At 45.4% G+C, this 72,089-nt stretch overlaps 1 protein-coding gene across 1 annotated transcript; it reads right to left on the bottom strand.

Moving 5' to 3' along the window:
- Positions 1-14,463: 14,463 nt before the first annotated feature.
- LOC140479522 (immunoglobulin kappa light chain-like) lies at positions 14,464-33,772 on the bottom strand. Its single transcript, XM_072573339.1, has 4 exons — positions 33,704-33,772; positions 33,245-33,517; positions 26,460-26,734; positions 14,464-14,805 (listed from the first exon to the last, which is right to left on the bottom strand). Exons 1-4 carry the CDS (start codon positions 33,750-33,752, stop codon positions 14,464-14,466), a joined length of 939 nt encoding a protein of 312 aa, XP_072429440.1. The 5' UTR covers positions 33,753-33,772.
- Between the last annotated feature and the right edge of the window lie 38,317 nt (positions 33,773-72,089).

Here is a 72,089-nt window from a genome sequence, read left to right as displayed (position 1 = left end):
GTTTGTTCCTCGACATCCTTCCCACGAGTCGGTGACCGACAGACTGCACTGAAAAAACTGATTGCACCTTTTTGTTCCTTATCCTGAACCAAATCGATTCTGTCCTTGACACCTTTGAGATACCTTCTTTCTCCAGCTCTGTACCGATCTCCTTAATCAATCCACACCTCTCACCCTTTCCCCCCTTTCCTATCTTTTCTGAACACCTTGTATCCAGGAATATTTAACAAACAGTCCTGTCCTCATTTGAACCTCATCTGTTAAAGCAACAACATCAGATTTCCACTTGGTAATCTGCGTCTGTAACTCCCCAATCTTATTCCCACACTCCGTGCAGTCCCATACATGCACAGTCAGCCAGATTTAGAATTTATTGCTGGCTCTCTCTCACTCTGACCCTGCCTAAGAAGTTCCTATTCCTTATTCTGATGCTAACAATTTTTTCCAGGATTCTGTGATCCTTGATGTTCCTCCCTGATATTACTTCCTCGTTCCCACGGCCCTTCAATACTAATTTAAACCCTCTCCAACGGCACCAGCAAATCACCCCACGAGGAGCTCAATTCCTGCTCTATTCAGGAGCAACCCATCCAGTCGACAGAGGTCGCATCTCCCACCAAGTCATTCTGAGAGACCCAAGAATCTAAAGCCCTCCCTCCTGGACCACCTTTCCAGCCCCACATACACCTGCCTTATCCTCCTGTTCCTATCCTCACTTGCATTGGTCAATGGAGTAATCCAAATATTCCTATTATTGAGTTCCTGTTGCGAATTGCCTCCCAAGCTCCTTAAAGTCTGACTGCAGGAGCACATCCCTTTTCTTCCTCTGTCACCGGGACCAATGTGGACCATGACTGCTGCCTATTCCCCCTCTCCCCTCAGGATGCTCTGCAGCCAGTCAGAGACATTCTTGACCCTGGTACCAGGGAGACAACACACCATTCTGGATTCCCATTTGCAGCTGCAGAAACACCTATCGATTGCCCTCACTCTCGAATCTCCTCTCATTTCCACTCTTCCAGTCTTCCTTGCGCCCTCCTGTACAGCTGCCCCCCACCCGTGGTGCCAAGGACCTGGCTCTGGCTGCATTCCCCAGATGAACCATCATTCTCATCAGGATTCCAAACTGAATTTTTGTTGGAGAGCGGGATTCACACAGGGTATTCCTGTACTTGCTGCCTGGTCTTTTTGGACTATCTGCTGCTCCCCCATTCCCTCTGGCCCTGCATACTCTGAAGCTGCAGAGTGACCTCATCAAGAAACGTGCTCTCCACGGAACTCTCAGCCTCACGGACTCTCCGCACTGACACCAGCTGCTGCTCAAGCTCCGAATCCCGGGCTCCAACTGCTGTCACTGACCACGCTTCCTGTACTTCATGGTATTCCAGGAGCTAGGAAGCATTCTGAAGTTCCCACAAGGAACAGGATGCACACTCTCTCCACTTCGCAAAGTTCTGATGAAAAACAGCTCCAGCAGGGCTCACAATCCACACCTTTCAGTGTTCTGGGGTTTGGCAGTGTCTCTTCAAAAGACATCAGAATTAGGCCATTCGCCCCATCCAGTCTGCTTTGTTGTATGGTCATGTGTTTCTCAAGACCATTCTCCTGCCTTCTTCCCATTATGTTTGATGACCTTCCCAATCAGGAATCTATCAATTTCTGTCCTAAATACACTCAATGACTTCACCTCCACAGCAATGAGTTCCACAGATTAACCACGCTCTGGCAGAAGAAATTCCTCCTCATCTCAGTCCTAATGAGTTATCCGTTAACTCTGTGGCTGTGCCCATTGGTCCGAGTATCTCTGACGAGTGGAACCATCTTCTCCATGTCCACTCTATCCAGGCGTCTCAGTGTTCTGTAAGTGTCAATGTGATCCTCTCATGTCCTTCTGAACTCCATCAAGTACACATCCAGATATCTCAACCGCTCCTCATCAGACCAGGCTGTCACTCCCAAGGTCATTCTTATAAACTTCCTCTGGATCTCCCCCAATGCATCCCTCCTTAGATACAGGTCCCAAAACTGTTCAAAATGTTCCAAATGCAGTCTGACTTGAGTCTCATACAGCCTCAGCAGGACATGCCTGCTCTTATTTTCTAACTCAGTTGAAATGAATGCTAACATAGCATTTATCTTCCTAACTGCCAACTGAACATACATGCTAACTTTAAGAGAAACCTGAAAGAGGACTCCTAAGCCACTTTGTGTTTCAGAATTCCAAATTTCCCCGTTTAGAAAACAGTTTGAGCCTCTATTCTTCCAACCAAGGTGCATAACCTCACACATTCCCATATTGTATTTCATCTGCCACTCCTTTGCCCACTCCCTGAGCCTTTCCAAGTCCTTCTGCAGCCTCCCTTCTTCCTCAACTCTCCCTGTCCCTCCCCTCATCTTTGTGTCATCAGCAAATTTAGGGACAATGCCCTCAGTTCCTTTTCCCAGATCGTTAATATATAATTAATTGTTACATGAATAGCTGTGGTCCCAACACAGCCCCCTGCTGAACTGCACAACAAACCAGCTGCCAGGCTGCAAAAGATCCATTTATTCCCACTCACTATCCACGTCAGTACCGGGTCCCAAACCCCATGGGCTTTTATGTTATTTAGCAGCCTCCTGTGTGGCAACCTGTCAAAGGCCTTCTGGAAATCCAAATAGATCTTGTCCATTGCCTCTCCTTTGTCTAACTTGCTCATTAACTCCTCTTATTACTTAGAATTCCAGCTTCTCCCTCTCAAACTGCAGGGTTAATTCTATCATATTGTGGTCACTGCCCCCTCAGGGTTCACTTACCTTCAGCTCCCCAATCAGAGCTGCCTCATTACACATTAACAAATCCAGAATTACCTGTTTCCGAGTAGCTCTCCGACAAGCTGCTCCAAAAAGGCCTCTTGCAGACATTCCATGAATTCCTTTCCTTGAGATCCATTCCCAACCTGATTTTCACAGTCCACCTGCATATTGCAGTCCACATGATTATTGTAATAATCCCTTTCTTACATGCTTTTTCTATCTCCTGATTTATTTTCTGACCCACATCCTGACTCCTGCGAGGAGGCTGGTACATAACTCCCATCAGGGTGTTTGTTCCTTTGTGGTTTCGTAAGTTGACTCCCACAGACTCTATGCATTCCCACTCGATATTTCTTCTTGCTATCGATGTAATTTCAATTCTTCCTGACAGGGTAAACCGTCTCCTCCCATGCCCCACCCTCACACCCCTCACACATCTACCTATCATTAGAAACATAGAAACATAGAAAATAGCTGCAGGAACAGGGTATTCAGCCCTTTGAGCCTGCACCACCGTTCAATATGATCATGGCTGATTATGTAATCTCAGTTTCCCATTCCCACTCTCCCCCTATTCCCATAAATCCCTTCATCCTCAAGGGCCACGTCCCTCTTGATATATGTCTAACAAACTGGCCCCACCAGCTTTCTGTGGAAGAGAATTCCACAGTTTCACAACATCTGAGTAACTTCACCGTTAATCATAGACAGTGACCCCTGGTTCTGGACTTTCCTAATGTTGGTAACATTCTTCCAGCATCAACCCTGTCAAATCCCATTAGGATCTAATATGTTTCTGTGAGATTACCCTCATTCTTCTAAATCCCAGTGAGTACAAGCACATTTGATCCAGTCTTTCCTCATTTGTCCGTCCTGCCCTCCATTGAATCAGTCTGGTGAACCTTCGCTGGGCTCCCTCAATAGCAAAAATGTCCTTCCTCAGACTCGGAGACCAAAACTGCACACAATACTCAAGGTGAGGCCTCACCAAGGCCCTGTTTAATTCTGCAAGACCTCCTTACTCCAACACACAAATCCTCTCACTGTGAAGGCCATCATGCCATTAGATTTCCTCACTGCCTGCTGCACCTGTATGCACCCTTTCAATGACACCCAGCTCTCAGTGCACCTCACCTTTTCCTAAACTTGCACCATTTATTCATAATCTGTTTACCACCAAAGTGGATCATCCCACATTTATCCACAATATGTTGCACTTGCCAAGTATATGTCCACTCAGTCAGCCTGTCCAAGTCACCCTGCAGCCTCTTAGCATCCTCCTCACAACATACATTGTCACCCAGCTTCATGTCATCTACAAATTTCTAGGGATTGCATTCAATTCCTTTGTCGATATCATTTATGTATATTGTGAACAGCTGGGGTCCCAGCACTGATCCCTGCGGTCACCCACTCATCACTGCCTGCCACTCTGAGAAGGACCCATTTATTCCAACTCTCTGCTTTTTATCTGGCAATGAGTTCTCTCTCCATTTCAATACATTATCTCCAATACCATGAGGTTTAATGTAACTCACTAATCTCTTGTATGGGACCTTGTCAAAAGCCTTTTTAAAGTTCAGACACACAACATCCACTGAATTCTGAGGGAGGGTCACACAATCCGAAACGCTAACGTTGATTGCTCTCCACAGATACTGCAAGACCGGCTGAACTTTTTCATCAATTTTTGTTTTTGATATCCACTAATTTAGCCTTGTCCACTCTCAACTGATCACATCCTCAAAACCTTCCAGAAGATGTATCAGGTTTGATTTCCCTTTAGTAAATCCATGCTGACTTGGACCAATCCTGTCACTGCTTTCCAAATGCTCGGTTATTGTATCTTTAATAACTGGCTCCAGCATTTTCCTCATGTATAATTCCTCATTTTCACTCTCCCTCCTTTTATTAAAAGTGGGGTCATATTGTATACTGTCCAATCCAATGGAACTCTGTCAGAGTCGACAGAATGCAGAAAATGATCACCAATGTGTCCACTATTTTGAAACCCACTTTCTTCAGGACTCTGAGTTGCAGAGCATCAGGCCCTGGGGACAGATTAAGTTTTGATAGCATCAGCTTCTCCAAGAACATTTCCTGACTAACAAGGATTACCTTCAGTTCCTCCTTCACACTTGACCCTCTATCCCCTTGTATTTCCTTTCAATTGGATGTGCATCCCTGGATATTTAGTTCCCGGCCCTGATCCCCTTGCAGCCATGTCCATGCACTACAGGCTCATTTCCCTTGTTTCATATACTCGATGCATCGAAGTACAACCCCCTCAGTCATGAATTGACTGTCTCCTTCTCACAGTTATCTCCGTTAGAATTCATAGAAACCCGACAGTGTGGAAGCAGGCTATTCAGCCCAGACTGTCCGTCCAAAACGTATCACACCCATCCTACAATTCCCATGGATAATCTTCCTAACCTATACTTCTTTGTGACAATGGGAGGAAACCCAAGTGGACACGGGGAGAATGTGTAAATCCCACACAGACAGTCAGTTGGAATTGAGTCTGTGTGTCCGGAGCTGTGAGACAGCAGTGCTAACCACTGATCCACCATTCCACCCTGCGAGGCATCAAGTTCACTTCCTGATCCTTACCATACTCTCTATCCAATTACTTGGTCTGGATGATTTAATAAAATGTCCTGAGCCCCTACCTTCTTTAATTAGTTTAAATTCCTCGGAAGCTTCATTGACCTTGGTTTGTGTGGTACCACTTTGCCAACATTATTTCGAATCGGTCATGCATTAAGAGACAAAGCCTTTACGTTTGGTCAGTAATTGAGCTTCCCTGCACTTTTAGGTTTCCTCAGTACAATATGACATTCGTAATATTCTGTCCTTTCATTTTATTTCCTGGTAACAATCAATCCCATCACTACCCAGGAATCCTCCCTTCTCCTTTAACTTTCATTGTCTCATTTTCCATCCAACTGTTCCAGTTCCTTTCTCTTTGAATCGTATTCAGGCTGATATTTTTCCCTGAACAAATATTTCTCAAAATGTTCATTCGCTCATTGTTACTTGCTGTGTACCATTTGGCTTGCACATTTCCTTCATTACAACAGGGACCACATTTCAAACAGGTCCCACACTGTCTGCAAATGTCTTTGGGACAGTATGAATCCTTCTATTCTTTGGATGAACTGGGAGTCTTTCAGATGTGAAAGATGCCGTTCCAATATTGCACAGTTCTCCTCCTGAACTACAGTTACTGCTTTGTCCCTCTCTTTTGTGAAAACAGACCGGAAGTTTTCATGAGGAACCATTGCTCCATCTCCCACCACCGCACAGAAGTTCCCATCCTGCTCTCGAACGGCCCTCATACATTCCTTATTTCTCTTGCTCTTTTTGTGACAATAAAACATCACTGGGATTTTCCGGACTTCATTTGGACACATTTCATCCTGTCAGCTCTTTGCTTTCCTCAGGTCCTGGTAAATTTCACCACTGCATTTTGTCTTTCAGCCCACTTTTACCCAATCCCTGCCCAGTTTAGTAAAATGGTTTGTTCCCAAATGAAAACTTTTACACTTGTTCCGTGGTTCTCCATTTCCATCCCTTCTCTCAATCTCACTGAGTTCTGATCACTGTCACTCAAATGCTCCCCCATTGTTAGCCCTTCCAGCTGCTCACATCCATTCCATAAATGAAGGTCCAAAACTGTCCCTTCTCTTTCACCATCACCTTCTCAGGGGCAATTGGGGATGGGCAATAAATGCTCACCCTGCCAGTGACACTCACATCCCAAGAAGCAATTTTAAAAGTCCCTGTCCTTTTATGGAGTTTGTTAGGTATTGGCTGAAAATTTTCAAATGGATTGTTTTGCCAGTGAATGTTCAGAGTTGAAATCCCTTTGAATGGCAGGGATTAAAATGGTTTCTCTTGTCTTTCAGGCCGTGAAAACTCTCAGCCCAAGCTGACCCTGCTGCCCCCCTCCCCGGAGCAGGTCAATGCCAAGGGCACTGCCACCCTGGTGTGCCTTGCCAATCACTTCTATCCCGATGAGCTGGAGGTGCAATGGGAGAAGGACGGTGTAGTCATTTCGGACGGGTTTCAGACCAGCAACTACCTGCGAGCTTCGGACAGCACCTACAGTGTCAGCTGCCTGCTGACCCTCTCTGGGTCTGACTGGGAGTCCAACGCTCGCTTCTCCTGTGCCCTCACCCACGTGACTCTCCCCTCTCCCCTCAGCAAGAGCATCAGGAGATCAGAATGTGTGTAGAGTGTGTGAGACAATCCACAGAGGAGACACAACTTTAAATAGAACAGGGCTGAGCTGGCAAGACAAAGGTCATTGTCAGCATTGAATTTCAACTCTCTTCCTGCTTGGGATTGGATCAGAGACACGTCTGAGGTTCAAGGGTTAAGGCAGGTCATTTGGATCATCAAAAACAAGCTTTACTCTGTATCAAACCCCATGCTAACCCTATTCTAGGAGTGTTCGATTGAACAGTAAAGACTCGTGATGCCAAGTAAAACCTCTCGAAGATGTTGAAGACTGTCAGCTGTACAAAACAATGTGAACCTCAGAAGTCTCTGGTTCAGTAAACCAGATTTTCTTCCTGCTCAGCCTTCAGTTCCAATTTAAGGTTCTGTCACTGTTTAAAGGGACAGGATTCTTATGTCATTGAGAAAATCTCCACAAGTGTTTTCCTCAAGATCCATTGTGGCTGTGAATTTGTGCCGCTTCCTCTGTCTTGGCTGTTAATTGTAGTCTGTTTTCTGTTAATGTCAGTCTGGAAAAGGGAATAAACATGAAGAAGATTCAGCCTCAGTCTCATGTGTGCTTTGGGAATGGCGAGAGTTGAAACCTCAGGAAAAGGTGTGTGAAGTGTTAACCTCCACCTTCAAGGTCTGGAACGAGAGGGGGGAATCGAGGGGGTAATGAGGTCCCTGGAGCAGGAGGGCAATTCTACAACTGTGTCCAGAAGGGGTACTTTCAGAAGGAATGCAGGGCCACAAGGAATTCTTTGCCAATAAATGGAGAAAAGAAGGAAGGCAGGAAAGGACACTGGGGGACACAATAATCTGATGGAAATTCCCTCACCCATCCCTTAGGCACAGCAAGATCCCAATCCAAGAAATTCAACTCAACTGTTTGTGAGCCAGTGCCATTGGGAACCCTCTATTTACGAATATGACCAGCAGGCTCTTGTTACTCAGAATAACAATTCTACAGGGTTTGAGAAATAAATATTCTATAAATTAGTCCTGGTTTTTCTTTCCTCTTCAAATGGGACAGAATTTTCCCGTGTGTCCATAGGGTCAGATTGAGAATGTTCAGTCCGGGGGCATCTGGGAGTCACGGCTGGGGACGACCATCAAAGATAAACCTTCTGCTGTCATATTCTGTATCCCCTGGGCCATCTCAATGAGGATCATCCAGGGCTCAGGGTGGATTCTAGAGCAGTTCATTGTCCTGACTGTTGTGCTCCTCAGTCCACATGTGGCTCCAGCAATCTCAGTCCATGGCTCTAGTATCAGTGGGAACCATGGGGTTGAAATCTTATCCAAACAGACCCTCACACAGCGGGGAGGCTGCTGGTGGCTCAGAAACCCCTAGGCTTCAGTACCAGAATCCATCGTGGCGCTTTCATTCAAACACAGGATTAGCACACTGACACCGCATTCAGAGGACAATCCTGAGATGGGAAAAGTTTGGTTCTTGATTTCAATGTGAGGAAATAGGGGCTTGGTGTGTAATGTCCAGTCTGAAACTGGTACTTTATAATGAAGAATAAAAACTGTTGTTAGAATAAAGTCAGGTGTTGATGGGAGTGATGAATATCTCTGTGATCTGTCTCCAGAATCCACAGATGGTACACATCCTTCTGTCAGACCCTGAAGGCTGAAATCAGCTCCTCGACATCCTAAATTTCTCTATCTTTCCCAGAAAAGGTGACGTCTTCTCTGCCTCTCTGGGACATGACATTTTAAAAAGGGCTGTGGGAAGGCAACAGTTGACTCTCAATGACAAAGCCAATGGATGGGTGTGGAGCTGGCACTGTGAAATGTTAGGGCACAGAGGATGACACCAGAAGCAATGCAATGTTGTTGCTCTCTCCTTTGCAATTACTAAACTGGTAATAATTACTTTTTGCTCACAATTTGCCCCCTTGTATTCGATCCACGTGCCGTTCAAACAGATTACAGATTACAGATTACATTACAGTGTGGAAACAGGCCCTTCGGCCCAACAAGTCCACACCGACCCGCCGAAGCGCAACCCACCCATACCCCTACATTTACCCCTTACCTAACACTACGGCCAATTTAGCATGGCCAATTCACCTGACCTGCACCTCTTTGGACTGTGGGAGGAAACCGGAGCACCCGGAGGAAACCCACGCAGACACGGGGAGAACGTGCAAACTCCACACAGTCAGTCGCCTGAGGCGGGAATTGAACCCGGGTCTCTGGCGCTGTGAGGCAGCAGAGCGAACCAATCATTGCATTGAAATGATTCAGGGTAAATATATCTGCAGTGAATGTATAAAACTACAGAAACTCCCATTCAGGGAGTTTGGAATGAAGCGGAATTGAAAAAGCAGTGATATATCAGGCAGTGCCGGAGATACCTGGAGACTTAGTTCCAGAAGGAAATTATAGGCCTCAGGACTGCACAGTTCAATTCCACATGTACTAAGGGGCAGGAGGGTATGACCCGTGAGGGAGGCAGATAGGGAGTTGGAGAATACTGTGGGTCAGGAAAACCCCTCACTCTTCTAAACTCCAGTGAGAACAAGGCCAGCCTTTCCAATCCTTCCTCATCACACAGCCCCCTCATTCCAGCGATCAATTGGGTAAAACTCCTCTGAAACACCTCCAATGCATTTATATTCTTCCTTCAATAAGGAGACCAAAACTACGCACATTATTTGAGATGTGGTCACACCAATGTCCAGGAATAACTGAAACATCACAGTCTCACTTTCTGGTCCAATATGACACCTACTCTTACTTTTACCAGCCTTTTTACTGTCCATCTTTAATTGTCCTGGACAAGATGGTGCTGTAGGTAGACCCAAAATGTCCTTACGAAGGGAATTCCAGAATTCTGACCCCGTGATGATATTTCCAAGTCAAACTGGTGAATAACCTAGAGAGAACTTGCTGGGGTGATGTACCCATTGTATCTGCTGCCCTTATCCATCTTGATTCAAGTAATCATGGGTTTAGAAGCCGTTGTCTCAGGACTTTTGATGAATTTATTGCAGTGCATCTTGTAACTAGTACACACAGATGTTACTGAGTGTTGACGTGGAGGGAATGGATGTGTGTGGAAGTGGTGCCAATCAAACGGGCTAAAATTTGATAAACAAAATAATATAAAACAACGTAAAATGGAATAAAATAAAATGCTGCTGCTTTTTTGATAAAACATCACTGAACCCCAAAAAGTTAATCCTCCTCTTCCCACAGAGGCTGCCCCTGTTCCCTTTCTCCAGCATCGCACTTCTATTTGAGATTTGCAGGATTTTGTTTCTGTATCTGTTTTAATGCCATTGGTTACAGGAGAAGTATTGGTCAGAACACTGGCGGGCATTTTGTCTGAGATGATCGGAAAGCCCTTACATTCACATTGTTCTGAGAGGGCAGTGGTTTAACCAATCAACCAGCAGATGGCATCTTTGCCTTTGCCAGCCAAGGATAGTGCTCCAGTCTCTGGAGTGGGGCTTAAAACCTGCAGGTTCAGGTGACGGCGTTACCACTGAGGCTGTCTCTTCTTTCATGGGATGTGGGTGTCATTGGCAAGACTGGCAAACATTTGTTCCCCATCCCTAACTGTCCTGAAACTGAGTGGCTTTCTCAGCCTTTAAAATGGCAGGTAAGGGTCAGCCACATTGCTGGAGTCCTGGCAGAGTCAGACATCTACAACAGGTCTACAAGAACAAGGCCGTTCGGCCCAATAAGCCTAAGCCAGTCAAACATCCACCTCACTATTCTAATTCCATGTTCCAGCACTTGGCCTGTAACCCTATATGCCTTTGCATCACAGCTGCACATCGAAATACTTCAATGTTATGAGAGAGCTTCTGCCTCAACCACCCTTACAGGGAGTGAATCCCAGACAGCCACCACCCTCTGGGTTAAAATGTGTTTCCTTACGTTCCCTCTTAATATTCGGCTATTTATCTTTAATCTGTACACCTCCGGTCATTAATCATGACGCAACCCCATGTCACCAAGTCTCCCTTTATTGACACATGAACAGTCCTTGACTGTAATGCTTCAGAGAGAGTCAGGCACCGGAGGCTCGGGGTCTCTGACACTCAGCCTGTTTCTGTCAGCGAGTATTCTCCCGGTTATATTCTAGTAACGATTTGAGTTTTCCATGTGAAACCCAGTTGGGAATTTTAATGGCACTGAATCTTCCACACAATCCCACCTCTCTTGATGCTCACCCTTGTCTGGTTAATTCTTCCCATTTCCTTCTCCTCTCTGAGTTCATTCCATTTCAGTAAAGTCTGTGATAATTCCACGGAGAATCTGCACTAGAAACCGCCATAGAGAATCTCCCTTCCCTTCAACAGAACGAAGGCCAATGTTTGCAGCAAGCCTGAACTGCGCCCTTGTGTACCTTGCCTGAAGGATCCCATGTGATCTGTCAGCCTCCATCCCAGCCGGATAAGCATCTCGGACATTGGAAGGAAATGCCCAAGGAGCAGGTTAATATGATGCAAAAAGCCTTTCAGCTGAAGCTTCAGTGTTTGCTCTCAGTGTGCATTATGACTTGCTCATTGCTCCCCTTTTACATGATAATGAGGAAAGAACTCTTGTTGGTGCTGTTTTCTTTTAATCATCTCAGAATATTCAAAGATGTGAGCACAGAGCAGTCACGTTCACGGACAAGATGGTGAGGTCCCACAGACAGTAAACGAATGACGAAACACATCTGTTTTGTTGGCACGAGTTGAATAGTGAGCAGGACACCCGAGGGAATCTTTCAGAATGGGATCTTGTCGAGCTCCCTGAGGTGTGGGTGGGGGTGGTCAGGGTGTGGTGGGGATGGAGCCTCAAATGATGGAGCCAGAGACTGTACAACTTTCAGCAGTGCACCACAGTCTCAACCTGGATTCTGTGCTCTCATTTCTGAGGTGGCTTTCAACCCGATGACCATTTTGACGATGAGGCAGGAGCATTGCCCATGGAGCCACAGTCAGTAACAATGTAAACTGTGTTGCTCTGAAAGCCTGAGTCTGCATCTCAGCTCAGAAGGATATCAGCTCATTCATCAAATCTGTTTCTGACCCTCTGCAGGCTGACCAGGCTGCCGGTGCCTTCCAACACTCCCATGTTTCCTGTTGTGCCACAGATCATTCTCCTGAGGGATAATTGTGCTCGGAGTCGAAAAGTGTGGCGCTGGAAAAGCACAGCAGGTCAGACAGTTGTGCTCAGGCTGACGACATGACCTTGCCCCTCTGTCAGATCCTCTTCAAGAAACCCATGGCTCACCACCGCCATCTCCAGGACAATTAGGGAAGAGCAACAAATAAGGATGGAGATGGGGACATGGAGCTTCAAATACTGATCTTTGCACTTTGGTGGCACGCTTTGATGTCTGTTTGTTAGATCTTTGCGTATAATTCGTTTTTTTGCTGATCCCACTGCTAATCCGAAGGACACTCCACCTTTCAGTCTGGCAAACCAGGTTCACCCATTTCAAAGCTCTGTTTCTGGGCGACGGTCCAGTCTTTGAAAGAGATGAATTCAAGCCTCACCAGTTTGTTCATTTGAATTGGATGCCATTTATTTTGACTTCTCCTGGGATGGAGCGGGCGTTGACGTGTCGGTTATTTGTTGCTCTTCCCGAATTGTCCTGGAGATGGCGATGGTGAACCATGTAATATCTGGGAAGCAACTGACAGGTCATTCCCACTGGAATGACTGCGGTTTTTTTCGTGGCTAATGGAAGGAGGCGTTACCCATAATCCTCAGCAGTACTTCAAGTACTCTATAGTTACTGGAAGCCAGTTGTTTCACTGTGCCCGCACAACACAAGTTGTCTTGACTACAATGTTGCCAGCATTGGGCACAGAACTGTTTTTGTCACAGGAGACAAAAGGTAGCGATGAAAGAACGGTTTTCAGAACGGAGGGCTGTGACAAGTGATGTTCTACAGATAACAGTGGTGTTCATGATCTCCATAAATGATTTGGAGCAATGCGTTGCTGATCCAATGAGTAAGTTTACGGTTGATACAAAGATTGGTAGGGTTGCAGATAATGAGAAGGATTGTCGGAGGATACAGCAGGATATTATATCAGTTGGATGCATGGACAGAAAAATGGCAGATGTAGTTTAATCCAACCAAATGTGAGGTGATGCATTTTGAAAGGTGATGGACAGGTGGGAATTTTACAGTGAATGGCAGAATCCTCTGGAGTATTGATATGCAGAGGGATCTGGGTGTGTATGTTCACAGACCACTGAAGGTGGCGGCACAGGGAGGTTAGGCAGTAAAAAAGGCTTATGGCCTGCTTGGCTTCATTGGAAGGTGCATTGGGTGTAAGGATAGACAAGTTATGCTGCAGCTTTATCGAACATTAGTTAGGCTACACTTGGAATATTGCATACAGTTCTGGTCACCACACTACCACAAGGATGTGGATGTTTTGAAGATGGTGCAGAAGATGTTTATCAGGAGATTGTCTGGTATGGTGGATAGTAGTCCTGAAGAAAGTTTGGATAGACTGGGTTTTTTTCACTGGAATGCGGAAAAATGAGGCGTGTCCTGATAGAAGTTTATAAAGTAGTGAATGGGATATGTAGAGTGGAGAATATGAGGCTTTTTATCCCCAGGGTGGAGGGGTCAATTATTGGGGAATAGAGGTTCAAGTGCAGTGGAAATTAAAAGAGATGTGCGAGTCTAGTATTTCACACAAAGGGAGTTGAGTACCTGGAACACACTGCCAGAGGAGGGGGAGGAAGCAAACACAATAGAGCCATTCAAGAAATACCTTCACTATTGCATGAATAGGAAGGGAATAGAGGGATATGAATCCTGTAGGTGAAGACAGTTTCAGAGAGGAAGGGCAAAATATGTCAGCACAGGCTTGGGGGGCCGAAGAGCCTGTTCCTGTGCTGTATTGTTCCTTGTTCCTTAATCCCTGCTGTTGAATTGGATTCTCGGGAGCCAGCTCCGTATGAAGAGCATGTTCTCATTCTTTTGTTGGAGTTCATGGGGCAGCTGCTGCTTCCTTTCTACGTCACTGATCAAACCAACAACGCAGAAAGGTTCTTGATATTTTAAACGCACTGTCTGCAGGAAAATGTTTGGCCGAGGTTTTAATATTGTTTAATAAGATAATGACATCAATATACCAGTGTTGTTTACAGCTGGGAACATTTAACATCATTGTCCTTGTTTTAAGTTGACCCTAACTCGTGATAATACATTTTACAATGTTTCTCTCCCCTGACATGGTCTGAAGAGGTTTGCAAACGTGTTTTGATGAGGACAGTGCATCTTTAACACCGTGTGATGGAGTGGGTGGCTGTTTGAATTCTCAGTTGTGATAATACAGTTTTAAATGTGTCAGTGTTACTTTCCCAATCTCTGGGGGGTGTCGCTGTGACTGTCTCTGTTAGAGCCACAGCATCAGTTTTCCACTTGGCAATCTGTGTCTGTAACTCCCCAATACTGTATTATTGACCCATTTCAGTCTGTTTCCCATCAGTCAGGATCCTTAATTGGCAAAGGCTGCATTTAACGAATCTCAACGATTGTGGAGACCTGGTGAGGTTGGGAAAAATCAGAAGGATCAGCTGCACCACTTGCATTATGTACAGGGTCCGGAACGCAACAAGCTGTAACTGGGATGCCAGGGGGCCCGTTGTACTCGGGTCTGGGACTGAGGAGCCTGTAATTTCTGGTCGCTGTCCCTGATTTGTGGGTCCTCTCTGATGGAGACCATTGTGAAATCCATTGTCAAGATCGCCACCTCCTGGCCTGGAGAAGCAAGAACATGCAGTGCCCGGAGGAATAACCTGAATGTGATCAGAGGACAAGGTCAAAAAGCATACGACACCAGATTATAGTCCAACAGGTTTATTAGAAAACATTCTCTTTCAGAGCCTCGCCCTATCTTCAGGTGCTCAGAGGAGCAAGCAAGGTGAATTTAATCAACAGAAAAAACAAACTCTGCTGTTCATTTCCTTCTCGGTTGACTCCGTTCTCCTCAATGACATGAACAAGGGACAAGGCAAGAATTAAGAAGATAAGGACACCACCAGTGACCTCCTGAAATTCATAAGATACCTCACCCAGCACTTTGATGAAAAGTAAGAGTATGTGAACAATATTTAATGATAATATTTTCCTGCTTTTTCAGATTTTAGCATGGATTCAAAGCAGAAAGAGTCTTTCTTTCTCCTTCCCCCCTTGAAACTCTTAATGAGATCATCAAACCCAGCCACAGTTCATGTGACCGGCTGAGGGATTGTCGAATGTTTGCGAGAGGGGACTGGGTCAGGATTCCCTAGAATTCAGAATTCTTGGATGAGATTTCACTGAAACATTTCAAATTCTCCAGGACCCTGACAGGGTAGAGTTTGGAAGGATGAAGCCCTACCTGGGGATTCTAAAGCAGAGTCCAAGTCTGGGAATAAGGGGTTAGACATTTCGATCAGAGATGAGGAATGGGTGGCACAGTGGCTGGCGCCATTTCCTTACAGTGCCAGGGACCTGAGTTTGATTCCACCTTCAGGCAACTGTCTGTGTGAATTTGAATGTTCTCCCTGTGTCTGAATGGGTTTCCTCTGGGTGCCTCAGTTACCACTCTCAGTCCAGAGATGTGCAGGTTAGGTGGATTGGCCATGGAAGTGTAAGGTTAGGAGAGGGGGCTGTTTCTGGGTGAGATGCTGCGTGTACTTGATGGGCTGAATGGCCTTCTTCCACACAGTAGTGATTTTATGATTCTATGTTGCTGTGGGTCTGGAGTCATATGTCAGTCAGTATGAGCAAGGACAACAATCTGATGGACATTAATGGGCCCGACAGGGTTCTCCCCCAACAATAGTCGTCATTGGACTCTTATCTCCAGAGTCTTTTTGAATTTAAAATTCCACTCCATGCATTGCCAGGATTTAGATTAGATTCCCTACAGTGTGGATACAGGCCCTTTGGCTCAACAAGTCCACACCGACCCTCCGAAGAGTAACCCACCTAGACTCATTCCCCACATTCACCCCTGACTATGGGAATTTAGCGTGACCAATTCACCTAACCTGCACATCTTTGGATTATGGGAGGAGACCGGAGCACCCGGAGGAAGCCCATGCAGACACAGGGAGAATGTGCAAACTCCATAAAAGGCAGTCACCCGAGGCTAAAATTGAACCTGGGATTCTGGTGCTGTGAGGCAGCAATGCTAACCACTGTACCACCGTGCTGCCCTACGGTGATCCTAGATCCCCCAGAACATTACTTGGGTCCTGTGATTAATAATCTAGTGATGATACCATTAACTCATTGCCTCCCCACATGATTATTATCGCTATCTTGAATTTATTCAACTGCCTAAGTATCGATGAGTATCCCAAAGATTCAAAACCCTCTGAGTCAAGAAATTCATAGAATCCCTACAGTATGGAAACAGGCCATTCAGCCCAAACCGCCTCTCCAAAGAGCATCTCACCCAGACCCACTCCCCTATAACCTTGCATTTCCCATGGCCATTCCACCTAACCTGCACGTTTGTGGACTGTGGAAGGAAACCAGATCAGCTGGAGGGAACCCAGGCAGGCACAGGGAGAACGTGCAAACTCCACACAGTCCGTTGCCCAAAGGGTGAAATTAAACCTTGTCCCAGTGCTGTTCCACCCCACTTGATTCTGGGCAATAAATGCTCACATAGCAAGTGATGCCCAATCCAGTAAATGAATTAAGAAAAGATCAGTCAAGTTTTGGATAGGAGTGTGATGGGTTACTCCCCACTTGCCTGGATGAATGCAGCTCCAAAGACAATCAAGAAGCTTGATATCATCCAGTACAAAGCAGCCTGCTTGATTGGCACCACATCGATAAACATACACTCCCTCCACCACTGATGCTCAGTAACAGCCGTGTGCACCATCTACAAGATGCACTGCAGGAATTCACACCAAGTCTCTGGAGACAGCACCATCCAAACCCACGATCATTTCCATGTAGAAGGACACAGAATACTACCAAAAACAAGTTCCCCTCCAATCCACATAGAATCTTGATTTGAAAATATATTCCTGATCCTCCAGTGTCGCTGGATGAAAATCCTGAAATTCCCACCCTAAGGGCATTGTGGGTTTATCTACAGCACATGGACTGCAGTGGTTCAAGAAGGCAGCTCAACATCACTTTGCAAAGGTCAGGATTGTGGCGCAGTGGTTAGTACTGCTACCTCACAGCACTAGGGACCTGGGTTCAATTTCACCGTGGAACAACTGTCTGTGTTGAGGATGCACATTTTCACCAAGTCTGTGTGGGTTTCTTCTACACAGTCCATAGATATGTTGGTTAGGTGGATTAGCCATGCCAAATTGCACATAGTGTCGAGGAATGTGTTGGCTGGGTGAGTTGGCCATAGGAAATGCTGCAGTACAGGAATGGGGTCAGTACAGATGGGATGCTGTTTGGTGAGTTGGTGTGGATTTGATGGGCTGAATGACCAACTTCTACCCTGTATGATGATTCCATGATTCACAAGGATAACACAGAATGTGTAATAAACGCTGGCCCAGATAGCAGCACCGTTGTCCTCAGAGTGAGTTTTAAACAAAAAAACCATCTGCACTGCTTACTATTCCATCAGTCTTTGTGTCAATGTGGAACTATGATTCTCATTAATACATACAGTAAGTAGTTAAGGTCTCACCACAGAAACCTTGTGGAACACACCTCATCACTTTCTTTCCCTGTTGTCTGTCACTAAACATGCCTCCAAACCAAGTCAAACATTCATCTTCAATCCCATGGGTTTTAACTTTGATCAGCAGACTGTTTTGTGGGAAATTATCGAGTAATTCTGAACTTGCTGCCCTATCGACTATTTAGTTTATGCATTTGGTTCATTTGTCAGAACCTACCCATCACAAATCTGTGTGGGCTATTTCCAATTCTCTACATGTTCATTCTCTCGGCAGTTAATTATAGATTCCAATGAAACTCTCAAACGAGATGTTAGATTGACCATAATGTAATTTTCATGGTTCCCACTCTCATTTTTCTTGAACCCGTGGAGTTACAGCAAGACATTTTCCAAACTAAAGGAATGGTTGCTGCTTTGGAAACTGATGGGAAAAGCCTCTGCAACACCTCCCCCCTCCCCATTCCTTTCAACCCTTGAGGTCCTGGAGATCTGTCAGCATTTAGAGCTGCTCGCTGTTTTCTGGCATGTATCAAGTTTAGCGAATTCCAGTCTTCAATTGTAGCAGGACCTCCCTGGATTATAAGCTGCATTATGCCATTCGTTGACTATGAAGACTGACACAACTAATTATTGTACATATCGGCCATTCCCTTAGGCTCATTCATGGAATTCCCAGTTTGTTTTTAAAGGGCTCACATTGCGCTGGAGCCTCTTGGGTTTTCTAATTTTCGTGTAAAACATTTGTGTTATTCTTGTGACCCCTTGCAGGTCTCTGTCTCAATCACATTTCTGTAACTCTTACTTCCTTTTTGTCTTCCTTTGCAGTTCTTCATGTCTTCCTTCAGTTGCCTGAATTTTCACTGATATTCCCACATTTGAGAGTTCTCACCTTTAGTTTTCTGTTTTCTCTCACTTATTTGGTCAGCGACGATGTGTTAACAAGTGGGGACCTGTTCCATACTGAGCTGAATACATTTTTAACCATCTCCCCATCTCATTGAGAGTCTGATCTGACAATTTTGGCTGACACCAATCTCTGTTACATTCTGTTTTCTGGGAGGTGGGTGTCACTGGCATAGATCAGTATTTGTTCCCCAAGACTAATTGCCCTTGAACTGCTGGCCTTGCTGTGTCCTCTCAGAAAGTACCCAAGGGTTAACCAGATTGCTGTGGGGCTGGAGTCACATGAAGTCCAGACTGGGTAAGGCTGAGGCTGGACAACAATCAGGGATCATTATCGTGGTCACCATTAATGAGGCTTGCTTTGTGATTTGAATTCAAATTCCAGCACTTGTCACTGGGGGAGATAGTACAGTTCGATATATAACAGTGGCAGGACCTCTGTTTTGTATCTCACTGAAAGACAACAGCTCCCCCAGTTTTGCAGTGTCAGCATAGGAATTAGGAGCAGGAGGAGGCAATTCAGCCCTTCGAGCCCACTCTGCCATTTAACATAACCGTGGCTGATCTTATCCTGGTCTCAACTCCACTCTCCTGCCTGCTCCCCATTGCTCTTTATCTCACTTTTCATCAGAAACACATCTTCCTTGAACCTGTTGATTGATTCTGCCTCCACTGCACTCTGGGGCATTGACTTTCACAGATTCACAACCCTCTGGGAGATGTAGTTTCTCCTCAGCTCAGTTTTGAACCGACCTCCTCTCACTCGATATTGATGACTTCTTGTTGCAGACTGTCCTACAAGGGGGAACATCTATCCAACGTCCACCTTCTCAATCCCCTTTCACATTTTCTATCCCTCAATCAGATCCCTTCTCATTCTTTTGAACTCCAGTGAGTACAAGCCCAAGCTCTTTAACTGCTCCTCATGGGACAGCCCTTTCATCCCTGGAATCAGCCTGGGAAACATCCCCTGAACAGCCTCCAGTGCTGAAGGACTCTATGATCAAAATAGACTCCCCAAAACTTCTGAGACAGAGGTGACAGTGCTCCCACAGACCAGGTTCCAGTTTGTACAGGGCTCCGCTCTCAGTTGGATGGTTGGGAGTTGGAGCTGATTTTAAGCTGTATATTGGAGAGAAGGAAGCAACCTTTTCGATCAAAGCCTCCAGAAATTTGAAGGTGAAATTTATGAGCAATTCTGAGCAATTATTCAGTTATTTTGACTCCTGGGGCCTGCTGAGTACGAAAACTCAGCATTTAGGGATTGCTGAGAAATATCTTCATTGACTTGGACATTAATTGTACTTTCCAGGTTCCACAGTTTAATGAAGAGCCCAGAAGATTATAGCTTTGGGTTATTTCCCGATCTCATTGTTACTGCCTACAAGGCTGTGAAGGACACAGAGTGGAAGAAGTACTTTCCAAAAGAATAGAGACTGCTCCTGTCTTCAAAGTGTTGCCATCTCTTGAGTGGATATGAAACAGAACCACATGCTTCAGGGCGAGAATGGAAAGAAGGAACTTGCATTTGTAACACAGAATCCCTATAGTGTGGAAGTAGGCCATTCAGCCCATTGACTCCATACCGCCCCTCCGAAGGTCATTCTATCTCGATCCATATCCTATCTCTGTATGTTCCAATGGCTTCTCCACTAAGCCTGCACATCCCTGTACACTCTGGGCAATTTAGCATGAGCAATTTATCGAGCCTGCAGATCTTTAGACCGTGGGAGGAAGCCAAGGCACCTGGGGAAAGCCCACGCAGACACAGGGAGAATGTGTATACTCCACACAGACCAACCTGAGGCAGTTACCTGACACGCTGAGGCAGTGGTGCTAACCACTGAGCCATCGTGCTGCCTATTCTTGCTTACTGTAATGTCTGTTTCATGACTTGTAATTTATTTTATTGTTTTAAAAAAACCAACTCATAGAGTTAATGGATTGATTATGGGACCATTATCTTTAACCTCACAGTCAAAGGCTGGAGAAAACACTGTGCAGATGAAGCCGATTGCACAAGCAGCTTAATCTGCAGGTAGAAAATACGAGTGGCAGTCTTTGTTTGTGTGAAGGTGTGTGAGGCAACATATGGGCAAGGAACAAAAGTAGGCCACTCGGCCCTTTGAACCTGCTCCCCCATTAAATAAGATTATGGTTGATCTGATTTAAATCTCAACTCTACATTCTCTGATAATGTTCCATCCCTTCAGTCATCAAGAATCTATCTACCTCTTCCTACGGTAAATATAGAGTCGGGAAATGGGTCTGGATTAGTTACTCTTCGGAGGGTTTGTGTGGCCTTGTTGGGCTGAAGGGCCTGTTTCCACACTGGATGGATTCTAAATTCTGCATCCACTGCCTTTTAAGGTGGGGAATTACAAAGACTGACTACCTCTGAGAGAAAAACATGTTTCTGAATCTCTGTTTTGAATGGATTCTCCCTTAATTTTAAACAGTGATCCCTGTTACTGGATTCTCCCACAAGAGGAAACATCCTTTCCACATCCACCTGGTCAAGGACCCTCAGAATCTTGCTTGTTTCAATGAAGTCTTGCATTCAGTTTCCCCTCACACTACACCATAATGTTCTATGAGCTTTCCTGATGACTTGCTGTACCTACATACTAACCTTCTGAGGTTAATGCACAGAGACCCAGATATGGTTCTGGGGACACAGGCTCAAATCCCACCATGGCAGCTGGGGGAATTTAAATTCAATTAAAAAGTCTGCAATTAATAGTCTAACAATGACCATTAATCCATGTGGATTGTCAGGAAAACCCATCTGGTTTATAAACGTCCTTTAGGGAAGGGAACTGCTATCCTTACCTGGTCTGGCCTACATGGAAATCCAATCCCACAGCAATGTGGATGACTGTTAACTGCCCTCTGGGGCAATTAGGGGTGGTAATAAATGCTGTCCTAGGCAGTGACACCCTCATCCTGTCAATGAATGAAAAAGAAAAATTTGACTAGAAATAATCAACAAGGATAACAGTCATTTGTAATGAATGAGCAGCCTTTGTTCCAAGCCCTCATTATCTCCTGATTTATTCTCTTTCCCACCATAAAGCTACTGTTAGGAAGCATGGAGACTATTCCGATCAGCTCTTGGATCTCTTTCCTATTTGTGCTGCTTTCCAGAACACAAGTGTCTTCCTACTCCAACCTCCATTCCTCACCCTCACACTGTTCTCCCTCTCTCCACTCCTGACCTCTCACACTGTTCTGCAGCCTCCGCTCCTCACCCAGACCTATTTAAGACCAGAGGTTATAAGATTAAGGTGGATGTATTTTTTGACCCTGTGTGTGGTAGATATATGGAATATGCTGCCTGAGAGTGTGGTGCAGGCTGAAAATTACACAACCTTTAAAAACATTTGGATGAGCACTTATAATACCAGGGCATGGTAGGCTCCAGACGACTGCAGGTAAATGGGATTAGTGTAGTTGAGTGTTTGTTGGTCAGCTTTGACATGGTGGGCCGAAGGGCCTATCACTATGCTGTGTGACTCTGAACCTGGGTCCCTGGCTCTGTGAGGCAGCAGTGCTGTGTCACCCATATTGAGGGAGGCACACAAAAAAATCAGCACAAAACCTGATAAGAATTCAGCACTTCCTGTTTTTGAAAACCCCATCCACATCACCCAGTCAGCAAATTAAAACAAACGATAGGTTATTAGCACAGCTCCCTGCCGGGGTGGTGAAGGGGAGGTGTAGTCAATGGTCAGATAACAAAGACATAGGAAGAGAGGGAGTGGACCCAAAAAAAATGGAAGGGGACAGGTGTGGAGGGGGGGATCTGTGAATGGATACTTACTCATCTGACAGAGTGCCCTCCACCTGGCAATCTATTTTACATGATGTGGAAACATAGAGGATAGAAGCAGGAGTCGGCCATTTGGCCCCTCCAGCCTGCTATGCCATTCGATATGATTGAAGCTGTTCATGGAGCACATTACTATAATCCATCCCTACCCCATATCCCTTGATTCTTCAGCCACAAGAGCTTTCTTGATAACATCATGTTTTGGCCTCAACCACTTTCTGTGACAGAGAATTCCACAGGCTCATCACTCTCTGGGTGAAAACATTTTTCCTCATTTCTGTCCTATAGAGTTTTCCCCTTAACCTTAAACCATGTGCCCTGGTTCTGGACTTCCCCACCATTAGGAACAGCCTTCTTCCATCTAACGTGTCTCGTCCTGTTCCAATTTTATAACTTTCTCCAAGATCCCCTTCCTTCATTCTTCTAAACTCCAATAAACACAATCCTCACCAACTCAACCTCTCCTTATCCATCAGTCCTGCCATCACCGAAATCAAATGGTATTCAGTAATTAATATTAATCAGCCCAATGTGGAACACAGACTTTGTAGGTCAGGGTTAGAAGACAATCATTGCCTGTTCTAAAATTCAGTCTTTGGGTGCAGTAATCTCAATGGAATCATTGGATACAATCTTACAACAGCAGAAAGATGGGAGGTGTAGACAGAGGGTGCAGACAGCGGTGTAGACAGTGGGTGTAGATGGTGGATGCAAACAGAGGGACTAGACAGTGGCTATGGATGCTGGGTTCAGATAGTGGATACAGACGGTGGTGCAGACGGTGGTGTAAATGGTCGTGTAGACACAAGCAAGACCTTGCGTGGTGACCACACGGGTGGCTGTGTGGAATCACACAGAGAGCAGCTCGTGAGCCTGACACAGTCAGGGACACCCCCTGGTGCTGAAGGTCATACTGCTGCTGACAAAGGTTACATTTTAACTGAAACTGCACTCCCTCCCACACGCTCCCCTCTTGTCCCCATTTACCTCACTACAACACAATGAGATGCCAGTCAGCACCCTGTACTCTCGCTCAGTCTCCATTGACCTTGTCTCCATTAGCCTTGACCCTCCTCTCAAGCACTTACTTGGGCCTTCACTGAAGCTTGAGCCATTTCCTCCGACCCTTGATCATGTGTTTGCCATCTTAGAACTGCCTCACCTAGTCACCATTAACCTGCACTGCCCTCTCAACATGGAGCACAGATTGATACAGAGCAGAAAAGGTCCTTTGTCGCATTGAGTCTGTCCAAACATAATTACCACTAAAGGCACTCTCATCCCAATTTCCTGCACTTATCCCAGATCCTTCAATGTTATGATATTTAAAGGTTGTAAGGATTCCACCCTGCACTACCTTCCCTGACAGAGGGTTGCATGTTTATAGTTTATACAAGTCTAGCTCATGGAGTTTAACAAAAGCTCAACTCTTTTGGCATTTTTTAAAATTTGTGGCATGATGGCTCAGTGGTTAGCACGGCTAACTCACAGCACCAGGGACCCAGGTTCGATTACAGCCCCAGGTCTTTGTGGAGTTTGCACGCCGCCCCAGTGTCTGTGTGGATTTCCTCCATGTGCTCCAGTTTCGTCCCACTATCCAAATAAGTGCAGGTTAGGTGAATTGGCCATGTTAAAATTGTCATAGTGTTCAGGAATGTATCGGTCAGGGGAAATGTCGAGTGATAGGGCAGGTGAATGAGTCTTAGGGAGTTTCTCTTCAGTGGGTCGGTGTGGACTTGTTGGGCCAAAGTGGTGATGTCTGTAATGAAATCTTTCAAACCACTCATTTTGTTTAGTGTCGTTTAGTTCTTGCCCTCCTTGTTCGATAAATATTTCATTTTTTCTGATAATATGAGTTCCCTGATGAGCTGTTAACCTTGTCTAATCAGGGAGTCCTGGCTGACAGATAAAAAGGGGAGTGTCAGAATGACTGATACTCTGGTACCTGACTCTGAATAACAACCTGCCTAACAACCCCCTCCTTTTGTCACCCTCAATCTCCCCATGCTTACTCTTGTGGCCCTGTCGATCCAGCCTGTGCTGCCTTTGGGAGAGGTTGACCTTCCCTCCATTCCTGATGAAGAGCTTATGCCTAAAATATTGATTATCCTGCTCCTCGATGCTGCCTCACCTGCTGTGGTTTCCCAGCAACACACTCTCAACTCTGATCTCCAAGATCTTCAGTCCTCACTTTCCCCTTCCCCCCACTCCCTCATTACAAACAGAAATGACAGGTGGTGAGTTTAACCCTGAGGGTCATCACAGCTGAGGCAGAGGGAGAGAAGGTCACACCTTCATGATGGTAGCACCCTTAATTAATCCACTGCAATCACTCTCAGGGCTGCAAGAATTCAACCTCCCTCACTCAGACAGCTCCCTCCCTGGAAGGTAATATTGCTGCACCTGGTTTAGGGTTAATTGAGCTTGAAATACGACTATGGCCAACCAGCACTGGCTGAGCAGACAACCACAACTGTAATGACCCCGGCTCCTTGTAATTGGGGAGCACATTAGGGAGCACAGTGTGCACTGCCTCTGAAATCCCTCCTTTACTGAGAACACACTCTCAGTATTCACCTTTCTTAGCTGCCATTCCAATTTCAGGACAAAGTCTGTGTCCTATGATCCTGCCCCACTCGCCACCTGATGAAGGAGCAGCACTCCGAAAGCTTGTACTTCCAAAGAAACCAGTTGGACTCTAATCTGGTGTTGTGTGATTTTTAACTTTGGCCACCTCAATGAGCTGCCATCTCAGGCTAAATTGTTTTTCACCTGAGATTTGAGAAGATTAAGGCCTAAACTTCAATCCCCATCGCAAAGCCTATTCTCTATCCATCACTCAGAGAAACCTGCAGGCAACACAGAGGAACACACTGACACTTAGTGAGATGCCTACAAGCAGTGCAGAATAACACACACACACTCAGAGACACACCTACAGGCAACCCTGAGTTAACACACACGCACACACACACACACAGAGTTAGGCAGCACTGAGTAACACGCACACAACCCACCTGCCTGTAGGTGTCTCTTTGAATAACACACCCACACTCAGACTGACACCTACAGGCAGCATTATGTAGTACACTCACTCAGAGAGACACCCAGCCTGCAGTGTCAGTGATTTGCCTCAGATCATTTCAGGTACAACACAGCATGCAGCAGAGAGTGCACAGTGCGATCCCAGCACCTGAGTTTGGACCAGAGAGTGAACACGGAATGCCTCAGATTGTAATTATTGAATCCCAACAGCTTTCAGTTTCTATTCTGTTTGGAATCTTGTAACCTCCACAGATTCCAGAACAACTGGATTATTTGAAACTGATTGCTGATTGGCTGTCAGTATCATCTACCACGGATTGACAGGCCACGTCGCCAGTTGTGACAATGTCATGCTGACATGCAGCTAATCCGCTGAATGGAGTGGTCCATTTCCAAAGCACACAGAGACAGAGACTGAATCTTCATCATCTTTATTCCCTTTTCCAGACTGACATTGACAGAAAACAGACTGCAATTAACAGCCCAGACAGAGGAAGCTGCACAAATTCACAGCTACAATGGCTTTTGAGGAAAAAACTTGTGGAGATTTTCTCAATAGCATGAGAATCCTGCCCTTCAAATATTGACAAAAACCTTCAATTGGAACTGGCTGCTGAGCAGGAAGGAGATCTGATTTATTGAAGCAGAAATTTCGAAGGTTCACATTGTTTTGTACAGCTGACAGCCTTCAGCAACTTCAAGAGATTTTACTTGGCATCACAAATTAACCCTGTCCCAATCAAACAGTCCCAGAACAGGGAGAGCATGGGGTTTGACACAGCGTAAAGCTCTATCTACGCTGTCCCAATGAACTACCTTTACTCCAGAACTTCAGAATTGTCTCTGAGCCAGTCCTGAGAAGGAAGAGAGTTGAAATTCGGTGCTGACAATAATCTTTGTCCTGCCAGCTCAGCCCTGTTCTGTTTAAAGTTGTGTCTCCTCTGTGGACTGTCTCAAATACTCTACACACATTCTGATCTCCTGATGCTCTTGCTGAGGGGGGAGGGAAGAGTCACGTGGGTGAGGGCACAGGAGAAGCGAGCGTTGGACTCCCAGTCAGACCCAGAGAGGGTCAGCAGGCTGCTGACACTGTAGGTGCTGTCCGAAGCTCGCAGGTAGTTGCTGGTCTGAACCCCGTCCGAAATGACTGCACCATCCTTCTTCCACTGCACCTCCAGCTCATCGGGATAGAAGTGATTGGCAAGACACACCAGGGTGGCAGTGCCCTTGGCATCTACCTGCTCCGTGGAGGGGGGCAGCAGGGTCAGCTTGGGCTGAGAGTTCTCACGGCCTTAAAGACAAGAGAAACAATTTTAATCCCTGCCATTCAAAGGGATTTCAATTCTCAGAATATTCACTGGTAAAATGTTTGTATATTTGTCTCCAATACCTAATAAACCAGACAAAAGAATTTACATTTTTTAAATTGATTCTTGGGGTACGAGTGTCACTGGCAGGAGCAGAATTTATTGTCCATCCCTAATTTCCCCTGAGAAGGTGATGGTGAAACAGAAGGGACAGTTTTGGACCGTCGTTTGGGGAATGAATGTGGGCAGCTGGGAGAACTAAAAGATGGCGATCATTTCAGTGACAGTGATCAGAACTCAGTGAGATTGAAATTAGGGATGGAAATCGAGAACCATGGAGCAAGTGTAAAAGTTTACATTTTACTGAATGTTTCGGTAATTTAGTAAAAGTGGAATGGAACCAGTGACATGATGGGAAATCAGTGTCAGGGCAGTGGTAACCCTCAAGTGACAAGACAGAGATCATTCAGAATCTGTTCCCACAAAGAGTAAGGGTGGGAAACCCAAATCTAAACTCTTCGCCTGTGATGTCAAAAGGCAACCAGTGTCGGGAAGACCAAACAGGGAAGGTGATGTTGGTTATCTGGTAGTGTTGAGGAAGTGGGAAGTCTGAAAAGGTCCTGGATAGGCTCAGAGAGTGGGCAAAGAAGGGGCAGATAGAATACAATGTGTTACAGTGTGAGATTACGCACTTTGGGAGGAAGAAGAGATGCAAAGGCTGTTTTCTAAATGAGGAAATGCTTTGGAAATCTCAAGCACAAACCTCATTCAGGTTTCACTTCAGGTCAACAGGCCGGTCCAGTTTGTGTTTGGGAAGGCAAATGAAATGTTTGCATTCATTTCAATAGGGCCAGAATACAAGGTCAGAGATGTATTGCTGAGGCTGTGAAAGGCTCTGGTCAGACTGCATTTGGAATATTGTGAGCAGATTTGGGAGCCATGTTCTAAGAAACAATGTGCTGGCATTGGAGAGGTTAAATGAATGATCCTGGGGATGAAGGGCTTGTCAAATGAGGCGTGATTGAGGACTCTGGGTCTGTACTCAATGGAGTTTAGAAGGATGAGGAGGGATCTTATTGAATTTTATGGAATACTGATCAGCAAAAAAAGAGTGTATGCGGAGATGTTTCCGAAAACAGGAGAGACTAGGTAACCAAGGCACAGCCTCAGAATGAAGGGCCGACCCTATCGAGCTGAGATGAGGAGGAATTTCTTCAGCCAGAGGGTGGTGAATCTGTGGAACTCATTGCTACAGAGGGAAGAGTAAATTTAAGATAGAGATAGATAAGTTCGTGATTGTTAAGGGGATTGAACGTTCCTGTGGAGAAGGCAGGAGAATGGAGTTGAGAATCATATCTGCCAAGATCAAATGGCAGAGCAGATTCAATGGGCTGAATGGCTGATTTCTGCTCCTATTTCTTAAAGTCTTCTGGAGAGTTTCCCCAAAACCCTGGAACACTGAACCCACTGGACTGTGAGTCCTGCTGGAGCTGTTTAGCATCAGAACTTTGCCAAGAGATGACCAAAGAGTGGAGAGAATGTGCACCTATGTGGGAATTTCAGGATACTTCCCAGCTCCTGGAATACCATGTGTGTCGGAAGTGTGGTCAGTGACAGCAGTTGGAGCTCCGGGTTTCGGTGCTTGAGCAGCAGCTGGTGTCAGTGCGGAGAGTCCGTGAGGCTGAGAGCTCGGTGGAGAGCACGTTTCTAGATGTGGTCACTCTGCAGCTTCAGAGTATGCAGGGAGAGAGGGAGTGGGGGAGCAGCAGACATTCCAAACGGACCAGGCAGCTACTACAGGAATCCCCAAGTGCATCCCACGCGCCAACCAGGATTTAGTTCAGAATCCTGATGAGAATGATGGTTCATCTGGGGAGTGTAGCCAGAGCCAAGTCCATGGCACCATGGGGAGGGCTCAGCTGTACACGGGGGCACAAGGAAGACCGGAAGAGCGATCGTGAGAGGAGATTCGAGAGTGAGTGCAATCGATAAGTGTTTCTGCAGCTGCAGATGGGAATCCAGGATGGTGTGTTGTCTTCCTGGTGCCAGGGTCAAGGATGTCACTGAGCAGCTGCAGAGCACCCTGAGGGGAGAGGGGGAACAGGCAGCAGTCGGGGTCCACATTGGTCTCAGTGACAGAGGCAGAAAGGGGATGTGGTCCTGCAGTCAGAATTTAGGGTCTTCGGGAGGGAGTTCAGAGCAGGAGCTGAAACGTAGGCATGTGCACATTACTCCCAGTGTCCCAAATAAGTGAGAATAAAAACAGGAAGATAAGACGGATGAATAAGAGACTGGAAAGAGAGTCTAGCAGGGAGGGCTTTAGATTCTTAGGGCATTGCGACTGGCTGTGGGCGAGATGTTACCTGTTACAGACTGAATGGGATGCTCCTGAATAGAGCTGCGACTGAGTTCCTTATGGGATGATTTGTTGATGCTGTTGGAGAGAGTTTAAACTGACTTGTTGGGCTGTGGGAGCCAGGGGGGAATATCAGAGAGAAACACCAAGGTTCACAGAATCCTCAGTGCAGTCCAAAGATCAACATCAAGTGGAAAGTCGAAGAACACATCTGCAAGAAATTTACAGGGTCTGTCAAATCACTACATAGAGTTGTTATAAATGGGGTGGCTCGGGAGGCGGGGGTGGGGGGTGGGGAGGGGCAGAGCTTTAATTATCCTCATAGACTGGGATAGTATCATTGTGAAGGGCAGAGAGGGGCCAGTGTTGTGAGAGGGTGCTCAGGTGAACTTTCTCCAGCTGTGTGTTTCCAGTCCAATGAGAAAGGAGGCTCTGTTACACCTGGATCTTGGGAATGAGGAGGCCCAAGTAAATCAAGTGTCAGTGCGAGGATATTAAGGGAAGAGTGATCATTGTATCATAAGCTTGAGGTTGACCATGGAAAAGGAATCCAGATTCGAAATGATTCACTTGGGAAAACACAGACTTCCGTTGGGTAAGAACACATCAGAGTGAATGAACTGGGGTTAAAGGTTGCAGCAAAGTCCTGAAGTGAATCATAAAGCTCGTAGTTCAGGGACAGTCGAGGTATATTTGTGGAATGGCACTCAATTCCTTGCTGTTTTGAGACAGTAGTGGTCGAAATATTGTAAATAAGAAAAGGGCAAAAGTGTAACTAGGGAGTGAATAGGTCCCCTTAAAGATGGCTAATTCACTTAGCCTGCACATTCCTGTACACTTTGGGCAATTTAGCATGACCAATCCATCTAACTTAGATATCTTTGGACTGCGTGAGGAATCTGGAGGACATAAAGGGATAGTTAATGTGGCTTTGTGGATTGGAAATCATTTCTCACTAACTTGATTGAGTTTTTTTGAAGAGGAAACAAAGAAGATTGATGAAGGCAGAGCAATTGACATTGTCCACCTGGATTTGAACAAAGCATTTGACAAGGTTAGCCATGGTAGACTGAGTAGGAAGGTTAGATCACATGAGTTCCAGGGTGAGCTCCTCATTTGGATAAAAAAATGACCTGAGGCAGGAGACAAAGGGTGGTGGTAGAGGGCGGCTTTTTGGACTGGAAGTCTGTGACCAGCGATGTGCCATAAATATCAGTGCTGGGCTTACTATTTTCATGATTTAAATAAATGATCTTGATGTGAATATAGTAGGTAAGTTTAGTAAGTTTGCAGATTACATCAAAATTGGTGGTGAAGTGGATAATGAAGAAGATTATCTCACAGTACAGCAGGACCTTGATCAGTTCGGCCAATGGCTGAGGAGTGACAGATGGTGTTCAATTTAGATAAGTGCAAGATGTTGCATTTTGGAAAGGCAGGACTTACACAGTTAATGGTAGGGCCGGGGGATTAATGGTAGGACCCTGGGGATTAATGGTAGGGCCTGGGGATTAATGGTAGGGCCTGGGGATTAATGGTAGGGCCCTGGGGATTAATGGTAGGGCCTGGGGATTAATGGTAGGGCCCTGGGGATTAATGGTAGGGCCTGGGGATTAATGGTAGGGCCCTGGGGATTAATGGTAGGGCCTGGGGATTAATGGTAGGGCCTGGGGATTAATGGTAGGGCCCTGGGGATTAATGGTAGGGCCTGGGGATTAATGGTAGGGCCCTGGGGATTAATGGTAGGGCCTGGGGATTAATGGTAGGGCCTGGGGATTAATGGTAGGGCCTGGGGATTAATGGTAGGGCCTGGGGATTAATGGTAGGGCCCTGGGGATTAATGGTAGGGCCTGGTGATTAATGTAGGGCCTGGGGATTAATGGTAGGGCCCTGGGGATTAATGGTAGGGCCTGGGGATTAATGGTAGGACCCTGGGGATTCATGGTAGGACCCTGGGGATTAATAGTAGCACCCTGGGGAGTGTTGTCGAACAGAGCCCTAGCAGTTCGGATGCACAGGAAGGATGTTATTAAACAGGAAAAGGTGCAGAAATTATTTACAAGGAGTTTGCTAGGAGTGGAGGGTTTGAGCAAGAGGGAGAGACTGAATAGTCTGGGGCTCAGAGGTGACCTGACAGAGATTTAAAAAACCATGAGGGGCACAGATTTGGTAAACAGCTAAGGTCTTTTCCCTAAGACGGGCGAGTCCAAATCTGGAGGCATAGGTTTAAGAGGAGAGCGGAAGATTCAAAAGGGGTCCGAGGAGTAACATTTTCATGCAGACGGCGGTGCATATATAGAACAAGCTGCCAGAGGAAGTGAATGTGGCGCATACAATTACAGCATTTAAAAGACATTTGGATGTACACATGAATAGGAACCATTTTAAGAGATATGGGCCAAATACTGGCAAAGGGGACTCAATCAGTTTAGGATATCTGGTCGGCGCAGAGGAATTGGACCGAAGGGTCTATTTCAGTGCCATACAACTCAATGACTATGAGAGGCTGGACCCTGAGGTGCAGGAAGCTGAGGGGTGACCAGATAGAGGTCTGTGAAATCCTGATGGGGTGAGATAATGTAAATAATTCAGGAGGATGTCAATGTTTTGTAGAGAGGGTAGACAACACTCCCAAAGATTGTTCCAGGAATGAGAAACCTCAGTTATGTGATAGACTGGAGAAGAGATGTCTGAGAGGGGATTTGTTCGAGGAATTCAAAATCAGGACGGGTTTGATCAGAGCAAACGTGGAAAAAATGTTTCAACTCTTGAAAGGATTGAGAGCGAGAGGCCACAGATTGGAAGTGATTGGTAAAAGAAGCAAAAGTCAAATAAGGAAAAACATGTTCAGCCAGTGAGTGGTTAAGGTGTGCAATGCACTGCCTGAGAGTGGGGTGGAGGCAGCTTCAATTGAAACATTCTGAAGGGAATGAGACTGTTATTTGAAAAGGAACAATATGCAGGGTGACAGGGAGAAGGCAGGAGAATGACACTCAGTGAATTGCTCATTCAGAGAGCCAGTATAGACAGGATGGACAGAATGGCCTCCGTGTGCGCTGTAACAATTCTGTGATTGTGTGATTAAGCAGAGTTAAAGCTGGGGGAGGTGGGAGCTCGGTGTCTCACTGTGCTGCTGCTGCTGCTGCTGCTGAGGTCAGTGAGATCAGAGACTGGGACAGGAAGCCAGAGCTCAGATCAAACTCTGCCCGTGTCCATCACACTGAGACTGGCAGGAGGCTACTCACTGATTACACTCCATGCTGCAGGAATGGGACCACAGGCTGCAAATGGACAGAGCTCCTCCACACGGTGAGTAAAACTGACTGACTTATATCTTGCTGTTTAAAGGGGGCAATGGAACTAAAGAGATACAGCTGGACACCCTGTTAGACACAGTGCTCCTCAATCAACCATTTCATTCACTGCAGCTCCCCACTTACACCTTCAACAATTCAGCATTTGTGTTTCAGCAAGTTTTGTATTAAAAGGGTTTACTTACTCAGTCTGAGCTTGGTTCCTTTACCGAAAGTAAGCCACAGTGAGAGTTCCCAGTGCAGAGGCTGTACAAAAACCTCTGCTCTCTGCTTCTGTCTGTTTCTCCCACCCTCTCCCTCTCTCTGTCTGTCTCAACCACTCTCACATTCTCCTTGTCTCTTTGTTGTCTCTCACCCACTGTCATCCTCTCTCTCTCTGTCTCTCTGTTTCGCTCATGCCTTTCTTTCTCTCCTTTTCTCTCATTCTTTCTCTCTCTTCTCTCTATCCCTCTCACTCACACTAGGTTGTTTCCAGCTGAGCTTGTGCAGTTTGTGAAATTTATTTTTCGATGTTAAATCTTGCAGCTGCTCTTCCCATGTGACCATGGAGTGTAAGAGGGAAACTTGAGGCCTTCAGTGAGTGGTGGACACCACAGGGACTGGAGTGTGTAGTGGACAGTGACAATGTTAGCATGGGGTAATTTGTTCAGTTTCATTTCTATATAAGCTATGAATTTGTCAGTCCAGGAGGTGGGACTTTGTGTCGATTATTATATATTTTATGTAACTGTGGGATGTGTAAATGCAGGAGATGATCCTCTGTCTACTCAGGTTTTTGTATGGCTCTGTATCACTGTGTAGAGGGTAGGTATCATCTTGCATACAATAATAGTCACCGACATCCAATTCCTGGACATTACTGATTGTCAGGGTGAATTCTATATTATATCCACTGCCGGTGAATCGCTCAGAGACTCCTGTGAATCGAGTTGTTGCACCATAGATTAGGAGACTTGGCTTCTGACCTTCTTGCTGTTGGTACCAGGAAAGATCATTATCAATATTTTGACTGGCCGTACAGGTGATGGTTGCGGTCTGTCCCAGTCCCACCGACAGCACCGGGGGAGACTGGCTCATGATGATGTCCCCATTGATACCTGAGGGGTCAGAGAGAAACACAGTGAAGTCAGAACTGTCACAGAAAGAGCCTGTCAAATGAGAGATTGTTGGAGACACTGAGTATTCCTCTGGTTTCAGCATTTTGCCTTCAATCACAAGTCAGTGGAATTGGAATGAAATGGAGAGCAGCTAAAGATTCAAGGTGGAAGGAGAAAGATTTTTACCTGCGATGCAGAATGCCAGGGGCCAGATCAGCTGGATGTGTGAAATCATGGTGTGTGCTCCTGTCCCTGGGCCTGGTTCCTGATAAACTCTCCCTTCACTGGGCTCTGCTTTATAAAGCTGCAGCCTGTGAAAGTCTGACTGGGTGTTCCTCAGTATGTAAATGGCATCAGACAGAGAGAGCCACATCAGCCCCTTACACTTCCTCTTCTCTCTCTCTGTCTGTCTCAGACAGTCATTGAAGTGAACAAACTGAATAAGACCATTTGGCCCATTGCTTCTGTGCTGGTCAACAATGAACTGATGACACAAATCCCATTCTCCAGCTCTTGATTCACAGCCCTGGGGGCTACAGCAAGACAAGTGAATACCTAAACATTCCTTCAATGTTCCGAGAGTTTGTGAGTCAACCAGCCTTTCAGGCAGTGAGTTCCAGACTCCCACCACCCTCTGGGTGAAAACATTTCTTCTCAATTTTCCTCTCCGCCTTATTCCTCAACTGGGCCTGGATTCGCTGAGGTTTGCAAGGATTGAAATGATTCCAACAGGGCAGGACTGACTCGATGTGGGGAGGAGGTTTCCCCTGGTTGGGGAGTCTGGAACCAGGGGACAGTCTCAGGGGAAATGTGATAGACCATTTCGGACTGAGATTAGGAAACATTTTTTCACTCAGAGGATGGTCGATCTGTGGATTTCTCTCACACAGAAGGCTGTGGAGGACAGGACATTGAATATATTCAAGAAAAAAAAGGATCATTTTTGATGTTTTATCAGCATCAAGGGGAATGGGGAGAAAGCGGAATATGGCTTTGAGAGAGAGAATCAGCCATGATCATACAGAATGACAGAGCAGACTCAAAGGACCGAATGGCCTACACCTGTTCTAGGTTTCTATGCGTCCATGTCTGTTAACTTCAATCTATGCCTTTGGTTACTGACCCCTCCACATGTCGAAATAGTGCCTTCCTATCCACTCTATCTCTACCCCTCATAATCTTATACCCCTCTATCATGTCCCCTCTCATCCTTCACTGCTCCAAGGAAAACATCCCCAGTCTTTCTAATCTTTCCTCATAGCTCAGACCCTCTAGGCCAAGGTCTACAACCTGGGAAATCTCCTCCATACCTTCTCACTTTCAATCACATCCTGCTGAAAGTGTGGTAACCAGAACCTGTCGCTCTCTTTGTCTCTCTCCCTCTCTTGCTGTCTCACATCTGCCACCTCTTTCTCTCTCACCATTTTTCAGGTTCTCTCGTATTCTCTCTCTCTCATTCTGTCTCATAGTTAGTCTCTCCAACTTGCTCACTCTCCCTCAGTCTGTTTCAATTTCTCCATTTCTCACTCCATTTTCCTCACTCATTCCTTCTCTCGCTCTAGTTAAAAGCCTTCACCTGAGTATCAGACCCTTTCTATTCCTCCTCCTTTCTCTCTTTTTCCCTCTTTATATCCCTTCATTCACAGTTTTCTCTCTCTCCTTCTGTGCCATTCTGTGTCATCTCCTGCTCCTGTCTGTCTGTCTGTTCGTCTCTCTCTTGATCACACTGAACCCTACTCACTCTCTCTTAAATCCTCTCAGACCCACTTTCTCTTTTCCTTGGTCTCAGACCCACTTTCTCTTTTTCTTGGTCTCTTTCTCTCCCACTCTCTCTATCCCCGTCCCCCGTCTCACACACTATTTCTCTCCAACCCTCAACTCCACCATCTCTATCTCTCACTCACTCCCCCAATCTCACTTTTTCAGATGCTCCTCCACCCCACCTGTCTCACACACATTCTCCATCTATCTCTTTCTGTCTGCCTGTCTCTCTCTCTCTGTCTATCTTTTTCTGTCACGCTCCTTCCCATAGTGTTGTTAATGGCAATAGTTAAATGCAAGGTAAATCTCCCTCTGTTCTGCCCCTCGAACGGATGTTAACCCCTGACCCCAGAAGATGTCATCTCCTGGAGTGTGGCCCCATTTCTCACATTGACCAGGGTTTGGTATCTCAGGAAGATAGGCAGATTCTTGTCAAATGAAGGGCAGTTCTGTGCTGTTGGCCTATTCTCACTGGGGACTTGTTTGGACACAAACCTCATTCCATGAATGCCCAGAAGAGAGAGGAGATCCTCAGGCTATCAGTGTGAGCTGGAGTGACAGGACAGGCTGTGACCCACTGACTCATCCTCTCCACTTATAATATGACCCAATCCCTTCCCCTCTCCTTCACCTTCCACGATCAGGCTCTATGTCAGGGTATTTTCCTGGACAATAAGAAACAACAGAAAGAAACTGAGTCCCACACTCACCATGATCAATGTTTCCCACTGGACATTCAAATAGAAGCCAGTAAACATACACCCCAGGATGGCAGAGGGAATGCTTAGAACCCTGATTTCCATTTCCCAATCTTGTTGCTTGTATTTTAATAAATCCTTTAAATTAATTCATGAGATGTGTGTGTTGATGTCTGGGCTAGTAATTATCCCCACCCTGAAATGCCCTTGAGAAGATGGTGATGTGCTGTCTTTTTGCACTGCTGCAGTCCATGTTCTGCATGTAGACCCACAATGCCCTGCGGGAGGGAGTTCCAAGATTTTGACCCAGCGACAGTGAAGGAACACTGATATATTTCCAAGTCAAGATGGTCAATGGCTTGGAGGGAAACTTTCAGGTGGTGCTGTTCCAATGTATCTGCTGCCCTTGTCTCTCTTGATAGAAGTGGTCATGGGTTTGGAAGGTGCTATCTAAGGAGCTTTGATATACTTCTGCAGTGCATCTTGTAGATGGTCCACACTGCTGATATAGAGCGTTGGTGGTGGATGGAATGGATATTCGTGGTGCAAATAAAGCAGGTTGCTTTGCACTGGATGGTGTCAAGCTTCTTCAATGTTGTTGGAGTTGCACTTATCTAGGCAAGTGGGGATTCTTCCATGCCTGACTTGTTCCTTGTAGATAGAGAATAGGCTTTAGGGAGTCAGGAGATGAGCGTCTGACCTTCTCATGAAGCCATTCTAATGATTTGGTGAGCTCGTTTGTGTTTCTGTTAACAATTAGGATGTTGGTAGTGAGGAATTCAGTAACAGTAAGGCCATTAAATATCAAGTGATGGCGGCTCAAGTCTGTCTTGACGGCAAAAGCCACTATTTGGCCTTTTTACGGTGTGAATGTTCCTTGCCACTCATCAGCTCAAGTCGGGATATTGTCCAGGTCTTGCTGTTTTTGTACATGGACTGCTTCATTATCTGAGGGTTTGCAAATGGTGCTGAATGCTGTGCAATCATTGACAAACATTCCCACTTCTGACCATATGATGGAGGGAAGGTCATTGATAAAGCAACTGAAGATAGTTGGGCTGAGGACAGGAGCCTGAGGAACTCCTGCAGAAATATCCTGGATGTAAAGTGACTAACCTCCAACAACTATGACCATCTTCCTATGTGTCAGGTATATCAGGGCTCCTTCAGTCGATTACGACCTTGATGTCAAGGGTTGTCCCTCACACCTCACCTGGAATTCAGCTCTCTTGTCCATGATGGATCAAACCTGTAAGGAGGTCAGGAACTGAGTGACCCCTGATGGAATCCAAACTGTGTGTCACTGAGCAGGCTATTGCTCAGCAGGTGCTGCTTGATAGCACTGTTGATTACAACTTCCAGCAATTTGCTGATGATCGAGAGCAGACTGATATGCCAGGTGGGATTTATCGGGCTTTTTATATACAGGGACTACCTGAGCAAACTTCCACATTGCTGGGTCCATGCCAATGTTGTTGGAACAGTTTGGCTCAGGGAGTGGCTGTTTGTGGAGCACATGTTTTCAGTGCTTTTGCTGAAATTTTGTCAGGGCATGTAGCCTTTGCAGTATCCAGTGCTATCGATCATTTCTTGACATCACATGGAATGAATCAAATTGGTTGAACACTGATCTCTGGGGACCACTGGAGGAGGCCGAGACGGATCAACCACTTAGCATTTCTGGCAGAAGATTGTTGTGAATGCTTCTGTCTTACCTTTTGCTCTGGATGTGTTGAGCTCCTCCGTCAGTGAAGATGGGGATGTTTGTGGAGCCTCCTCCTTCAGTGAATTGTTTGATTGTCTACCACCATTCATGACTAGATGTGGCAGGACAACAGAGCTTAGATCTGATCCATTGGTTTGGGATCGCTTAGCTTGGTCTATCACTTGCAGCATGTGCTGTTTTGCAAGTGGTCCTATTTGGTAATTTCACCAGATTGACAACTCATCTTCAGGTGTGGCTGGTGCTGCTCCTGACATGACCTCCTGTACTCTCCACTGAACCAAGGTTGATCCCCTGGCTTGATGATAATTGTAGATGGAGGATTACAATGGGCCATGATGTTGCACTTTGTGCTGAAGTACAATTGTGCTGCTTTTGATGTCCCACAGTGCTTCATCTCTCACATTTTTAACTTGCTGGATTTGTTCAAAGTCTATCAAACTTACAACAGTGGGACCGAATTGTACAGAATGGTGATGGCTCCTGCCGTGGGATATATTGAGGACAGGCTTGAGCATTCCACACACAGAATGGAACCGTGGGTGTGAATGAGATGTTAATTGGGAGCCCGTGTTAGGGGCAGTCTTGTGCTGTGGACCCAGGTCAATATGAGGGAATTGGAATTCGAGTTGAGAAGGAAAGACCTGCTTGGTGATGCGGAGAGAGAGGGGCAGTGGGACTAATTGGGTCACTCACAGCCATGATGGGCTGAATGGCCTGCTCCTGTGCTGTCAGATTCCAGGGAGTGCAGATGGTTCACAGTTTTCTCCCGTCTCAGTAACAAACGTCCAGCTGCTCCGAGCTCCTTCTTTCACTTCCTCTCTTGGTGAAGTTTCAACCTTGCGATCTCACAGACTTTGCAGTTATTTTTTACAATGGGGCTTTCTGCTGTGGTCAGAGTCTAGTGCTACAAGGGAGGGTTTAATGTAGATTAGCAGGTGGCTGCAGCCTCAAAAGCAGGGAGGCAAGTGCGAGGCTCAAAGGAGTAATCAGAAATAGTAAGTTGAAGAGACAGATCAGGCAGGAATGTGTCAGGGAGCAAGGAATACCTGTTGAATTAAATTGCATTTATTTCAATGCAAGAGGGCTGACAGGTAAGGCCAATGAACACAGGGCACGGATTGGTATGTGGGTCTGGGATATTATAGCCATTAGAGAAACATTGTTCAGGGAGGGACAGGACTGGCAGGGAATGTGGAGGTGCAAGGGGCAGCACAGAGGTGATGGAAGAAGGGGAGGGGGGGTTGCATTTTTGATTAGGGTGAGTATCATGGCAGTAGTCAGAAAATAAATAACTGAAGGGCCATCCAGTGAGGCTTTGTGAATGGAGCTAAGAAATCAGAAAGGCATGGTGACTTTATTGGGCTTGTACTACAGGCTCCCAAAAAGTCAATGGGAATTAAATGAACAAATATGCAGGGAGATGGAGTGACCTGCATGAGCAAAGGGTTGTCATAGTAAGCGATTTCAATTTTCCTAACATAGACTGGGACTGCCAGAATGTTGAGAGCTTAGATGGGCTGGAATTTGTTAAGCACATCCAGGAAAGTTTCCTCAAGCAGTATATTGAGGCTCTGCCAGGGGAGGGGGCAAAACATGACATACTCTTGGGAAATAGGGCAGGACAGTTGATGGAGGTGTCAGTGGGGGAGCACTTTGGGACCAGTGGCCATAGAACACAGAACATAGAACATAGAACTGTCCAGCACAGTGTGGACCCTTCAGCCCTCGATGCTGTGATGGCCTTTTATCATATTCCAAGATCAGACTAACCTACATACTCTACATTGTATTATCCTCTATTTACGTATTCAAGAGTTGTTTAAATGTCCCTAATGTATCTGACTCTACTACCACCGCTGGCAGTGCATTCCACGCCCCACCATTCTCTGTGTAAAGAATTTAACTCTGACATCTCCCGTAAATCTTTCTCCAACCACCTTAAAATTATGCACTTTCTGACATGGTAAAAAGGTTCTGGCTATCTACTTTATCTATGCCTGTCATCATCTTTTACGTGGAGAAAGTGAGGACTGCAGATGCTGGAGATCAGAGCTTAAATATGTGTTTCTGGAAAAATGCAGCAGGTCAAGCAGCATCAAAGGAGAATGAGAATCGACGTTTCGGGCATAAGCCCTTCTTCAGGGGCTTGAAGATTCCTGAAGAAGGGCTTATGCCCGAAACGTCGATTCTCCTCCTTTGATGCTGCCTGACCTGCTGCGTTTTTCCAGCAACATATTTTTAAGCTATCATCTTGTACGCCTCTATCAAGTCACCTCTCATCCTTCTTCACTCCAATGAGAAAGCCCGAACTCCCTCAACCTTTCTTCATAAAACATGCCCTCCAGTCCAGGCAGCATCCTGGTAAATCTCCTCTGAACACTCGAAAGCTTCCATATTTTTCCTATAATGAAGCAACCAGAACTAAACGCAATATTCCAAGTGTGGTTTAACCAGGGCTTTATTGAGTTGCAGCATAACCTCGCAGCTCTTAAACTCAATCTTCCTGTTAATGAAAGCCAACACACCATATGCTTTCTTAAAAATCCTATCAACTTGGGTGGCAACTTTGAGAGATCTATAGATGTGGACCCCAAGATCCCTCTGTTCCTCCACACTGCAAAGAATCCTGCCTTTAACCCTATAATCTGCATTCAAATTCGGCCTTCCAAAATGAATTGTTTCACACTTTTCCAGGTTAATCTCCACCTGCCACTTATCAGCTCAGTTCTGCATTCTGTCAATGTCATTTTGCAAACTACAAACCCCCTCCACACTATCCACCACTCCACCAACCTTCGTGTTATTGACAAGCTTTCTAACACGGTAGGTGAATGGGGGTGGGGATGGAGGTGATAGGTCAGAGGCGAGGGTGGAGATGAGAGGTGGGAAGTTCCACCCTCCCCTTTCACTTATCACCCCCATCCCCACACCCATTCACCTGTTGTACTCTTTGCTACCTTCTCCCCAGCCCCACACCTCTCCCATTTATCTCTCCACCCCAGAAGCTCACTGCCTCCATTCTTGATGAAGGGCCTTTGCCCAAAACGTAGATTTTCCTGCTCCTCGGATGCTGCCTGACCTGCTGTGCTTTTCCAGCACCACTCTGATCTAAACTCTGGTTTCCAGCATCTGCAGTCATCACCTTTGCCTAAACTTTATAACGCAGCCTTCCACTTTCTAATTCAAGTACTTATCAAAATCACAAAGAGCAGAGGCTCCAGATAGATCCCTGTGTAACACCACCAGTCACGGAGCTCCAGGCTGAATATTTTCTATCTACTATCACCCTCTGTCTTCTATGGGTGAGCCAATTTTGTATCCAGACAGCCAGATTTCCCTGTATCCCTGTCTCCTTACTTTTTGAATGAGCCTATTATGAGGAACCTAATCAAATACCTTGCTATAATCCATGGACACCACATCCACTTTTCTATCTTCATCAATGTGTTTTGTTGCGCCCTCAAATAATTCAATGGGGTTTATGAGGTATGACCTGCTCCTTACAAAGCTATGCTGACTATCTCTAATCAAATTATGCTTTTCCAAGTAATCATAAATCCTGTCTCTCTGAAGCCTCCCCAATACTTTGCCCACTACTGATGTAAGACTGACTGCTCTGTAATTCCCAGGATTATCCCTATTCCCTTTCTTGAAGAGCGGAATAACATTTGCCACCCTCCAAACATCTGGCATGACTCCAGTGGACAGTGAGGATGCAAAGATCATCGCCAAAGGTGCAGCAATCTCTACCTTCACTTCCCGTAGTAACCTAGGATATCTCCTGTCTGGCCTAGGGAATTTGTCTATCCTTATGTTTTTCAAACTTTTCAGTACATCCTCCTTCCTAACATCAACCAGTTCTCGTATTTTAGTCTGTTTCACGCTGTCCTTAGAAACGACAAGGTCCCTCTCAGTAGCGAATACTGAAGCAAAGTATTCATGAAGGACCTCCCCTACATCCTTTGACTCCAGGTGCAAGTTCGCTCCACTATCCCTGGTCATCCCTACCTTCACTCTGGCCACCCTCTTGTTCCTCATGTAAGTGTAGAGTGCCTTAGGGTTTTCCTTAATCCTACCCACTTAAGCTCTTTCCTGCCCCGTTCCAGCTCTCCTAATTCCATTCTTCAGTTTCTTCCTGACTACCTTGTAACCCTCTAAAGCCTTTTCCGCTCCTTGCCTCCTCAATCTTAAGTAAGCTTTCTTCTTCCTCTTGATTATATGTTCCACATCCATTTTCATCCATGGTTCCTTCAACCTACCAGCCCTTCCTTGCTTCAGCAGGACAAAACTCTCCAGCAGTATCAACAAGTGCTTCCTAAACAGTCCCCACATTTCTGTCATGAATTTCCCTGAGAATATCTATTCCCAATTTAGGGTGCCCAGTTCCTGCCTAATAGCATTGCAATTCCCTTTCCCCAATTAAACACTTTCCTATATCATCTGCTCCTATTCCTCTCCATGACTACAGTAAAGGTCAGGGAGTGTGATCACTATCACCAAAACGCTGCCCCACAGAGAGATCTGACACCTAACATGTTTCATTGCAAGCACCAAATCCAAAATGGCCTCCCCTCCAATCAGCCTATCTGCATATTGCATCAGGAACACTTCCTGGACACACTTGACAAAAACTGCTCCATCCAAACAGTTTGAACTAAGGATGTTCCAGTCAGTATGAGAGAAGTTAAAAGTACCGATGACAATAACCCTGTGACTTGTGCACCTTTTCAAATCTGCCTCCCAATCTGCTCCTCCATGTCGTGGTTGCTTTGGAAACTCTCAGTAAAGCGACTGCTACTTTCCCGTTCCTGAATTCCACCCATACTGACTCTGTAGACAAACCTTCCTTGACGATCTCCCTTTCTGCAGCTGTGATACTATCCCTGATTAACAATGTCACTCCTCCATCTCTTTGACCTCCACCTCTCTGTCTTTTGAAACATTTAAACCGTGATACATCCAACAACCATTCCCGCCACTGTGATATCCAAGTCTTTGTAATGGACACAACATTATAGTTCCAAGTACTGATCCATGCTATGAGTTTGTCACCCTTATTCCTGATACTTCTTGAATTAAAATAGACACAATTCAACCCATCACACTTACTGCACCTTGTCCAATCAACTGTCTCTCCCTCCTCATAGACTCTCTAGATGCTGTATCTGGATGTTCGCGAACTACGCCATCATCTGATCCATAGCCTAGTTTCCGACCCCCCCTGCCAATCTAGTTTAAACCCTTCTGAAGTGCTCTAACAAACCTCCTGCCAGGATATTGGTGCCCCTCCAGTTCAGGCGGTGGGGCACCAATGGTACAGGTCCCACCTTCCCCAGAAGGTATCCCAATGATCCACATAAATGAAGCCCTCCCTTTCACACCAGCTCTGCAGCCATATGCTCATCTGCACTCGCTGTCTGTACCTAGCCTCACTAGCAAGTGGTACCGGTAGCAATCCTAAGATTACTAGACTGCTTGTCCTGCCTTCTAGCTTCCAACCTAATGACCTATATTCTCTTTTCAGGTCCTCATCCCTTTCCCTACCTGTGTCATTGGCACTAATGTGTACCACGACTTCTAACTGTTCTCCCTACTCATTTACAATCCTGTCGATTTGATCAGAGACATCCCTGACCCTGGCACTTGGGAGGCACCATACCATGCGGGGGTCTTGCTCAAGACCACAAAATCTCCTACCTGTTCCTGTAACATTTGAATCTCCTATCACTTCCGAGTGATCCGAAGTTCTTCAGCTCCAGCTGCAGTTCCCTAACGTGGTCTTTGAGGAACTGGTGTTGGGTGCACTTCTCACAGGTGAAGACAGCAAGGACACCCGTGGTGACCCTTAACTCCCACATGCTGCAAGAGGACCATCATTCTATTAATTTTAAAATAGTTATGGAGAGGGACAAAACTGGTCATTTTCAAGTTCTAAATTAGGTCAAGGTGAATTTTGTTGGAATTAGTCAGGAGCTTGTACGGGTAGATTGGAATAGTTTGTTTGCAGGTAAAGGGACCTTGGGCAAGTGGGAGGCCTTTAAAAGTGAAATAGCTAGAGTTCAAGGTCTGTATGCTCCTGTGAGGGTGAAGGGACAAGTTAGCAGGATTAGGAAACCCTGGATGACAGGGTTTGAGGCTTTGACCAGAATAAAGAAGGAGGCATGGATCAGGTACTGACAGCTGAGATCAATGGAGGCATACAGGAAATACAGGAGTCTAGTGAAGAAGGAAATAAGGAGGGTGAAAAGGGGGCAAGAGATAGCCTTGGCTGAGACTATCAGATGGATAAAGAGGTACTTTAAGTGTGTTAAAGGAAAAAAAAAATGAGAGGGAGAATAGGATCTCTCAAGGACCAAAGTCGACATGTATGTGTAGATCCACAGAAGATGGGCAAGGTTCTCAATTAATATTTCTCCTCTGTGTTTACCATGGAAAAAGACATGAAGACTTAGGAACTTGGGGAAGTTAGTGGCAATATCTTGGGGACAGTCCATATCACAGAAGAGGAGGTATTGGATGTATTAGAATACATGAAGGTGGATAAATATCCTGGTCTCGACCAGATATATCCATGATACTGCAAGAGGGCTAGAGAAGAAATTAAGGGGCGCGTGGTTGATGTTTTTGCATCATCGTTCACCACAGGTAAAGTCCTTGAAGATTGGAGGGTAGTGAATGTTGTGCCCTTATTCAAGAAGGACTGCAAAATAAAAGTCTGGGAAATATAGACAGTAAGCTTAACATCTGTAGTAAGTAAGCTACCTGAGAAGATTCTGAGGGATGCGATAGACATACATTTGGAAAGATAGGGTTTGAAAAGGAGTAGTCAGCATGGCTTTGAGAGTGGAAGATCGTGCCTCACAAATTTATTGGAGTTCTTTTATGAAGTGACCAGGAAGTTTGATGAGGGTAGGGTGGTAGATGTAGTCTACATGGATTTCAGTGAGGCCTTTGATAAGTTTCCATGTGGTAGACTGCATTGGAAGGTTAGATCGTATGGAGTCTGAGATGAGCTGGAAAACTGGATACACATTTGGCTTGATGCTAGGAAGCAGAGGGTAATAGTGGAAGGATGCTTGTCAGACTGGAGGCCTGTGAGTAGTGGAGTGCCTTAGGGCTCGGTGCTGGGACCATTACTGTTTATTATCTATATCAATGATTTGGGTGAAAATCATTAGTAAGTTTGCAGATGACACTAAAAGAGGCAGTATCGTGGACAGTGAGGAAGGTTATCAGAAATTGCAGCAGGACCTTGATCAGCTGGAGAAGTGGGCAGAGAAATGGCTAATGGAGTTTAGTATGGGTAAGTGTGAGCTCTTGCATTTTAAAAAGTTAAATCAAGGTAGGAGTTTCATGGTGAATGGTAGGGCCTGAAGGAGTGTAATGGAACAGAGAGATTTTGGAGTTCGGGTTCATGGTTTTTTTTAGATTAGATTCTCTACAGTATGGAAACAGACGCTTCGGCACAACTAGTCTACACTGACCCTCGAAAAAGTAACCCAGCCAGACCTATTCCCCTACATGTATACCTGACTAATGCACCTAACACTATGGGCAATTTAGCATCGCCAATTCACCTAACCTACACATCTTTGGACTGTGGGAGGAAACCTACAGAGGGAGAATGTGGAAACTCTACATAGACAGTCACCCAAGGTGGGAATCAAACTGAGGTCCCTTGCACTGTGAGACAGCAGTGCTCACCACTGAGCCACTGTGCCACCCAACTAAGCCATAGTTCTCTGAAAGTGGAATCACAGGGCAGTGAAGAAGGCTTTTGGAACACTACCCTTCATCAGTCAGGGCACTGAGTATAGATGTTGGGAAGTTATGTTGCATTTACGCAGGACGTTTTTCAGGCTATATTTGAAGTATTGTGTTCAGTTTTGGTCACCTTGCTAAAGGAAGGATGTTATTCAAGTGGAAAGAGTGCAAAAGAAATTTACAAGGACGTTGCCTGGACTCGATGGTCTGAGTTGTAGGAAGATGTTGGACAAACTAAGACTTTTTTCTTTCAAGCTTAGGAGACTGAGGGGGTGACCTTATAGAATGATATAAGATCATGAGAAGCATGGGTAGGAGAATGCAATCGGCCTTTTCCCCAAGGTTGGGGAATCGAGGACTAGAGGGCATTAGTTTATGGTTAGAGGAGGAAGAATAAAAGGGAACCTGAGGGACACGTTTTTTACACAGAAGGTGGTATGCATATGGAATGAGCTGCCAGCAGAAGTGGTTAAGGCAGGTACATTAACAATATATAAAAGGCATTTGGACAAACACATGGATAGGAAAGAATTAGAAGGATATGGGTCAAGTGCAGGGAAATGGGGTTAGTGTGGATGGAGATTTTGGTCGGCATTGACCAGTTTGGGTCAAAGGGCTTGTCTCCGTACTGTAGGACTCGATGTGTCTATAACTCTACTCTCTAATGGTAAGTAAAAAGAACAGCAGCTAAGAGCAGTCAGTATCGAGGAGCCAGCCTCACTGTGAAACATATTAAGAAAATCAAAGCCCTCCACTTCAGCTCCCGGTATGAACTCCATCCCATCTTGTCTACTGCTACTGTCTACTGCTCAAACAGATTCTTTACAACGTTGGTCTCATCTTTGAGGCTGACCTACAAATTACAAAGCCACTGAAAATCCCCGCCATGTCCACGGGACTCCGAACATGTCTATTCCAATGTTGTCCTGGCCCCCATCACAGCCACCACCCTTCATAAACTTCTGCTGGCAGCTCATTCCATATGCGCATCAGCCTCTGTGTAAAAAAAACGGACATTTGTATCTGAACTCACACCAAGTTGCATTTTCCCATCGCCAGCTCCCCACCTCCTGTTCTCACTGACCTGCATTATCTCCCAGTTCAGCAACACCTCAATTTTCAAATGTTCATCATTGTTCTCAAATCCCCCCCTGCCCTCTAGCCTCCCTATCTCCGTAACCTCCTCCAAGCTGCCTCACTCAGTGTGGTCAGCAATCCTGAATATATTGCTCTCCATTCCGTCCTCCAAGTCATTGAGAAATATTGTGAAAAGTCAAACTCCCAGCATAGATCCCACAGTTCACATCTTGCACATTGGAGGACACATACATTATCTTTCTTCTCTGTCTCCTACCTCTAATTCCTGATTGCAGGCAAACACTTTTCTGAAATGAATGCTTCCATGTTTATAAAGAATCTTTTGCGTGGAACTTTTTTGAATGTCTTGTTGCTCAGAGTGACCATATTTTCAGCCAATGTTGTTTTCTCAAGACACTCCAGCTCAGATATTATGAACTGGAGTCTGAGCCTGAACACTGTGACACATCAGGGAGGGACACTGTGTTTCAGGAGGCAGTCACACCCTGTCGGTTAGATCCTTCAAATGATGGCCAGTAGTCAGAGACAGAAGAGTGTGACTACAAGGAAGCAGGTTAATGCAACCTGAATTTGGCATTGCTGGAGCCTCAGCTCTTGACCTGCTCCAACAGGAATGAGATGTTTACTTCCTGCATGGATGAGGGAAAGGACTGCAGGGTGGATGGGCAAACTGACCATTGCACAAAGTGAAGAAGGGGATTCAATTATGATGGGTCTGATAGCACCATTTGAGAGCAAATTTAAGCGTCTCACACGGTGTGTTGCCTGTCTGATGCCAAGGTGAGGGATATCTTAAACCAGTTTGAAAGTATATTGGAGTAGAAGGGGGAGGATCCAGTTGGGATTCATATTGGGACTAATAACAACAGTAAAAATAGGCAAGAGGTCCTGTTTGGGGAATATCAGAAATGAGGAACACAACTAAAGAACAGGGCCTCAAGGATTATAATCACTGGAATATTAACTGAGAGACAGACAATTTGGCAAAGACTTAAGAAAATTCAGGGAGTGAATGGATGGCAAAAGGAGTGGTTTGGGAAAGAGAGGTTCTAATTCATGGGCCACTGGCATCAGTATTGGGAAAGGCTTCACTTGAACGGACCTGGCACCAATGTCCCACGAGTAAGGCCAGATAGGGGTGGGCACAAGGACTTCAAACCAGTAAATGGGGGAATGGGGGATGTCAATACAGTTTCAATATCAAGTAACATGACAGAGTAAAGAAACTGTCAGGAATCCGACTTCAGGTCCAGCAGATAAATCAAAGCTATGAGAAGTGGATGAATTAAACAGAAAGAGAGAAATAATAAACAGGAGAATACAGCATGAGTGCTGAGGAGCAGGTTCCAGTGAATGGCCCAAACATGAGTTTGAGACACAAAAACAAAGAGCATAAAAAATACATTAAGTAAACTGCAGGCACAACTCAAATTGGAGATCATGATCTAGCAGCCTTTACTGAGATATCTCTGCAGGGTGGTTGTGGTTATATTGGGTTATAAAGTTTACCGGATGGACGGGGGAAATGGAAGAGGAGGTGGAGTAGACTTACTGATCAGAAACAAAATGATGAGGGAGGATACCATGAGGGGAAATCATTCTGTGGTACTGAGGAGCAGGAAAGGATCTAAAGCTGTAATAGGTGCTGTATACAGGCCCCTTGACAGCAGCTCTCAGGTGTTGGATAATATAAATGCAGAAATTTGGTTAGGATATAGCAAAGCCATTGTAGTATTAATGGAGCATTTAGCTTGACCATGGATTGGGAGATTCAAAAAGACTGGTGCTGGAAAAGCATAGCAGGTAAGGCCGTATGCGAGGAGCAGGAGAGTCAATGTTTCAGGCAATTGCGAAGACTACCCATGAGGTCACTTCTGCCCCTGTAGTTGCCGGTGCCTCAGCCATACCACCCCCACTGACGTCACTTACATTAACACCTCCAACAAACACGCCTCAAACGTCACACTGTGCCTCATGTCCTTCCCCGCAGATGCACTACTTCCCCTCAGCCCCATCCCCAACTGTGTGCGTCACTTATTTTGGTGACATCACCCACGATGCCATGATTACGCCCACTACAGAGACAGTGATCAGCAGGAAGACATAGGCAGGATACGGAACATGTGAGGACCAAAAAGTTAAATTGTATCTAATTTCATTCAAGGAGCTTGACTGGTAAAGCAGATGAACATATAACATTGATCAGCATGTGGGAATACGATATTGTTGCAATCACCGAGACATAGATGTAGGAAGGACAGGACTGGCAGCTTAACATTCCAAGGTATAGATGTTTCAGGTGAGATGGAGGGGGTGGGCGGGGGTGTGTGATGCAACAGGGAGGCAGGGGCATTACATTATTCATAAAGGAAACCATCACTGCAGTAATGAGGGATGATGACTTAGAAGTGTCTTCAAATAAGGCCATCTGGGTTGATCTAAGAAATGAAACAGGTGCCATCACTTTGCTGGGATTGTACTGCTGGCCTCCCAATAGTCAGAGGGAGATAGAAGAGCATATATGTCGGCAAATCACAGAGAGCTGTTGGAGGAATAGGGTTACATTAGGAGGGAATTTCAACTTTGTGATCATTAACTGGGATTGCCTTTGTGTGAAAGGATTAGACATGATGGAATTTTTAAATTCTATCCAGGAGATCATTTTGTACCAGTTTGTAAATGGTCCCAGTAGAGATGGGGTAGTGCTAGATCTAACCTTAGGGAATGAAGCCGGTCAGGTGGTTGAAGTGTTAATGGGTGAGCACAGAGACCACAACTCTGTAAATTTCAAAGGGTTAATGGAAAGGGATAAAGACAGTACACAAGTTAAGTGCCTTAATTGGGGGAAGACTGATTACAGACCAATTCATCTGACGTCCGTGGAAGGGAAAGTATTGGAAACAATTCTGAGGAACAAGATTAACCAACACTTGGAAAGACAGGGATGCCAGCACAGATTTGCGAAAGGGCAATCCCCTCTGAATAAGTTAACTGAGTGTTTTGGAAAGGTGAATAAATCTAGTGATGGGGTCGTGAAGCCGATACGGTTTATCAGGAGACAAAACGTGTGGTGTTGCGAAAGGACAGCAGGTCAGGCAGCGTCTGAGGAGCAGGAGAGTTGACGTTTCAGGCATAGACCCTTCACTTCAGAGAGGCCTTTGACAAGGACCCATATAGAAGGCTTGCCAAGAGCCCATTGGAATCCAAGGCAGGTTAGGATTTAAAACCAGCTTCCAAGTAAGAGGCAAAGAGGGTTGGTGGAGGATTAAAAGCCTGGGACCAGTGTTGCACTGTATGAAACAGTGCTAGGACCCTTGCTGTTTACTGTATACAGTACCAATTGGATGTGATTATACACGGTATTATTTGTAAATTTGCAGATGACATAAAAATTGTTGGTGTTGTTATTAGTGAGGAGCATGGTCTCCGGCTACAGTCTGATATTGATCAGCTGGTAAACTGAACACATCAATGGCAGATGGAATTTAATCCTGATAAGTGCAAGGTAGGTCTAATAAGGGAAGGATAGACACAATGAATGGTAGGTCCTTCAGGAGTGCTGAGAAACAAAGGGACCTGGGTGTACAAATGAATTGATTCCTGAAGGTGTCAGCACAGGTAGACAGAGGAGTGAAAAGGGCACACGGGATGCGTGAATTCATCAGCCAGGGTGCAGAAGTTAGGAACAAAGAAGTTTGTTGCTACTTTACGGAGCCCTGATTAGGCCACAGCTGTAATACCGTGTGCAGTTCTGGTCACCACACTATCGGAAGGACATGTTTGCATTGAACAGGGGACAGAAGAGATACACCAGGACGTTGCCTGGGATGGAAAGTCTCAGTTATGAGGAAAGACTGGAGAGGCTGGGTTTGTTTTCCCTGGAGCAGGGGAGGCTGAGGGGTGCACCTGATTGAGGTACACAAAATTGTGGAAGGCAAAGTAGATCATGATAATCTTTATTCCATGGAAGATGTGTCTAAGGCCAGCAGGCATAAGATTAAGGTGAGGATTAAGTGGTTTAGAAGGGATTTGAGCAAATTTTTTTCACTCAGGCGATACAGTTGTGGGACAGGCTGCCTGAGAGGGTGGTGAAGGCAGGTACTCTCACAACATTTAAGAAGCATCCAGACAAGCACTTAAAATGCCAGGGCATGTTGGCTATGGGTCAAGTGCAGGTTCATGGGATTAGTGCAGTTTGGTGTTTGTTGGTCAGCACAGAAATGGTGGGCCGAAGGGACTGTTTCTGTGCTATATCACTTCATAACTATGACTTTATGTTGAAGATAGTGAAGCCTTTGAAAAACCTTGAAGAGAATGATGTGGAAACATTTCCCATGTTGTTTGAGAAGATAGCAACACAAGTGAGGTGGACAAAAGCAGACTGGAGCTTGCCCATGCAAAGTAAATGAAGTGGGAAAGCATAAGAGATTTCTACATCCCTGTCAGAGTAGCATTCTCACGATCAGGAGGAGGGGAAAATGACTATTCAAAACTCATATGAGTCGGTTTCAGAAACATATAGGCAGAGGTTACAGAAGTTAAGGAAACAGCCTAGAGAAACTTCTATTGAGTTTGGGAGAGTTCAACAAAATAATGTTGGCAAGTGGATAAGAACACTGAAAGCTGAGAGTACTTACAATGCTCCCAGAGAAATTATTCTTTGAGAAGAATTTATGACTTCCTTTCCTTCCAGAATCAAAATTCATGTAGAAGACCAAAGGCCAACCACAAGACAAGCAGCTACAATGATAACTGATCCAGAAAGCTTTCTCAGTCAGCCCCAGAAATGGGAGAAAAATTAAAATTGGGAGAGTGTGAGGAAGGCAGGGAGCCAGGGGAGAGAATGGACAGTAGGGAACAGCCCGAGAACTCCTTCTCAGATTAAGAAGGAAATTGCTGAGGATGGAAGTGATGATCAGAAGCTGAAATATTTCTCTGGGAATAAGGTGGGCCATGTACGTTTGGAATGTTGGAAGTTGTGAGGTAGACCCATGGGACTTACAGAAGTTAGTAAAAAGGAGTCAGAGAAGGGAACACAAACAGATAATCCCACGGAGCAGGCTGTAGCTGTAACTATAACAAAAAGGCTGGAGGTGAATTCTGTCATTAGTAAAGGAAGTTGGAAGGTAGATGAGAGGTTGACAGAATTTTTATCAAAAGGAATGGTGACTCCCTTTTCTTCAGCTAAACCCAGAATCCAACTGAGAGATACAGGGGCAAAACAATCACTTTTGCTGGAGAAAGAATTGATTTTCTCACCACAGAGCTTGATGGGGGCTAATATATTAATCAATGGGATATTCCACTCCATTGTATAAAGTGCAACTGGAATGTGATTTATTACCATGAGAAGTAATTGTTGGAGTAGGGAAAACATTCCCTGTTGAGGGAGGCAATTTCCTTCTGAGGAATGATTTGTCAGGACTAAAGGCAGTAGCTTCCCCGATAATTACAGAATATCCAAAGGAGGGCCAAGAAACAGAACAATGACAGGAACAGGTTCCTGGTCTCTCTCCTTTGTGTGAGGTAACCAGGGCAATGGTTAAACAAAATCCATCAATAAGGGTTGATATGACACCACAGCAAGTGAAAGGATCGCTGAAACTTTCCGAAAGGGTGACAATAATACAGGTGGAGTGTTTGGTGCGATGTCACGAATGACAGCAGATCCAAAAAACAGATCCTGAATGAAATAAATGAGCAGTCAGCCTGTGATCGAGGTTGAAGGGGTTTCAGAGTGCTATTATCTTCAGAATGAAGTACTGATGTCTAAATGGAGACCCCCGTCATAGACCTGCAGATGAAGAATGGTTGGTTAGACTTTGGATACTCCTACCACCCAGCTACCATAGGGAGATATTGGGGGCAGCACATGAGATACCCAGGTCAGGACACGTCGGGATTCAGAAAACATTAGTGACCAGAAACAGCTATTTTACTTGGCCAACACTGTATTTTTTCATTCTGAGAAAGATCAAAAGAGAGATATAGTGAGATTCTTCAGATAATACATAGAAATTTACATGAGTAGTGGTTGTGGTCTCTGGGTCTCCAATCAATGGAGTTTAGAAGGATGAGGGGAATCTCATTGAAACTTAAAGAATCCTGAGAGGTGTGGATCGAGTGACTGTGACGTCGGAGAGACGGATAACCGTGGGCACAGCCTCAGATTGAAGGGATGACCCTTCAGAACTGAGACAAGCTGAAATTTGATCAGCAAGAGGGTGGTGGACCTGTGGAACTCACTGTCACAGTGTTCTATGGAGGCCCAGTCATTAAGAGTAGTTAAGAATATGATAGATAGGCTCTTATTTGGTCAGAAGATGGAGAGTAATGCAGAGAACAGGGGGGAATGGGGTTGAGAAACCAATCAAACATGATAGAATGACAGAATTGACCCGATGGGCTGAATGGCCTGATACTGCTCTTGCCCGAAAATTCGATTTTACTGCTCCTTGGATGCTGCCTGAACTACTGTGCTCTTCCAGCACCACCAATCCATGATACTGCTCCAATACATGGTTTTAAATGTACACCTGAATGTAGCACATGAATTGAACATGATGTGGGTGTAGATAGTTCAGACAAAATAAAACAAAACCCATTTTGCTTGAAGCCAGAGAAATAGGTCTAATTAACAAAGTAAATTCAATACATGACAGAGAATCAATTGATTAAACTGTCAGAGTAATTGGAGTTCTCCTGTGGTGTTGGTTCCTAAACTAAACAGTTTGATTAGATTCTGAGTCGACTACAGGAAAGTGAATGCAGTAACAAAGACGGATTCATTCCCTATTCACAGATGAGAAGATTGCATTGACAGGTTGATAGTGTGTCATTCTTATGTAAAATTGATTATTTAAAAGGATATTGACAAGAACACACCTTCAGGATTAAACCAATTGGGGAGTGATGCCATTTTGGCTTAAGAATGCTTCAGTCACATTCGAATGATTATTGTGAAAGTGAACAAGGTCACACTCCCCCACATTACACTCCATCTGCTCAACATTTCTCCATAGCCCAGCTGTATCTAATATTCAGCAGGATGGACCTTCACAGGGAAAGAGGAATTTGTGACTAGAATAATGCTGTCTGTGCAAACCATCTGTAAGGTCTTTGCTGCAATGGTTCACATTTATATCATCTACACCATGGCTGATGAAGTCACGCATCCCGTATGCCTTCTTTCCCACCCTGTCTACCTGTGTTGAAACCTTCAGGAATCTATGGATTTGTACGCCCAGTTCCCTTTGTTTCTCAGCACTCCCGAAGGACCTACCATTCATTGTGTATATCCTTCCCTTAATAGGCCTCTAAACATGCATCACCTCACATTTATCAGGATTAAATTCCATCTGCCATTGCTGAGTTGAGTTTACCAGCTGATTAATATCAGACTGCAGCCTGAAACCTTCCTCCTCACTATTACCAACAGCAACAATTTTCATGTCATCTGCAAATTTACAAATTATACCGTATACAATCACATCCAGTGGTTTGTGTACACAGCAAACAGCAAGGGCCCTCGTGTTGTTTCCTACGGTGCAACACTGGTCACAGGCTTCTAATCCTCCACCATCCCTCTTTGCCTCTTATTTGGAAGCTGGTTTTGGATCCTAACCTGCCTTAGATTCAAATGGGCTCTTAGCCTTTGTGCCAGCCTTCCATATGGAACCTTGTCAAAGGCCTCACTGAAGTCCATATAAGCCACATCAACTTCACGAACTCATCAATATGTTTATTCCCCTTTTCAAAACACTCAATTAACTTATTCAGAGGGAATTGTCCTCTAAAAAACCTGTGCTGGCATCCCTGTCCTGCTGTCAGTTAATCCTGTTCGTCGGAATTGTTTCCAATAATTTCCCTCCCACTAGTATCAGACAGTTTGGTCCGTAATTTCCTGGCCTATCCCGGTCACTCGTCTTGAGCAAAGGAACCATGTCAGCAATCCTCCAGTCACCTGGCACTTCACCTGTGGCCAGCAAAGTTTGAATATCTCCCCCAGGGTACCAGCAATCACCTCCCTTGCCTCCCAGAGCAGCCTGAGATACATTTCATCAGGCTTTGGGCATTCACGGACTTTTGTGCTCGCTAAAATATGCAATACTGCGTTCTTACTAATCTTAACATTCTCTAGAATCCCGTTACCAGAAGTAAAATCTCCAGCTACAATGTCTTTCTCTGTTGTGTCCATTGGCTCCACACGATGTCCATTAGTCTCAAATAGATGCCACTATTTCCCTGGTCATCCCCTTACCCTTAACATACAGATAAAATTCTTTGGGGTTCTGCTTAATCCTATCTCACAAAGATATTTCATGGTCCCTATTTGCCCTCCTAATTTCCTTTTTAAGCACTACACGATTCTTCTGAAGAGTCTCCCCTGCTTTTAATTCTCTTTATGTGACATATGCTTCTTTCTTTTTCTTTATCCAACCTCACTATCCTTTCACATCCAGGGCCCCCTGGCCTTGCTGTCCCTGCCCTTCACTCTTAGGGGAATACGCTGTCCCTGAATTCTCACAATACTACTTTTAAAAGACGCCCACTTTCCAAATGTAGACTGACCTGCAAGTAGCTGCTCCCAGTCTATGTTTGTCAGATTCTGTTTAATGGCATTGAAATCGGCCTTGCCCCATTTAAGACACTTAACTTGTGCACTGTCTTTATCCCTTTCTATAATAACTTTGAAATTTACAGAGTTGTGGGCACTGTACTCACCAACTACTTGACCAGCATCATTCCCTCAGATTAGGTCTAGCTCTGCCCCATCTCTACTGCGACTATCTACGAACTGGTACAAAAAGATCTCCTGGATGGACTTTAAAAATTCTGCACTGTCTAATCTTTTCACACAAAGGCGATCCCAGTTAATGTTCACAAAATTGAAATTCTCTCCTAATATAACCTTATTCCTCTCACATCTCTCTGTGATTTGCCTGCATATCTGCTCGTCTCTCTCCATCTGACTGTTGGGGGGGCTGCAGTATAATCCCAGCAATGTGATGACACCTGTTTTATTTCATGGATCAACCCAGATGGCTTATTTGAAGACCCTTCTAAGACATTCTCCGTCCTTACTGCAGTGATGGTTTCCTTTATGAATAGTGCAATGCACCCGCCTCCCTGTTGCATGCTCCCCATCCCGCCTGAAATTTCTATACCCTGGAATGTTATGAATGTCCTTCCTACAACAGTCTCAGTGCTTGCAACAATATCATATTCCCACGTGCTGATCAACGTTATATGTTCATCTGCCTTACCAGTCAAGGTCCTTGCATTAAAATAGATAATATTTAGCTTTCTAGTCCTCACATGTTCTGTATCCTGCCTATGTCTCCCTGGTGGCTACTTCATATTTTTCTGTCTGTGTAGCCCTTACCCTCCCATCAGGGGAAACATCCTCTTACCGTTTATCTTGTCAAGCCCATTAAGACTCCTATATGTTCCAATGAGATTGCCATTCATTTTCCTAGACTCCAGCAAGCAGATTTCAAACCTTTGAGCTTTGCCCACAGGACAGCCCCCTCCACACTGAGGATGATCCTAGTGAACATTCTCTGATCTTCCTCCAGTGAAATAATATGTTTTCATAAATAAGGCAACCAAAACTGTTCAAAGTACTCCAGATGTGGTCTCACCAGCACCTTGTACATTGGCAGTAAGAATTCCCAACCCCGTCGAAATAAGGGCCAACATCCTAATAGCTTTCCTCATCCCCTGCTGCTCCCGTGTGCTAACTTTCTGTGTTTCGGGCACTTTCACATTGCAGCTTTCTCATTTATTCTCCATTTAAATAATATTCTGTTGTTTTATTCTCCCTACCAAAAGGTACAACTTCACATTTTCCCACATGAAACTTCATCTGCCAGCCTTTCCTCACTGACCTCACCAATAAATATCTCTCTATTAACTGTTTATATCACTCTTGTAACTTGCCTTTCCCCCTTTTTTTGTGTCATCTGTAATTGTGACTACAGTACATTCACTTGCTTCTTCCACGTCATTGACAAATATTGTAAACAGTTGTGGCCCCAGCACTGATCCCTGTGGAATGCCACTGGTCACAGGTCACCAACCTGAAAAGGAATCCCCTTATCCCCATTCCGTGTTTCCTGCCTATTTGCCAATTTTCCATCCATGCCGATATACTACCTTGAACTCCATGAGCTCTTATGATTTAATTTTCTGTGAGGTACGTGTTGAACACCTTCTGAAAGTCCAATCACAAACATCTACTGGATCCCCTCTACCCACTCTGATGGGTCTTTCATGATAAACTCTAACAAATTAGTCAACCTTAATATTTTGTTAATTATTGCTGTTCCTTAATGATTGATTCTAAATTTTTTCAAACAACAAATGTTTGTGTAATTAGCCTCTGGTTCCTCCGATTTTAGTCAATTAATGATAAGAATACATTCCTATCCACTCTATCTCTGCCGCTCACAATCTTATACCTCTCTATTATGTTCCCTCTCAACCTTCACTGCTCCAAGGAAAACAACCCCAGCCCGTCCAATCTTTCCTCATAGCTTAGACCCTCTTGGCCAGGCAGCATCCTGGGAAATCTCCTCTGCACCCTCTGAAGTACAATCACACCCATCCCATAATGTGGGGACCAGAAATACACACAATACTCCAGTTGTGGCCTAACCAGTGTTTTATGCAGTTCCAGCATACCCCTCCCCTCTCTTGTATTCTAAGAAAGGCAAGTATCCCATTTGTCTTCTGAGCCACCGTATCTCCCTGTCCTGTTACCTTCAGGGATTTCTGGATATACTCACTGAGTTCCCTCGATCTTCAGTACAACTTTGAGTCCTCACTCTCTGCCATAAACGTTACCTTTTTACCTTCTCCAAACCTGTCCATCCCTTGACATCCAGGGTTCTCTGGCCTTGTTGGTACCACCCTTCATTTTTATAGTAACATGTTGACCCTGCACTCGCACTATTTCCTTTTGGAAAGACTCCCACGGCTCTGATATAGATTTTCCTACAAGGATCTGCTCCCAGTCCACTTCAGATAGCTCCTGCTTCATCATTGGCTCTGGCACCACATGGAGGCCAGACCAGAGAAGGATGGCAGATTTCCTTCTGTAAAGGACATTAGTGAACCTGATGGGTTTTTATGACATTTGTCAATGATTCCATTGTCATCACTGGAATTATCGCGTGTAACAGATGAAAAAGATCCTTTGGTCCATGATCAAGCAGTTGCCTCCACTCATCCCACTGTATGTATGTGAGAGTGTGAGAGAATCTGGGAGAGTATGCATGAATGTATGTGTGCATGTGTGTGTGTATGTGTGTATGAATCTATGTGAGAGTTTGTGACTGTGTGAATGTGTGTGTGCGTGCATGTGAATGCATGCATGAATGGGTTTGTGCAGGTTTGATTGCGTGGTGTTTTTGTGTGTGTGTGTGTGTATGTGTGTGTGTGTGAGAGAGAGAGAGATAGTGAGCAGGAGAGAGAGAGAGAGAGACCCCCACCTTCTCCATTTTCTTTGCTCCATTACTTTTGTCACCGTTCATCGCCTGCTCCACAAGTCACGGTAATGACAAATGGCTCCATCACTGACCCATTCCCCATTGGGACTGGGACAACCAGGGCTGTGTCATTGCCCCAACACTGTTCTCGATCTACCTCACTGCAATGCTTCACCTCACTGCTGACAAGCTCCTTGCTGGGGTGGAGCTAACTTACAGAACCTGTGGGAAATTATTCAAAATCTGCTGCCTTCAAGCCAAAACAAAGTCAGCCCAACCAGTGTGATCGAGCTGCAATATGCAGATGATGCCTGTGTGTGCAATCTCAGAGAATGTATTCCAGACCATTGTCAGCATCTTTACTGAGTCACATGAGAGCATGGGCCTCACCCTGAACATCCACAAGATGAAGGTCCTAAACCAACCTGGCCCGATCATCAAGGTTCATGAGGAGGCCTCAGAGAACCTTCACCACTTCCAAAACCTTGGAGGTCTTCAGTCGGCCAAAACGGCTGTTGATGAAGAGATCCAGCATCACCCCCAATGTGTTAGAGCAGCCTTCAGCCACCTGAAGAAAAGGGTGTTCGAGGACAACAGCATCAGATCCAACACCAAGCTCATGGTTTACAGAACCGTGGTGGTTCCCACCCTCCAATCTGTCTCTGAGACATGGACAACAGAGCAAGCACCTCAAGGTACCAGAGTAGTATCACCAATGCTTTCTGCACAAGATCCTGTGAGTCAGCAGGGAAGACAGATGCGCTAACACCAGTTAGTCCTCAAAAAGGCCAGCATCCCCAGCATTCAGGCACTGACCACCCTTGATTGGCCACAATGGGCTGGGCATGTCATTTGCATGACTGACACAAGCCTCCCGAAGCAGGTGCTCTACTCCCAGCTTTGAAATGGCAGGCAAGCCCCAGGTGGACAGAGGAAGTAGTTCAGGGATACCCTCAAGGCCTCATTGGCAAAGTGCGGCATTCCCACAGACACCTGGGAATCACTGGCCCATAACTGTCTAAAGTGGAGGAGGAGCATCGAGCACCGTGAGACTCACCACCAGGAAACAAATGGAAGCCAGCTGAAAACAGCAAAAGGAATACACTGCCTCACCAATGCCCCATCTACCCCTTCCCATGATCACCACCTGCCCCACATATAGCAGAACCTGCTGTAGCCACATCAGTCTGTCCAGCCACATATGGACTCACCCTGAGGGTGGAAGAGAGTCATCCTTGTCTGCGAGGGACCACTGTCAATGTTGATGTCTTTTATGTGTGTGCAGCCCAGCTCCTGTTTCTATCTGAATGTTTCAGTCAAGGAGACAGAGAAGGCTCCAGCATATGTGTGTGTGTGTGTGTGTGTGTGTGTGTGTGTGTGTGTGTGTGTGTGTGTGTTGAAACTGTCTGAGTGATCCCAGGATTCAACCTGAGAATATTACTTCAATATGGGAATTGGGGTTCAGAACACATTCCACCGATCTCAGGAACAGGAGGAGGCCTTTCAGGTCATTCACTGGGAAAGTGACTAGAATAATGACACATCTCTGAGAATCACATTAATAACTGTTTTATTGAAGCTTTCAAGAATTCTGTGTTGATTGACACAATGTTCTGGTTTGGGCTTTGCTGTCTGTACAAACCATCTGTAATGTCTTTGCTGCAATGGTTCACATTTCTATCATCAAACTCACACTCCAAATATCCCGTCATTATTATCCATGGGATTCACTGGAATTGGCTCAAATGGGATCCCAGTAGCTCAAATGGATGGAGGGATGGAGCTCAGAGCAATAGACAGAGAGAGGGAGAGAGAGAGAGAGAGAGAGAGAGAGAGAGAGAGAGATCATTTCCCCACAGAACAGGTCCACTCTGGATCAGAGGAAATCTTGGGTTAGGTTTTGGGAGTGAGTGGGACTGCTGGATCTGAGAGTGGAAAAGGTAACAATGAGAATCCAATCAGACAGAGCCTTGTCAGGGAGAGAGGGTGTGAGGGGGTGTAGGCACTGGGCACAGTAAACCAACTCATGGTGTCCAAGACGCCGAGTGGGCAGTTTCTGGTGAGAAACTGAAGCTTCTGCAGCTTCTTCTGGCTTCCAGCTCCATCATTAAATCAGGAGCAGTTTCAACAGAGGAGCCCCATTTGTCATCAACACACACCGACACCATCATCAGAACCAAAGGAATATGGACAGCAGGAGACCATTCTGTCTCTTGCTCCCTCCCTCTCTCTCTCTCTCTCCCGGCCCTCCCTCTGTCTTGGCGCTGACTTTTACCTCTGAAGAGGTTCTCTGGGAGTCAGTGTTTAATAGAAGGGGCTGGGTCTCATGCTTTTTGATGCCGTCGTGTTCATGAGTGTGGTGGGGGAGGGGATTCAGGCACTGTGCTTTGACGTCAGGCAGTGATGCCTGTCCCTGTGTGTCAGACTGTGATGCTGTTGTTTGCTGGCACTGACACGATGGTATTGATTGCAATGTCACTCAGTGTGACAGGAGGTTACATGGCTGGATCGGTGGTGAGGGAGGAGCAGACTGAACAAGGAGCTGCAATCATCAGTCACTGCAGAAACCCTTCACACAGCCCTCACCGTCCAGAAACTTCTTCACCAAAGATTCTTTCAGCTCCTTCATGACAGCCCTGGAGCTGAAAAGGGAGAAAGAGAAAGACATCTTTTCGAGAGGCTCCTGGACACAATGTAAATTGTGTATTCCCCAATAATGACACTCCATCCGTCCACATTGAATTCATTGTTGAAGCTGCAGCCCAGCACTGTTACTATCAGAATGTTACAGTCAAGGAGACAGAGAAGGATCCAGCATAGGAGGAGGCTGTTCAGCCCCTTGTGTCAGTGCTAGATGTTTACTAACATCACTCACAATGAACATCTCTGTTGAATGTCTGTTGTTGGCAAGTGATTGAATCGGTTTTTAAGACATAGACTATCTGACAAATATGAACTGATACAAGAAAGTCAGCATGGATTTTCTCAGGGTCAAACACCTTGAACTGACCTGGTTACATTTTATCAAAGAAGTCACTAAAGTGTGAGATAAGGGAATGTCGATTGGTGCTGTTCACATGAACTTCCAGAAGGCATTCAAGAAAATTGCACACAAAATTTATAATGTTATAATGAGAAAAAAGAGATGGCAGAATAATTAAATATATATTCAGGACTTTTGTACACAAAGACTCGAAAACATTCCCAAATTGTTGTGTTCACAGTGTCTAGACCAGGGGTGGGGAACCGGCAGCTTTAAGGCTGCATGAGGTCTTCTAGGCCATTGTGTGTGGCCTTTTTGAATGAATCCAAATTTTGCAGAACAAATCTTTTATTTTTTATTAATATGCATTTTTCATCCTTCATTATTTTTATTTTAATCTTAAAATGAATGTACTTAAAATACCAGAGAGTAAAATAAAGTTCAACGAAATAATCCTCACAGACTGACCGCCACAATTAAAAAATGCGAATTTTCAAGAATATATCATTGAAGTTTCTTGGATGAGGCCTTATTAGATTACAACTAACATAATGCAGCATTCCAACATGAAAAGGTTCCCTACCTCTGGTCTAGAGCGAGGGCGGAACAGTTTTTAAAGGTAAATGGATTTGGGAAATTGATGGGATAAAAGTTTGATAATCGACATACAAGGTGTTCAGGAAATGGCTCAAAAATTTGGGAAACATTGGTGATCATCTTCCAAGATTCTATTGATTCTGGAACAATTTCTTCAGATTGGAGAGTTGCTGATGTAACCTCACTCTTAAAATGGGAGGGAAAGAGAAAACAGGGAATTTTAGATCAGTCAGCCTGATGTTGGTATTGGGGAAAATACTTGTGTCTGTTATGAAAGATGTAATAGCTGAGCACATGGAAAACAGTGACAGGATTGTATAGAGTCGGCATGGATTGTGGGAAGGGAAATCATACTTATCAAATCAACTGCAATTGTTTGAGGATGTAAGGAATGGATTTAACAAGGTGAAGCTAGTAGTTGTTTTTTCTTTATTCATTCATGGGAAGAGGGTATCAATGGATCGGTAGCACTTATTGCCCAGAGGGCAGTTAAAAGTCAACCACATTGTTGTGTGTCTGGAGTCACAGGTAGTCCAGACCAGGTAAGGATGGCAATTTCCTTCCCTAAAGGACATTAGTGAACCAGATGGGTTTTTCCAACAATTAACAGTGGATGCATGGTCATTATTAGATTCTTAATTCTGGATTAATGTGCTTCATTTACACTTTCAAAAGGCTTCTGATAAATCCCACAAAAGAGGATAGCATATAAAATTAAGGCTCATGGGATTGCGGGCAGTGTATTGACATGGATAGAGAACTGATTGCAGACAGGAAACAAAGTCATAGAGTCATTGTGTCCTACAGCACGGAGACAGGCCCTTCGGCGTAAACTGGCCCACTCAGACCAAAATGTCCGACCACACTAACACAACTTCCCTGCACTTGGTCCATATCCTTCTTAACCTTTTCCACCCATTTATTTGGCCAAATGCCTTTTAAATATTGTTAATGTACCCGCCTCAACCACTTCTTCTGGCAGCTCATTCCATACGTGTACTACCCTCTGTGTAACAAATTGCCCCTCAGGTTCCCTTTTATTCTTTCCCCTGTAACCATAAACTGATGCCTTCTCGTCCTTTACTTACAAACTCTGGGAAAAAGACTGAGTGCATTCACCCTATCCATCCCTCTCATGATCTGAGACACTGCTATAAGGTTCCCCCTCAGTCTCCCATGCTCTGAAGAAAAAGGTCCTAGCTTGTCCAACTTCTCCCTATAACTCAGAGCCTTGAGTTCTGGCAGCATTCTTGTAAATTTCTCCTGCACTCTTTTCCAGTTTAATAACATCCTTCCTATAACAAGGTGACCAAAACTGAACACAATACTCCAAGTGTGGCCTCACCATCTTCCCAACTTCTATAGTTATTTGTCCTGACTGATGAAGGTCAGTGTGCCAAAAGCCTTCATCACTGTCCTGTCTAACAGTGACTCCACTTCCAGAGAATCATGCACCTGAATTCCAAACTCCCTCTGCTCCACTACACTCCTTCAGGACCTGCCATTCACCATGAAACCCCTACCTTGATATGACTTTCCAAAATGCAAGATCTCACACTTATCTATATTAAACTCCAATAGCCATTTCTCGGCCCACTTCCACAGCTGATCAAAGTCCTGCTGCAATTTCTAATAACCTTCCTCACTGTCCACTATACCGCCTATTTAAGTGTGATTTGGAAATTTATGAATCAAGCCTTGTACATTCTCATCCAAATCATTGACATAGATGTAATGTAGGAATAAACGGGCCTTTTTCTGAAAGGGCGAGATGAACACAGGTCTGGAAGACAGGCCTGGATAACAGCTACTCACATGATATGTTAATGATTCAGATGATGGAATTAAGATTAATATCTTCGAGAAGGAAGTGAGGACTGCAGGTGCTGGAGATCAGAGCTGAAAATGTGTTGTTGGAAAAGCTCAGCATGTCAGGCAGCATCCAAGGAGCAGGAGAATCGACGTTTCGGGCATAAGCCCTTCTTCAGGAATGAGGAAAGTGTGTCCAGCAGTCTAAGATGAAAGGTAGGGAGGAGGAACTTGGGGGAGGGGCGTTGGGAATGCGATAGGTGGAAGGAGGTCAAGATGAGGGTGATAGGCCGGAGTGGGGATGGGGGCGGAGAGGTCAGGAAGAAGATTGCAGATTAGGAAGACGGTGCTGAGTTCGAGGGATTTGACTGAGACAAGGTCGGAGGAGGGGAAATGAGTTCATCCCTTCCACCTATCGCATTTCCAACGCCCCTCCCTTAAGTCCCTCCTCCCTGCCTTTCATCTTAGCCTGCTGGACACACTTTCCTCATTCCTGAAGAAGGGCTCATGCCCGAAACGTCGATTCTCCTGCTCCTTGGATGCTGCCTGACCTGCCGCGTGTAAGATTAATATCTCCAGGTTAGCAGATGACACAAAGCTGGTTGGGAGAGAGAGCTGTCTGGAGGATGCAGAGATGCTTCTGTGTGATCTGGATGAGTTGAGTAAGTCACAGATGAAATATAATGTGGATAAATATGAAGTTACCCAGTTTAGTATCAAAAACAGGAATGCAGATTATTATCTGAATGGGGATAGACTGAGAATGGAAAGGTGCTATATACCAGTCTCTAAAAGTAAGCTTGCAGGAGTAGCAAGTAGTGAAGAAAGCCAATGGTATTGAGGTCTTCACAGCGATAGGATTCAAGTACAGGAGCAGGAGTGTATTGCTGCAATTTTGCAGAGCTCTAGTGAGATCACACCTGGAGTATTCCATTAAAATTTGGCTCAGTGATAGGAGACAGAGCGAAGAGGCTTAAAGTTGTTTGTGTGACTGGATCCAGTGTGCAGTGGGATACCACAGGGATCAATGCTTGGTCCCTTATTGTTTGTGATACTTAGAAACAATGTGGATGAGAATGTGATGGTGTGAGGGGTGGGGTTAGTGAATGAAACTAAGTTTGTATATGACATGAAGATTGGTGGATGGTTAACAGTGAGGAAGAAGGTGTTAGGTTACAGAAGGATGTAAGTGGATTGTTCAGATAGGCAGAGCAAAGGGAGATGGGATTTAACTCTGCTAAATGTGAGGTGAACCGCTGTGGAAGACACAGCAGATTAACAGGGCAGGAATGAAGACATTTCGAACACTTACCTTTATCATTTCAGGGTGGGTGATAAAAACAGCGAGTTAAATTGGAACTGTTCAGAACTTAGGGGAGGCGAGAGCTGAAGTACTGTGTGCAGTTCTGGTCTCCACACTATAAGAAGGATGTGAATTTACTGGAGGGGGTACAGATGAGTTTAACCAGGAAGTTGCCTGGGATGAAGCATTTCAATGATGAAGCAGAGAAGGTTGAGGGAGTCCCTGATAAAGATGTATAAAGTTATGAGGGGAATGCACAGGGTGGATAGAAAGTTCTCCTGAGGCAGAGAGATAATAATATGGTGGCACACATTCAATGTGAAAGGCAGGAGTTTCAGAGGGGATTTGAGAAGCATATTTTTCACCCAGAAGATGGTGACGGTCTGAATACGTTGACAGGGAGGATAGTTGTGGTAGGAAACCTCATAACCTTTGGATGAACACTGAAATGTCATAGTATTCAAGGCTATTGGCCTAATATTGGAAAGCGGGACTCATGCAGATTTAATGTTGTTTGGCTGTTACAGGTTCAAAGGGCTGAAGGGCCTTTTCTGTAATGTGATTTTATGATTGTATTATGTGCAGTTTTGGTCCCCTTATCTGACGAAGAATGATCTGGCTGTGGAGGGAGGGCAGGGAGGGGTTTGAGAACAAGGATGAGAATTTGAAAATAGAAGTGTTGCTAGACCGGGAGCCAATGTAGGTCAGTGAGCATAGCGGGGGGGGGGGGGGGGGGGGGGGGGAGGGGGGAGGGCGGGGGATGGTGACGTGGGGCTTAGATCCGCCTCAAAGATGAGGTCAAGGTTGTAATGAGTCTGTTTGAGCAGCAGACAGTGCTCAGAGAGAGGGATGGAGTTTGTACCGGGAGCTGAAGAGGATGGCTTTAATCTTCCCAATATGTTTCCCAGTGAGCCTGGCTCCTCAGTCCTGACTGCTGTCAGCTGCTGTGATTGTCACTGATTGGACACTTATTATTAGAGATTCTGACCACAGCAGAAAGCCCCAGTGTAAAAAATAACTGCAAAGACTGTCAGATCGCAAGGTTGAAACTTCACTAAAACGGGAAGTGAAAGATGGAGCTCAGAGCAGCTGGATGTTTGTTACTGAGACGGGAGAAAACTGTGAACTGTCTGCACTCCCTGGAATCTGACAGCACAAAACAATATAAGGACTAGGATCCTGAGTATAATGATGGAAAAAGTGTCAGTCACTCTTTCACAAACAAACACACTGAGATCAAAAACAGAATCCAGCAGCAGCTCTGTCTACAAGCTGTGAAGCCTAAATACAATTTTTGTCTCATTAAGTTTTTAACTGGCAGGATAGACCAAGCAGGGGAGGAAACACAGTGGTGTGTACAGTCAGAAGGAAGTTGCCCTGGGAGTCCTCACTATTAACTATGGAACCCATGAAGCCTCATGACAGCAGGTCAAACATGGGGAAGGAAACCTCCTGCTGATTACCACATAGCCCCGCCCACCCCTGCAACCTCAACTGAGCAGTCAGTCCTCCTCCATGTTGAACAACATTTGGAGAGAGCACTAAGGGTGGGAAGGCTGCAGGATTAAGGGATTTCAAAGTCCACTATCAAGAGCTGCTCAGAAGCATTACTACTGAGCAAACTGGTCAAGTTCCACCGGATTCAGCTGCGAGACTGGAACTGGGGCAGGTGGTGAGGGAACCAACAAGACGGAAAAACATACTCACTATCACCCTCACCAATCTGCCTGCTGCTGGTATATCTGTCCATGACAGTATCAGTAAGAGTGACCACTGCACAGTCCGTGTGGAGACAAAATCCCATCTTCACATTAAGATTACCTTACATTTTGTTGGGCAAGAGATACGGGATGTCAGGAAGAACTTTGTTCTCAGCTGCAATTGGTAATGACTTGGAAATTCGTACCCATTCAGGTGAGGCAGGTGAAGACACTCAGTGACTACAATGACAGATAGGATGGGCTCTTGATGGAAATAAACCTGCAAGGCCCTGGGGGTCGAGTAGGGGAGGGGGTGGGACTGACTGGATTGCTCCATGAAATGACAGCATTTCCCTGACAGGCTGAATGTTCTCCCCCTGTGCTGGAAATAGGTCTCACTCAATGAGGGGTTCACAATTAGAGAGTTTGGATGCAGTAAATACAGGACAAATTGTTTCTCCAGGCAGGAGGGTCAGTAACCAGAGGGCACACATTTCAGAAAGGATCTGAAGGACAAGAGAGAAGATAGGAACATTTTTATCCAGCGAGTTCATGATGACAGTCTGCAAGGTGAGTGGAAGTGGATTCAACAGCAACTTTCAAAAGGGCATTTGTAGAAATAGCTGAAAAGGAAACAAATGCAGGGTTATACAGGAAGGGCTGGGCAAATGGGACTCATTGGACTCATTTGACTAACAGTCACAATAGGCTAGTGACCTCTGTCTGTGCTGTATAAGAGCTCACAGACACTGAGTCTCACCTTTACACAAAAACTGGGAGAAACAGACAACCCAGTTTTGAGAAAAGTGTTTTCTCAAACAAAAAAGTTTTGAACCAACTCAGGGAACAGGCCAGAATAGATTTACTGGAATAAATCAGCAAATCAATGGCAAGTGAACCGTGAAACAAAAGTGATGGAACTGAACAATATATTCAACAGCACAACCATTGAGAGGGGGAGGGATGAAGGGCATGAGGTCAGAGAGCATGCTCGAGGGGTCTGAAGGCTCTGCTGTCAATGGTGGGATGGCGGAAGCAGCAATGGGCAGGAGACCAGAGACAGAGGATGGAAGGGGGAGGGAAGGAATGTGAGTCTGCAGCAGGACACAGAGTGAGGGAGGGGGGAGGCCATGGAGACAATTGGTTGGCAGTGAGGTCAGAGGTCATTCTGGAATGACATATGGGTAAGACAGTGAAGGGCCCATATGTCAATAAAGAAATGTTGATCCTATTTACAAAAGAAAGACGTCTATACCTCTATCAAATCAGTAATTGTCTTCAGCATCTGAATTAAAGTTTTAGTGCTTTCCATTTATTGACACTCCCGAATGGGGGTGTCCCGAAGCAGTACAAGACGACATGAGGATATAGATTGGCTGGAGGGTCAGATGGGCAGATCAGTAACAAGTGGAATTCATTCAGATAAATGTGAGTCAGTGGACTGAGCTCTCCCTGACCATGTGAGTGAGGTGAGGGCAGAATGACAGCCCTTGACATCAAGGCCTCTTTGATGGTGTGGAGCATCAAGGAGCCCAAACAGTGCAGCAGTTTTTCACCGGCTAATCCAGGGAAGGGATCAACATCTGGATCCCTCGGAGCAACTCCTCAGAGTTCTGTAATTCTGAAGGGACACGTTCTCCTCCTCAACTGTGGAAAGACCCACTGCCAGTCCATCAGCAATGAGCCAATATGCTCTGAGCACTCCCTGAGTGAGCTCACTCCATTATGTTCAGATGCACTGCCAGAGAACCCATTCTTCCACTCCAGGGTTTTGATAGCCCTCCCATCTCAGAGTCCCCCCATGAACCCCTTCAGTTCGTTCTCCACTGGAGGGTGCTGATCGCAGTGGTTTTGATGGATGCATCTGTTTGTGAGATATAACTCAATATGTTCCTTGTTCCCCACCAACACACATATGGACACAGGCTCTTCCCCATTCATCGTACACCATCAGGCACAGGTATTCAGGATGGGTACTGCCCCTTCAGAGCACCACCATGGTGGATGGGGGGTTATCGAGTGAAAGGTACCCTCTCCACTCTGAGTTTGGACCTTTCCCATCTACTCTCTGAGTTCAGTTCACTCTCAGCATCATTCTTCAATCTTTCTGAACTCCAACATATCTTTCTTCTCTTCCCCAGTTATTGGGGAGCATTTTCTCAGGGCCCTGCATTCCTGCTGAACGTGCCCCTTCTGTCCCTAACTGTAGTATTGCCCTCCTGCCACCGGGACCCCATTGTCCTCTCTATTCTCTTCCTCGTTTTCCGTGCCCTGATGGTGGAGTGTGTCACTTCTCACACCTCTCCCTTAGGCTTCAGCTCGGGCCACTTCCTAAGCACGCACGAGACAGAGACTGAGACAGAGACTGAATCTTCTTCATCTTTATTTCCATTTTCAGGTTGACATTGACAGAAAACAGACTGCAATTAACAATCCAGACCAAGGAAGCTGCACAAATTCACATCTATAATGGAGCTTGAGGAAAACACTTGTGGAGACTTTCCCACTAACATGAGAATTCTGTCCCTTTAAACAGTGACAAAACCTTAAGGTGGAACTGGCGGCTAAGCAGGAAGGAGATCTGATTTATTGAAGCAGAGACTTCTGAGGTTCACATTGTTTTTGTACAGCTGACAATCTTCAATACCTTTGAAAGATTATGCTTGTTATTACAAGTCAACAATGTCCCCAACATACAGTCTCCTGGACAGGAACAGAATAGGGTTAGATCCAGAGTAAAGCTCTTTCCATACTGTTCCCACCAAAGACACCCAGGACAGGGACAGGATAAGATACAGAATAAAGCTGTCTCCACACTGACAGGAACAACACTGGTTGGGTACAGAGTGAATCTCTCTCTACAGTGTCACAGTAACCTGCCTTAACCCCTGAACCTCAGAGTCACCCAGAGGCCAGTCTCAAGAAGGAAGGTCAGTGCTGACAATGACCTTTGTCCTGCCAGCTCAGCCCTGTTCTATTGAAAGTTGTGTCTCCTCTGTGCACTGTCTCAAACACTCTACACACATTCTGATCTCCTGATGCTCTTGCTGAGGGGAGGGGGGGGGGTCACATGGGTGCGGGCACAGTAGAAGCGAGTGTTAGACTGGCAAAAGTATCATTTTGAATATTTGTATCCAATACCAACAAACCCGATGATTTTAAAATTCCTTTTTATTGTGGACATTGAAGTCCCCCACCAAGAGTACATGCTGCGCCCTCACCACCCTCAGAGCTTCCTCCAAGTGCTGTTCAACATGGAGGAGAGACTGATTTATCAGCCGATTCATCAGTACGTGGTCATCAGCCAGAGGTGTCACAGAATCAGATAATCATACAGTGTAGGAGAGGTCCCTCATCCGATCATGTCTGTCCCACCAAGGCAAAACTAAATCTACTCTCCATCCCCATTCCATAACTGGGCCCAAGGTATTGAATGTTAGGATATTTCAGGTGCTCATCCAGGTATTTTTTAAAAGGTATATTTTATGGGGATCTGCTCTGCTCTTCTAATAGAGCCATGGCATCTTCTACTGGCCGCTGATAGGGCAGACATCAGAACAACCCATCTGAAAGATGGTCCCTAAGAACTGAACCACTGACAGAGTTGCACTCCCTCAGTATTGACACACGAGCAGTGCAGCACTCCTTCATCATGAACTATCTGATAGTGCAGCACTCCCACAGTATTGACTTTCTGATATTGCGGCATTCCCTCAGTATGAACTCTCTGACAGTGTGATACAGTCTCAGTACTCACCCTCTGACAGTGCAACCCTCCCTCAGTACTCACCCTTTGACTGTGCAGCACTCCCTCAGTACTGATCCACTATTAGTGCAACACTCCCTCAGTACTGACCCTTCAATAGAGTGGCACTCCCTCAGGACTGTCCCACTGACAGTGTGGCAGTCCCTCAGTACTGACCCTCTGACAGTGTTGCACTGCACTCTCAGCCTGGATAATTTGCTTCAGTGATAGAATCATGTAATGACGTAATCTGCACAATGTCGAAGCAGGCCATTCACCCCAGTGAGTTTACACCAATCCTCCGAAGAGCATGCCACCCAGATCCAAACCACTGCACTATCCCTGCAACCCTGCGTTGCCCAATGGCTCATCCACTCAGTCTGCTACATTGTGAGTGTGAGGGGCGAGTGCTCCCCACCGAGACCAGGATGACACCTCCCGGTCCAATAGCCTGCCTTGCTTCCCCATCCCAGCTCACACTTGGAGGAATAAGACCACCTGGGGAGGCTGGAGATGTTTCCCAACCAGAGATAGTGCCGTCAGGGGAGAGATGGTGAACAGATGATCGGGGCAGGGGGCAGTGGGATCAGTGTCTTGAGGTGGGGTGTAGGACAAATTGAAGCAGGCGTTGGCAGGTGCTGAGCCCTTTCCCCAGAAGAGTTTGTAGGTCGATGGGTGAAAGTGGGAGGGGCACTAGAGTAACACCTTTGTTGCTGCTGAAACCCTTGCTGTCTGCTCAGCAACGTCTGGGAGACACACAGACACATCAGACACACAGGAGGCAGCTTTCTATGGATGTTCTCCTGGGGCAGGCCTCATCAACCTTTTAGCTATGGTCAGTAACAGTGTAAGCTTTGCAGCTCTGAAAGCCTGAATCTGCAACTCAGCTCGGAAGGACCTCAGCTCATTCGTCAAAACCGATTCTGCCCCTCTGCAGGCTAGCCGGTCTGCCTGTGCCTTTCCACCACTCCCAGGTTTTTCCTTGTGTCACAGCTCATTCTCCTGAGGTACAGCTGTACTCAGGCCCAGCACATGATCTTGTCCCACTGTCAGATCCTCTTCGAGAAACTCATGGCTCACCACCGCCCTCTCCAGGATAGTTAGGGAAGGGCAATAAACAACAGACACGTCAACGTCCTCCCCATCCCAGGAGTGATCAAAATAAATGATGGACAATTCAACCAATCAGACTGGTGGAAAGTGGTTAAATCATTCCAATGATTAAATTTCACCTGATAATTGTTGTATTAAGTTCAAGCTGAAGCTATCCTAGTCTCTGCTGAATTTAGACCAATTTTCATTGTTAACTTAATACATTTCCATGCTCATTCTTTCTCTCCAAACTGATCCTAATTTGAATGTTTTGAAAAACAAAATTGTCCTGATGAGGGCAAAATGAAAAGCTTCCAAAAACCGGGCATTTTCCAGGCCAGTTCCATATTCTCAAATGACTATTTGATATTAATTGGCTCTTTTGCTTCAATTTCAAGAAGTAATTCTGTCCCATTTTGAATGGAGGACCCAGTTTACCAGCACTTGCTAATTTCCAATTTCTATATCTAAATATTTTTCCTGATCTCCTTCCTGTACTTGGTGTATGACGAGAGAATGTGTCATTTTGCCTTTCTGTTTGTCAGTATTGACAGTAAATCCACATTTACTGTGTTGATTTCATAATGAAGTTTTGTTATCAGAATACCCTCCCTCCCCCCTCGAGATCCTCTTCTGGTGTTTCCTTGTAACCTAGATCCTCTATCCCTGTTCCATTCTGCATTGCCCCCCGTGGAAGCACATAACTGTACATCATTTTCCAGATGTGACCTAACCATTCTTCAGTACAGCTGTCCTGGCCACTCTCCCCTCCATCTCCTCACTCTCAATATTCATTACAAAATC

This window comes from Chiloscyllium punctatum, chromosome 7, assembly GCF_047496795.1.
Source record: "Chiloscyllium punctatum isolate Juve2018m chromosome 7, sChiPun1.3, whole genome shotgun sequence".
Taxonomy (NCBI): Eukaryota; Metazoa; Chordata; class Chondrichthyes; order Orectolobiformes; family Hemiscylliidae; genus Chiloscyllium; species Chiloscyllium punctatum.
The sequence above is the reverse complement of the archived record's forward strand: the minus strand, read 5'-3'. Positions and strand labels throughout refer to the sequence as shown.

Excerpts from the sequence above, each read along its gene's own strand:
- LOC140479522 (XM_072573339.1), bottom strand. The coding sequence starts at position 33,752 with ATGATTTCACACATCCAGCTGATCTGGCCCCTGGCATTCTGCATCGCA. Across the intron at positions 33,518-33,703 it reads CCTGGCATTCTGCATCGCAG|GTATCAATGGGGACATCATC; the intron begins GTAAAAATCTTT and ends CTGACCCCTCAG. Across the intron at positions 26,735-33,244 it reads GGATGTCGGTGACTATTATT|GCCGTGAGAACTCTCAGCCC; the intron begins GTATGCAAGATG and ends CTTGTCTTTAAG.